A 72,089-nucleotide genomic window follows, 5' to 3' on the forward strand; every position below is an offset into this window, starting at 1 on the left:
TCTCCCCATACTAATTAATTATTCATTTTAATTACCTATTTTAAATTATGGGCTAGAAACTCACAATATGAACACTGAGATGTAGAGCACTTTCAGAAACTACTGACAAAATTGTTTCCTTTACGATACGTTTAGGGCTGTTATCTTTTCCGCGTTGTAAAGAAAGCCTATAGCAGCACTATAGCAGTGCACTCGCGGGTCGTCCCACGGCTTCTTTTCACGTTTCGCGGGCTTTCTTTACAACGTGGAAAAAATAAAAGCGCGAGACGTACCACACAGGAAACAATTTAGTCGGCGGTTTCTGAAAGTGCTCTACATCTCAGTGTTCATATTTTGGGTTTCCTGCCTATAATTAAAAATATATAATTAAGAATTATTAATTAATTATTATGAGGAGAAATAAAAATTGCCTGAGTACCTACAGGTTAGTGCAAGTAGTTGGTGTTTTGTTCAATTCGCCTACTAAGTGCCTTTCACTTTCAAATTCCTGGCTCATGTTTTGTGGGACACCCTGTATACACACACCCACTCAGAGTATTTTACTATGTGTGTATGAGTAAAAGTGCGTTAATTCGACACCTGCTAATTCTGAAAATCTTATAACTTGGGCATTTTCTGTGGTCCCTGCAAGCATATGTATTGTTTAATGGCATCAAACTTTCAGTAACTTGGTCATAGTTGGTCACAACCTAATGTCTTGGTGGTGTACTAGTTCATGTCCCTTAATACCTGTCTGCTCAAGCTCCCAGAAAGACCCAGGCTGAGCTGATATTTCCTTACCATTTTAGGGGCGAAGCTCCTTAGGGCGTAGGTCTGTCCATCCTCCGTCGTTGTCGTACGTAGCAACCGGGATGCGAGATGGGAGATCGAGGTATTTGGAGTGTTCACTAGATAGACGCACGGACGGACGCATGGATAGATGAGCAGACAGACTAGCAGACAGAAGGACGGACGAACGGACGCGCGGAGTGGGTATGTACCACAGGAGATGCAAGATGGCGGTACTTGGAGTGTTCACTAGATGGACGCACAGATGGACGGACAGACAGACTAGAAGACGCACGGACAGACAGACGCACGGACAGACAGACGGAAGCATGGATGGACGCACGGATGGTCGTGCGGACGGACAGAAGCAAGAACAAATGGACGGACGGATGCACGAACGGGCTGACGGACGCTTCGTCCCACTCATCATCATTCACTCCGTGGATATGCTGTGATTTTTCCTTGCTCATTGGAACAGACTCCTGTTGACTTTGTTATAAAGACCTGGCCCTCAACTGTCCATTTGAATACAATATCTCGCCTGTCATCAGTTTGAAGATCAGGCACTTAGTGGATCTGGACACTATCTCCTAATAATGATCAGCCGCAATCACGAGGTCAGTGTTTCTGCGTTTACCACCCTGCACAGTGTCTACGACTTGCAAGTCAAAGTTCCAAAGTTAAAGCAGAATTAATTGACTTCAGAAGAGTATCCATGGTATCTACAAAAAACTGACTTCGAAGAAGTAGCCATGGTATTTGTACAAATGCAGTGAGCTTACAGAGCTTCCACTCATAACCCTTTTCCGTCATACTAACTTCAGACCCGCAGCTTAACACGAGGCATCTCAGAGCGTGCTGTAGCTAACATGTAGCTGAAAACAAAAATTTGAAATTTTCTTCTTCAACCACCTTTAACTACAGTATCTTGAATAGACTGTGGTGAATAAATGTAATAACAATAATAATAATATATCAGGTTTAACGTCCCAAAACCACAATATGATTATGAGGGACGCTGTAGCGGAGGGCTCCAGCAAGTTTCACCATCTGGTGTTCTTTAATGTGCACTGTCATCGTACAGTACACGAACCTACCCTACTGAGACGTTCCGTATGCAATTTCCAATTATTCCGTATGTTTCTGTAAGAATCTTACGGAAATATATGAAAAATATATGGGAAACATGTATTCTGTATGGAAACATATGGAATTATTGGACTCGCATACGGAACGTTTCAGATAAAATGACAAAGCTTTGTCATTTTGTCTCGATCGAAATGTGACCGTTGTCGTCAGGATCAAACCCACGACCTTTGGGTCAGCAGCCGAGCACCATAACCAGTAGACCACTGCAGCGGGCGGTGAATAAATGTTCTCTAACTACCACCATTGAAGAGATGCCTGACAAATGTGCTTTTGTGTGGACCTTCTGCCTGAGCTCGTGCCGTCTGTAGGAGCAAGTGCTACCTTACAGTGCACATAGAGTTTTCTTCTGAGCCAAAGGAAAACCCTACACTGTAGCTTGCTCAGACACAGGTGAAGATGGTGCGTTTCGTTGATAAATGCAACACTGTCATCTGAAATGAGCGTCACACACAGTCACCAGGTGGCTCCCAATACAATGGGCACACTTGAGCCATTTGACTTTACGGCATTTTCTTGACGCACATGCCCCCTTTTTGTGCACCAGAATCATTGATTTTCGCGCTCATTCATTTCACTATCAGCATTTCCATCTTATTTGCTACTAACATTTTTTTATCACAGTTACAGAGCAAGCATTTGGTGCCTTCCTTACAGCAGCAAATGACATTATATTAGCAATGCTTCAGCAATTTTCTACAGGCAAGTTGAAATTTCAGTCCCGTGGTGCTCTGGCCCATTGTATGAATTCTCATGCTTCAACCTCGATTCTCAAAAAGCACGAAAATGCTTCCAACTCATTTCCCCCAGTCACAGAATCCTTTTTTCTGCAGCATTCGAGACAAAAGTCAGCAAGATAGACAAGAATGGTATTACTACACTATATTAACACTTAAAAATTTTTGATCATTATAATTATATGATGACACACTCTGAATCCAAAAGACTATTTCAATGCGACTTCTTATCTATATCCCCTTCAGGCACGCATTATGATACACTACCCATGAATGTGTAGAATTCCCAAGCTATAATTCTAAGGCACTCAATATTAGATTCCAAGGAAAAAAAATGATGTGTTGTTTTGAGTGAGCCTTAGTAATTATTTGCAGTAATTAACATGTAACTGAATATTTCATTATTCTTCAGTAAGACATGTTCCATTTTAATATTAAAAAACAAAAATATAGGCTCCCAATGTGTGCACACTTAGTTTTTGGTTGCATTCATTTCGAGATAATACTTTTGACCTCGTTCCTGGAGTGTGACATGAATGACCTGTCGAACATCATAGTGCCCTCATCGAACTGATGGGTAACTGAGGTTAAGTGACAACATACTGACTATGCAGAAGGTTCAAATCATCCAATAGACATTGTATCTTGTTATATATTGGCCACAGGTTGACACAAGTAGCATAAACAAAACACGTACACATACGTAGCCACCACTGCTGAAGAGATTTTAACAATGATGCAAAGGTTTCCATTCCAAGCAGTTTATTGACACTCAAATAATTTAATTAAAGGCACATAACTAATCAGCTTCCACTGGGGCTGCACAAATCCAGTATTTGAATACGCTTTTCCATACGAGGTTGGGAGCATAAAAATTTCTGTGTTGCAGCATTGAGGTTTTCAATAGCCAACTGCGCTTGTAATTTTGTCACACTGTCGGACGTAGTTGAGTACAAATGCTTCAGATCTCGATAGATGTCTTTCACTTCATCGGGCATTACCTGTAAGATGCAATTGAGATGTCACACAAATGAGAGCTCTGTGTAACATTTCTTGACGTTTTACAATCTGATGGAAAGCTCATGAAACAATAAAAAATAGTACCTAAAATATGTCTTAGTCTTTCTGAAGGCAGTGAAGCAGGCCGATGTGAACAGGCTTAGGCAAAGTGCCACACATGTACTTTCAGCACTTTCAGGGCAATACACATGTGTATTGGATTTTGCAGAGTGAACGAACCTAATATATAGTTTGCAGCTTGTCAAACCGAGAATAAGTCAGAAGTAGCCTGTAACTCAGAGCAGCTTGTAGTGCCTGAAGATTCTGCAGAATTTGTCATCGCAAGTTGCACAGTAAAAGCTTGTTAATTCAAACTGACTTCTGGTCCAGGCACAGTGCAATGTTTTCTTTGGGGGGGGGGCGGGGGGGACGACCCTCCCGATAATTAGAAGGTGTCGGTAACTACAACGGTTGATTCGAACTGGGAGCGCTCGGGCTTTCATCCCTCCTCGCAGAAATCAGCCCAGGATGACCACAAATCAAGCCAGAACAATCACTCAAATTATTCATTACTTTAATCTGTGTAAAACAAGTATAGCGATTGACTTCCATGCATGCTTTTATGGTTGTAAATGTGTGCTGCTTCTGCTGAATGAGTGGCGCAGGCCAGTCATGCATTATTCGCTTTTAGTCATGTCTCCTTGGACTACTTCAATATCATTCTATAAACAAGTAAAGACCACAAAGACTTTAAATTTTTATTGCTACTTCAATGCTGCTTGTAAATGAACGTGTTTTGGAGCACAAATAACTTATTTTGACATTAAGGCTTGCTGTTCACATGAATGCAAGTTGCTGCTTGTTTCTGGCATATGATTGAGTGATCAGTAAATTCTGTTTGCTGTTAGAGCATGCACTTAATTTATGAAATTATCTGCCACAAACGTGTAGTATCGCCTAATTTGTGGGAATCAGACCAGAGGTGGCTTCTCTGCCTTCTGTCCGCACAGTGTGGCATGAAGTCTGTTCATTCTAGCGCCCATTCGCTAATTTGAAGAATTTTATAGTCCTCTTCGAGTTTAAATTAGTGAGCTTTCACTATACATTAAAAATGCATAGCACAAATGTCCTTTACAAATGCAACACTGCATGCGCTTGTAGCTCCTTATTTTTTATGCACATAAACTATGAACATCTATAAAACTGGCATAGGAACTGTTTAAATCTGAAGGCTCCATCAGGGTCTTTATCAAGGGTGATTACCAAAAAAGAGGGTTGCTAGCACAGGAAACATTTTATCCATAAATATAAACTGCACAATATGTCAGTGGTCTGCTAGTGAACAATATCAGCATCAATTTTATTGAAGAACGTCCAATGACACAGATGCAAGCGTGCACAGTTGTCGAAGAGCATTTTGAAGTCTTTTACATATTTGAGAACATGACACATTCAAAGATTAGACAAATGTCGTCTATGTACTATCAACAGCAAAAGTGTGCGGGACGCAAAATGCTTGATCGAGCTGAATTCCCGCTTTGTCTAGAAATGTAATTTCGAAATAAATGTTCTATACTGCACTTGGGATTCCGACCTATACAGTCACCAGCTTGATTACAAGCATTAAGTACTGATATAGCAGAAATTCGCATTTACTCTGGATTCAACGTCCCGCGAACTTTTGCTGTTGTACAAAAATCTGCCATGTATGACGAGTGAGACTATGTGACTTGTCTTCTATTTTTTAGGCCATCTTCACAGGATATGTGGGGAAGATGTAACAGTTCTCTATACACCCACTCATCCAAGTTCCACAAGACACAATATGGCAAATGCCAGAAAAGGGCAAGAATCCCCTCACACTCATCCTTGGTAAATGAAAATTCGCCGCAGCAATTAGAAGAGATGGATGTGTCATTGGCGCAAAACTCTTCGGCAGCACTCATGCCTTGTTGCTTCCAGAAGAGATTCAGGATGGTGAATGGCAAGCAGCGTTTATGAAATGTTTGCAGACCATGCACAGTGCTCCATATGTCAGGCAGCGGCTTTGGTAACGAGTGAAGTGAAACATTGTCGTCTGCTGAGGCACCAGCCCATTCACACAATGCCCCATTTTCCTTTACGAAATGAAACCCCTGAGATTGCAGTAAAAATGGTATATCATATTCAAAGTCTGTCTTAAAAGTTCCCAGAAATTTTTTTTTGTTATAATTTATTTAAAATCAGTTTAAAATCGTTTGAGAACTTCCTTAAGTACTCTTCCCCTGCTTTGATGCACCATTTGCCGATGCTTTATCCAATCACTGAAGGCACCCTCGAATCCGTAAAAGGGAACCTCTTTCAGCGAGGTTGTCGCAGATGCCTTTACTATCCCCAGCATCCCATGCCAAATTCCCTTCAGAGCACTTTTGATCACTGGCAAAAAAAGAAAATCGAGTAATGTCAGATTGAGGCTGTTCATTGGCTGGTGCAGTGTTGCCACGCTCATCTTGGCCGGCGGCAATTAGAAGACAATAAGCACGGTGTGGCTTTTCGTTCATGCCGCTCATCAGGACTTCTAGAATCATTTTAGTGCAGACTTTCCTCCTTTAAGGATCCTCCGTCAAAACATGATGAATAGGTGCTTCAATCATTTAACACTCCTCTGCGATCGTCCAAACACTTAAGCACCGATTCTTGTCTAAAACATGATCCACTTTTTGCACAGAGCCGTCCATTTATGATTTCGATGGGTGCGCCGAGTGAACGTCATCGTTGATCAACTCCAGACATTCCCAGAAACTCTTGTTCCGTATGAAAGTCTGGCTTTGTTTAATAGCATTGTAACCGTAGGCTTTCTGAAGCATTTCAAGTGTCTGTCCCATTTTAAGTCAGTTGCACCAAAGAATACTTGATTGCATAATGCTGCTCCAAAAACTGGTAATTTTTTAAAAAATAAGGTTGCAGCAGACACCTCTGTGAAAAGTGTTACCTGCATGAACAGCCCACATGCAGCCGAAACCAGACTCGCTTTGAAGCTTGTATTATCCACTAACTTCTCCAGCCAAAGCACCATTCAGCCAGGCGGTGCTGCCAACTACTGAAGAAAATTCTGAGAACTTTTACACACCCTGTATGCAACTTAATGCAGGAACCAAATGACTAGTTCTTTTTCCTTTCAGATCTCTGTGGATTTCAGCAGCCCCAGCTGAAGCAGAATACAAACACTGCTGTGAGTAATAATGCAGGATATCACTTAATACGAATACTCACTTGAAATATTTTTTGACCCATTCCTTCAATAATACGCCCTAGAGCCAAGACAGAAGCATGGCAAACCATAGCATCAGGATCCCTGGTGAGGCCACGAAGACAATTAAGGATCTGGCAGAAGAGGAAAGAGGGAAGTTTAAGTACTTGAAACTAATCATCATTTTTTTTAAGGAATGTAAAAGAAAAGTGCTATGCACGAACAGTCTTTACCTCCTGTGTGATTGGCACAAATGAGTAACCAAGTTTTCCACACAATTCGCCCAAATTAGATACTGCTGAACATCTGATGACTTGGTCAGAGTGCTTTGCAGCACTCAAAAAGCTATTAAGCAGCAAGTTCCTGTACTTTGGAGCAATGTCACCTAGAAATAAAATGCAAACACATTCTGATGTGAAAAAAGCACAACAGAAATAAAGCATGTCTGTAAGTTCTTCAACACAGTAGACTCTGAGTAATTTGAATCTCTTAAATGAGACTGGTACTTAAAATGGAAGAACTGCCTCTGATACGACTGCTTTTATAATAATAATAATTGTCTGTATTTTTTTACGCTTTTGTACTAAAATTCCAGCCTCTTATTCACCTCCCAGTAAAGAGAACTCCTGCTGAATGGAAAGTATTTTCATGGTTCCTTTCGGTTCCGTTTAATGAGAACCTACCACATAGGCACTACAACAATGGGAGCAGAAAAGTTTGTCTTTAAAAATAGTGCATGAGCAAAAACTTATTCCATATCGCAAAATGAAGTTTCAGATAGGTTAAATAAATGCACAGCAACAGCACCATCCCCACATATATTGTAACGCTACACCTACAGAGCTACATTACCCAATTTTCTGATCATACAAAAATGTTAAAATGTAAAAGCCAGTACAACTTTACTGAACAAGAGTAGGCAGCAACAGAGAACAAGTTACTGTAGTTATAAAGAGAAACAAAAATGCAAGCCTCCTCTACAACTTCTATCTGTGGTCAAAAAAAAAAAAACAGTTCTTTGAAGTACTTATGTTGAACATGAGTGTGCGTCTAGTGGTCTCTGCAATTTCAAAATGTTATAGAAATTCCGAAGTCATTCTGAAATGGCTTCTATTCCACCTGGTCGAACAAGGAGTTCTTTTTAAACCATCAAATTTCAAGAGAACTTAAACAAACATGAACAAACAGCAAAAAATAATGACTACACATGGTGAAACACAGTGCCTATGACGGATCCTGTCACAGTCACTAGCCTCAGCAATGACTCCATTGCCTATGCAATTTAACCTTTCTGGGAGCGCATTTCTGTCTCCACAGACATTACTCTTGTTATACCATGATGCCAGAAAGGTTGCCATGTGTCTTAGGCCATCATTAGATGACATTCAGCTCGTATTCATGACCTGTAAGCTGAGCTCTCTTATGGGCCATCCTTATTCGCTCGACGTCAATTTTCTATTTTCCCTGGCTCACCTCATATTTGACAGTACTATTCATGACAGTTTTATTGCTTCTTCTAGAAATCCAAATTTTGTTCATTCACTTCTCTAACTTTCTAAACATCTAACATGTAAGAATTTTACATTTACAATATGTCATGGGATTATTGTAATATAAATGTGTGTCAACAAAAATATAACAAGATTGCTGTTTATGAAAACTTCAGAAAATATTTATGAATCTGCTGGAGTTGCATTCAAAAGTATGAAAGTATGATTCCTCCATTTGCTTCATTTGTTTCCCAATTCTCTATATTACACGTACAGCCTGTTTGCATCTCGAAATACTCATAGTCCCTATTCAACATGATTATAAATGTATTGCACGTGAATACCACTACTGTATATCATGAAAGAAAGAAAGTTCATTGACCAAATAAAAGGTTTTGAAAAATGTTTCGGCTTTCATAGAGAACCCTTGTTGACAATGAGTTCAATCTCATTGTGAACAAGTATCTCATATTTAGATTTTCAGCATGTGGGACAAGCGTTGTGCGCAAGACCATAGAAGGTTTTTATCACTGAAATTAAGTGTGTGCCTGGTAGATAGTATCCCCGAGACTCGAGATCCAATCATCCTTTCTTTCATCATGTCTGATCCCAACCAGGTGAGTTTCAGTCAAACTTTAGATGTCGCTAATCCATTCCTTATGTTGTGCCTTTTTATTAGGAGGCTTTAAGGTAATAAAATGAATTAAATGTGCAAACATGTGTTTTTTTGCGTTTCGAAATGGCCAACCTTGCAAATAAATCGTTCAGGAACAGCAGACAGTTTTAACTATTTAACTATGAGATGAGAAAAGATAGACTGCCACGTACAAATTGAAAGCATGCAGTGTGAGCACTCACCAATGTTTTTAGTGACCCGCAAAAGGACCTCTCCCAAGTTGAGGCGCGCCTCCACGGAGAGCTGCTCTAACGACAGCTGTTCTGCCAGCCATGGAAGTAGATGGTCCAGGTCTCTTTCAACAAGAACAGACAGAGCTTGAATGGCACTGAGATACACATAAGAATCTTCATCTTGAATGCCAGCATGGCAAGCTTCAAGCAACTTGTCTCGCTGCTGCCATAGTTCAGCACTATTCTCCAGAAGCCTTCGGCGCAATTGTATGAATGCATGGCCACGAATGGGTGTCACTCCATCGTGCAGCTCACACCATAACTGCTCAAATTCTGTGCTTCCAGTAGCTAATGGGACACCCGATGATTGTGCCGCCATCCCAGCAGTTTCCTCTCCAAGCCGCTGTCGAGAGGCTACAGCAGCCTCTGCTTCACAGCCAAGGCTATCATCAATAGACAGAATGTTAAAACCAGCTGCAATAGCAGCCAACTTCTTCTGACGTTCAGCTCTGGCTTGCTTGTCGTCTGCCACCTGTGATGCAGAGCAGCCGGCATTACTTGTGGCACTCAACTTCTGTGGTGGTGCTGCCACCCCTTGACTTGCTACCGACACCTGCAATTGGTGTGCTAAGTTCCTTATTTCAGTGCTGCTGTGGCTGCCTGCCAAGGATGCCAGGCACTTGTAGCACTGTTGCCACACTTCTTTATTTTCTCCTGCAGCCTTGAAAAGGAAAAAATGTAACAGTCAATACAATAGTTGAGTGCAATCCTTCTTTTAGATATGCTCCTAATATGCATATATGTAGTAAAGCTTCATCCTATTTTCTAAATTTACTCACAGGAGTAAAACACTTTAGTAATAACTTGCGCTTCAGCTTCAGCTGTACCCGTGATGCTATATGCTATGTACATATATGGTTATATCCGCTTGCAGCTATAGAAACTTGCTGCAACACAAAATTGCAGCCAGGAGAGTGTTCTGCGAACATCCACATGGTGCTCGATATTGATAAAAAACTTCTATACAAAAATAAAGAGCAAAAATAAATACATGAATATCCTAATATTTTTCTCATATACTTTTTTTTCTGCATGGTATTTTGCATTAGAACGATTGGAAAGTGGGTAATGGTTTTGTACTGCAAAGTGTTGAATGTGTGCAGGTGTACAGTCAAACTTTTCAACCTTGTTGAATGCGAGTCAACAGAATAAAAGAGGTTGGTTGTGTACAAATAAATACAAGTTTTCCATGTTTGCAATTTCACCTTCATACCCATCTACTTTTCCTCCTCTCGTTAAATTACATACACCATTCCAGGACAGCATCCTTCGCAGTGAGCACCTTGGGTTTGCCAATTCTCAACAAATATTTTCCTTGAGCACATGCGGCTATTCAGTACCTGCCAATCACTTATATACAGAGTAAACATGAACGTACCATGTCTTCTGTAGAGATCAGGAGGCTCAGAAGTGTAAGGCAAAATATGGTTGATTGCAAGACCAAACTGTCTATTTCAGTACTCTTTGATAGCTGGGTAACTCGATTTAATGTTTCCTAATAGAGCACAGCAAGAAATAGAAACATTCATTATCTTTTTTGTCATTGTGCATATTAGGCAACATACTTACCACAACAAATTCTAGGAGAGAAAGGTTATTTTCTAAAAGAGTTTCAGACAGTAAATCAGCAAAGTTTTCAACGACGTGCAGGAGCAGTAGGTTATCCTTAACTTCCTGTGAGTTGAGCTCATTATGTGGTGCTGCAGGTGACAAAACTGAGTCATTTGTGCCTCCTGGCATGTCTCCAATGGCCCTAGTCAGTTTCTGCAACAAATTGTGCAAGATGATCACAGTTTAACATTATTTTAACAAACAGGCCACAGTTAAAGCTGAAGATGTCACTAAGTATATATGGCTCTGCACATGCAACCATCACCATGATGTGTCAGTGTACGCTATCCACAAAGAAAGATAAACATATTACTAGCACAAAGCTGCACTTCACCAACTCTGATTTAGCTACCTGTGCGAACACAGGTAGCTAAATCCAAGTTTACTAAGGCAATGAGACAGGTTACATTATTCATTATAGAAGACATGGCCGGCTCATTTACAATTTTCTCGCCGAAAATGTAAAAGTTGACCTTTGCCCCTTCCAAGATGTTTGTTCTAGAAATGCAGTCTTTTAGACATGGATCACTTACCTTGGAGAAAAAAAGAAAATTTCAATAACACACCGAGTCATTCGGCTCAAGAGCTAATTTATACAAAAATAAGTATGGGTACGCATAGAGTAGCTTTTAAGACCAAATTTAATGTCAAACAGTCTTTAAACAATTTATGAAGAGTTTATACATTATATGAATCACGCATAGACAATTTATGAAGAGTTTATGCATTATATGAATCACGCATAGAGTAGCTTTCAAGACCAAATTTAATGTCAAATAGTCTTTAAACAATTTATGAAGAGTTTATACATTATATGAATCACAATTTCTTGAAAGCACAGACAAATAATTGGGAGCAACCACTTGAAAATTCAGGTCCTAGAGTACCTGGTAAAAAATGAAAGGGAGCTGTACTGGCCACGTGTGTAAATTCAAGAAAAAAATGAGATGCATGATATCTACAGCAATCGCTGGCTAAAAAAATGAATACAGTGGAATCTTGTTGATACGCTTTTCACGAGAACCAGAAAATAGATGTATGATGCTAGAATCGTATTAACCAAAAAGGTTGGCCAGGAACAATTTTTTTTTTTTTGTTAGAGATACTGCGATCTGGTACCAAATCTTAGCAGGGTGGTTATACACCAAAAAGTACAAGCAATTTAGAACATACAAATTACAGGCATTTGTAAGAAAACACTGAACGGAACAAATAAAATAACACAACAAATTCATAACATATTCAGATGTTTTTCAGGCATTACTAAAGATTTTTTTAAAACAATTTCGGTATTAAGATTATACCAGTCCGTTATAGTCCTACGGAAAAAGGAATACTTAAAACAGTTATTCCTTATGGTAAAGGGAACTAAGGTTAGAGCACGTATTTGTCTTGTTTGATTACCTGCCAAGTAAAAAAATAATTTGAAGTGTTGACGTTGTATTGACCATCGACAAGGTGAAATAAAAATTTTAATCAGCTGACACGGTTGCGCTCCGTCACCATGGGTAGTTCACTGCACTTAATTAGCTCACTCACATATAGATGTGTGGCCGTAGGAATTGAAAATAAACCGGACTAGCTGTAGGCGTTAAAGTTTTTTTACTTGCTTTAAAGTGAATGGGTCCCAGATAATCGCTGCGCATTACAACAATGGTCGAATGTATAAATTGTATGTATAGAAATGAACAGTAGGTGTAGATGACTTCAATGTGCGTCTCAAGAAAAAGTTTCTGCAAGGAACTACAAACAACAGTACCTATGTGCTTATTCCAAGAAAAATTATTACTGATTTTTAGGACTTAATATTTGTACTCAGTCACTTCTAATAGTGATACACCATTCACACACATGCATAATGAAGAGGTTTTTTTTTGTTAGTAATTCTCATGTGAACAGTTTTATGAAAATTAATTACCATTTGCCATTTTTCGTACCATGCAATGACATCTGTCAGATCATTATTTAGATGCACTTGATACTTTTATATATAATATATAGTCATTGCATAATAAAGTTTCACAGAAACAGAAAGTTTTGCTGTAATGTAATTAATAAATGATAAAAATAAAAGTGGTGTTAAAACTGATCCCTGGGGGACACCCGAAACAACCTCGAAATTTTCAGAAGCATTGTTTAAGGTTATGAATTGGCGTCTGTCAGATAAGTAAGCCGTAATCCAAGTAAGTATCTGGTCATTTTTTTTATACAATAACAATTTATGAATTAATTTATTATGGGACACCTTGTCGAATTCCTAGTAGAAATTCATGAATATGTTTGCTTTGCTTCATTAATCGACAGTGGGAAGTTATGCACAGTTTCAACTAATTGAGTACATGTAGAAAATCCATGCCTAAAATCATGTTCAGAAAGTTAATACATGTTTACGAATTATGTGTTCCAAAATTTGACACAAAGTAGAAGTTAGTGATATGGATTGGTAGTTCTCAATGTATGATTTTTTGCCTGACTTGTGCAGAGGTTCGATTTCCAGTAAAGTAATCCGGTAAAGAACCATCACTTAACGATCTGGTGAACACAACATGCAAGTATTTAGCACACCATTCCGCATATCAATTCAAAAACGCGTTTGGAATGCCATCATGTCCCGGTGGCTTTTTCATATCAAATATTAAGAGTAAATTACATACACCACTCTCGGAAATAACCACATCAGATATTCAAGGAAGCGATACAGAAAAATTGTGAATGAAACCATTGTCCCTTGTGAGTACCGACTAGAAAAAATCGTTAAAAGCAGAACTGCTGACGCTCTCTTTTTTTTTTTTTTGCACACTCGCCACCTATCATCAGCTTACTGGTGGCAGAAGATTTAAGGGTTATTTGGCACTAGAATCTGTAAGAAGCCGTTTGAATTAATGGAGGCAATAGTGTACCAAAATATTTTTCCTTGTCAAAAATTATTTTCATCTTTACTTTTACGGAAGTTTTTTCAATGGAGGTTTTAACGCTATACTTATTCTTGATTTTTTTTTTTTCTTTTGAGCCTTCCTTGCAGTTGCAACACCTCGCTGGAAGTCCATGAATTACGTTATACTGATTTTTTTCACAATATTGGGCACAAAGTGCTGTGTTCATTCAAAGACAATATTTTTAAAGGAAAGTCATAAGTTATTCACAGAACAAGTACTGCTTTTGAAATAACCTAAGTATAAATCAAGCATATCTATAATAATTCATCATCAGCACGAGGAAAATTCGGAAATGAATGTATGGTCTTCTGGCGGTAAAAGCAAATGTTCAAAAAACACAACAGGACCGCTTTATGATCAGAAATGCCATTAGTGGCTTCACAGGTTATGTGACTTTGAATGTCACCACTTACAAAAAATACCTTTGAAATTGACCCTACATTTCCCTCCACTCTCGTGGGGGAATTATCAACCATTTACAACAAGTAAAATGTTGACCTGACGTCCAACATTGTGTTGCCATCAGCATTCGACGAATGCGATAAGCAGCTCTGTCAATCAACGTTAGTAAATTGAAGTGCCCTGCCGATATTAAGTGATTGTCTGTCCTTACATGACACTGTAAGTATTCCCAGAAGTTTTCAAGGACCGCTACAGAGGAGCTAGGAGACCTACAAAAAACGCCACAAACAAAGCGAACTTTGTTTATGTATGCTTTACAGAAGACAGAATCAATGCATTGTGCATCAGATATTCTAAAAGTTGTATTGACGATTTAAACAAAATAGCCACACCTCCACCTATTCTGTCATGGTCGCCATCAAAGACCTTATAGCCCAGAGGGACGCTATCAAATATTTTGCAGCTCAGCCAGGTCACTGTGAGCATGGCAACGTCCGCGTCATGGAAAAACAGCATGCCCTCAAGTTCTACAGCTTTATTACCAATGCTACAACAATTTATGTTCAGGATCTTGAATACGTGATTGCTGTTATTCTGGTGTCATTTTTGGTTATTTGGAAACTTATACCTAAAGTTAAAACATATTAGGCCTAAGACCGTATTATGCAGAATCGTATCAATGAGATGCCACGGTAATACTAATCAAGCATAATTTTTAATTCAAATAGTATTAGCAGATGATGCCACACTACACAGAGTATGTTGCAATGAAGTAGTTTTATATTTATGTTGATAAAAAAGCAAAGCCTACAAATAAAAAATATTACTTAAAACGGTAATACCGATTGGCCGAATGAAAATTAACCAACATTTCAGATCGAATAGTGTAGCTCCCTGAGTGACACAGTATGCTCGCTCCCCCAGTTATGTACACTGTGGGATGAAACTTTATGGCACTCCTGTTTTGATTTCATTTTATATGATGTATGAGAGATGAAAAAGTATTTTGAAGGCCATTGCAAGATTATTCAGGCTCTAAATTACTAATTGGTCTGTGGATCAAAATCTAATAGTAGAAATATTCTTGTCATAATTGGGGATTTCCAAATATTACCAAACCGTGAGAAATAGGCAAATAACAACTCAACTTAAGTCTAACATCAATTACATTTTCACCTACATTTTACGTACTAAGACATTCCGAATTGGAAGCTACAAAAACAATATTTTCAGCTTTCTTCGAGCCCCTCGCACTTACGTTGAACTTCAATGCACACTTATTTTAGAGCTTTGAAAAATTGTACTCTAATGTAATAGTATCTGGGGTATTACATCTCAAAACCACGATATGATAATGAGAGAAACCATAGTGAAGGGCTTCAGCAATTTCGACCATCTCGTGTTCTTTAACGTGAGCTGACATTGTGCAGCACATGGGCCTCTACTATTTCACATTGTAGTCTCTAAAGCACGGGTCTTTAAACGACATCCTGCGGGGCACATTAGACCAGCCTGTGGTGAACCTTTTGATGATATACCACCATTATAGCTCCAAAAAGCCTCCGCTGCACTCTGCCCTGTGTGTAGCGCTTCTTTATTCATGAAACGTGAAGAAAGCCAAGAAAAATGAGCTAAAATACCATGCCTTATGATGGCCTTCTTAAAATTGTTACACTATTCTACAAAGAACGACGCAAACAGTTCATATTATAGCTCCATTAAAAATAATGCAGTTCGAGAGATGAGAAAAAATTATAAATTTTCTTCAATCTAAACAGTGATAGGTGCTCACACGATCAACAGAGACACTTACCTTCAGCAGAAATATGAAAAACCTAGTGCATGACTCTTTCAAGCTGCCATGCTGGAAAACAGAGGAAGCAGCTAGGAAAGCTTGATCTATCCATTTTAGCCATTCATCATTGCTGAAACATGACACCAAATTATCTTATCACAGCACATCATTATAAAACTTGCATATCAATGCAATGTGGCACGCCACAGGTACAACAACTACAAGGCCGTACAAACTTCATTTCATGGGCCCAGCAGCACTTTCCTAGAATGTCATGAAATGAAGTCACCAAAGGAGAGTATTGCCTCTCGAATTCACCGCCGTGAAAATTTCCACAATCCCTCCCCTACGAGTGGAGTTACGAAGAATTTGTCGCAAGCTGCAATCGCATTCTCTCCTCTTGGCGAAAGCGCTGCAAGCTAAGCAGGGAGGAATGGCACGGGGAAGGCAAATGCGTCACACATGCTTCGTGAGCTCGAGCACTTCTTTCCTCTCTCTCTCTTTTCTTCCTTTGAGCGTGGCGTGGCTTTTCAGTGCGATTGCACACACACGCGTCAACAAGTTACGGTCTTCCGCAGTGGCCCCAGTAACGACTGATCGCACGAAGCTTAAGTCAGTCAAAAGCTGATACCAGGCCTCAGACGCAGTGATTTTGAGCCCATAGCGTCATTTGTGGAAAGAAGAAAAAGCAATTTTTAGCTGACTTTGAACATTTATTTTGAATTACAGGCTGCATGCTGCGTTATAATATTTCACACGTGTTCTCGGAAGCCTCGATTACTAATCGGCACCATTTACTGACATGCTCGAAAAGTGTTGCAGGACACCCTTAAATTCTGCAAAAGAATAAAATAAAATATATATATGTATATATATATATATATATGTCTCAACTTATGCGCTACGCAGAAACAAAGGCTTTGTCAAGTGGCACCGCCGTTGAAACCGCACGATTCTTCATAGAAAATATCGACCCGAAGCACGGTGCTCCGACAATCATAAGAACGGATCAAGGTACCGCTTTCATGGCCACGCTCCTGAAGACAGTGCTTGAGCTCAGTGGAACAGCCCATCGGAAAACCACTTCCTATCATACACAAACAAACGGCTTAACAGAACGCCTCAACAAGACTATGCCGACATGTTGAGTATGTACATTGACGTGGATCCCAAGAACTGGGACGACATTCTACCAACATCACGTTCGCCTATAACACAGCACAGCAAGAAACTACACGAAGAACGCCGTTCAGTCTTCTTCATGGCCGTGAAGTAACGACGATGCTTGACGCCATGTTACTGCATGACTGCAATGACATCAATTTGGACGCTGCATCTTTTACCCAACGAACAAAAGAAGTGAGGCAGCTTGCACGCGTCCGAATCACCCAACAACAAAATTACGACGCCCAACGTTATAATCTGCGACACAGACATGTCGTCTATCGGCCCGGGTAGAAAGTCTGGCTATGGAGTCCTACCAGCCGCTGGGGACTGTCTGAAAAATTGCTGAAGAGGTATTTTGGCCCCTACACAGTTTTACAATGCCTGAGTGACGTTAATTAAGTGATCGTTCCTGACAGCCCCTCGACAACTCGTCAGCAAAAACCAGAAATCGTGCACGTTGTGCGAATGAAGCCCTATTTTTCGAGCTGATTTGCACCATACATCTGCTGCACCATCTTTTGTAGAAGAGCATCGAAACGCTGCTCTCTGGAGGGGGGCAAATTCCGCATTGAATATACAGCACCAAGAGAGCAAAGAAGAGCACGCGCAGTGAGAGAGAAAGACGAGGTTTTCATCCGAATCAGTTTGCCAGTGTTCTGGTACAATTAAAGTGAGTTAGTTGTCCTGTATTCAACTGCTGCTACTTCTGCATCGCGACACAGGTGGAGGCGCTGGGTACATGTTCGGGATGCCTGACAACAGCCCTGCATCAAGTCCAGAAAGACTTCCGCGCATCGACACCCCCGTTCACCGCAGCAGCCGCCGCCTGTTAGGCCTCAGCTTGGAGTTCACTCCATTGCCAGAAGGCGTGACCGTGCCAGAAAGCATGACGGCACCTGGAAGCACTGGCCACAACATGTCCAGCCCAAGCATGACACAGGTGAGTGTTTTGAACACTCGACTTCCGGTTGACTTCCTCAGAAACACATATGAGGACACACATGATTGGCTCGAGGAACATATGAGGACACACATGACTGGCTCAAGGAATTCGAGCTCACAGCGAATATTAACGAGTGGAACACCACACAGAAATTGGGCTACGTCCGCTTCAACAAGGAGCCCGAAATCGCTTCACGAATCGTGTGAGGTCGTCTTGGGATGAGTTCCAACAGAAGTTCCTCGGTACGTTCGCGAGCACCGAAAGACGAGAAATCGCACAGCGTCTCCTGGAGTCACGGATTCAGAAACCAAATGAATCTGTTGCGATGTTTGTTGAGGACATGGTGCAACTGTTTCGTCGAGCAGATCCCAATATGCCCAAAGCCAAAAAGGTTAGCCACCTCATGCGGGGCGGGGCGTTAAGGAGCAGCTGTTAGCTGGTCTCGTACGAAACCCGCCTACAAGTGTTGATGATTTTCTCCAAGGAGGCGACATCCATCGAACCCGCACTGCATCTACCCTACCAGCAGTATGACAGCCGAACCCACAGTGCACCGATCAGCGCGGCAGCCACGACCACAGCAAGGACACCAGAAGAAGGTTCTTTACGCCAACTGATACGTACAAGAAGAGGTCAAGAAGCTCGTCGCCAAATCGAATGACTGCGCAATTGCCTCAGTAACAGAAGTGCGCCAGGAGATCAGGCAAGCGCTCTCGCTTCTTGAGCCGAACACGAGCACCCCCAGAGCAAGCTATGCAGACACAGTCCGCCGACAGCCAGCGAACGTGCCGACACCTGATCAGTACCCCCAGTGTCGCAACGCAGAAATAGCAGCAGTTGAATACAGGACAACCTACTTTAATTGTACGAGAACACTGGCAAACCGATCGCATGAGAACCTCGTCTTTCTATACCGCTATGCGTGCTTTTCGTTGCTATCTTGGTGCTGCTTATTCGATGCGGCAATATATATATATATATATATATATACGTGCAAGTGACATAGCATAAATGAAAGTTAAAGCAATAAAGTGTTTAGAGTACCATAAACCGGAAGCAGATCTACCGAATTATTTTGAGGGGGGGGTCACTTGAAGTAACACCACCAGAGGGGGGGGGGCGGTCCTGACTCCTTTGTTTTTAGTTGCATAAAAACCCCGTCCTAGCAAAATACCGTTAATGTGTGCTCACAGTCGTCTCACTCATATGTTCTAATTGGTGATGAGAGGTGGATGACAAGCACCAAAGAGAGGGGGGTACTGACAAAGGCTGGGGGGGGGGGGGTAATCACCATTACTGCCATAAACCTTTATTTTTTTTTTCAATAATGATTGTTATAGTCAAATGATGAGATCAAAAATAATGGAATGGCAATTAAGTTTGCAAGGTTGGCAGCATGACTGAAAGTAAAAACACTCGAATCGACAAACAAGAAGCCTTCAAAGAGAGTACTACTGCTCACCTCATTGGTGACGATCGATGTATTGCTTCGACACCACCGCCACTACCAAGCACAAAGGCAATGTCGTCACGCAATGTGGCCAGTGGAAGGTGATTTGTACCTTTGAAGAGACACCAGTGTAATAATTCCATTGCTGTTGTAGATGGCTGGCTGTGGTACACTGCACACAAGACTTCTTCACAAGGCTTGCTGAAACAAGTATCAGAGTATCAATATCTTTCACCCAATTCCTTGACGAGGCTCGTGTAGCACACTTGGTACTCTTAAGACAAGCAGGCTGAAAAGCACCATTTGCCTTATACAGTCGAGCCCCTTTATAAGAGACAGTAATAGAAGATAAACGGGTATGAGACACCAGTGTGCCTACAGTAAAATATGAGTTGGTAAAACGCATACGAAATACCCTGCTCATAAGAGACATTCCATATAAAAGACAAGAAATGCTGCCCAGAGCATGCCTCTTAAAGGGGTTCAACTGTATAGAGCTTTAAAACTATATAAATCCTTCATAAACAGCTGTACTGCGTGACCAAATTACAGATTCAGTCGGGCTTGCAGCTGCTTTTAAACTTTTACAAATGTCACACGGACATTATAAATGATGCATTTTTTCAGTACATATCATGCAGTAATTTATGAATACTCATAAAGCAAGTCTCAGTCAGACTGACATTATGTAAAAGGTGAGATTTTTACCAATGTGCATCTGTGCATGACTACTGCAATGGCACATGTGACTTACGTGACAGCAGACCAAAAACACAAGTTATATCACACTGAGATTGGCTACAAAAAGAAACCCACAGCAAACCCCATATACAGATCAAATAATAATCGTTACGGCTTACTTCCACATTATGTTGTATCGAGAAATGCCACCCGAATTATGCAGAGCAAGATGTCTATGTTATATTCTCTGCCAACCTTTCCTTCATTACAATTGCTAAAAGCTGCCTGCATACAGCAATGTTCACATGATGCTAATAAATTTCACAGCAATTTCACTCGTTAGGCACCACTAAAGGGGACTGCAAGATTTTGAGATATTTGCTGACGGCGTGGAAGGGGGAGACAACAGAAAAGCAAAATTGTGATATTTAGTTTTCTGCCCTAATTTGAAATTTGCCATTTTGGCAGCTCTCATAGATACAGTAGTTGTATGGCCTTTGACCACCACCATTCGCCTATTAATCTGCTTCTGAGTTTGGAATAAACAAAACTGCCACCTTCTGTATGAAATGACAAGAGGAAGCTTTTTTTTCCTTCCCTTCTACGTTTAAGTCCTGCAAAGCTTAACACAGACATTTAGATTGTATAATAGGTGCTTTAATTATTTGTGGTGGTCTCGTGAAATACATACATCATACCGTAATTATGGCAGTGAATAACTACCAAAATAAGCAAAATAGGCAAGACAAAAATTTGTGTGACAGTACCACTTCATCATCAAGTAAGGAGTAGACAAATTGTGGAGAGGACACATACCATTATAAATCTTTGTCACAAATACTGCTTTTGAATATCCAGCAAAGACAAACTTATCTTTCTTTAGAAGTCTGCAATTAATTTGTTTCTTTTAAGGTCATGAAATCCACACTCCCGAAGTACTACAAGCACTTATTGTTTTTTCAGCTGCTGTAGCAACCTTAAAAACAAGACAATTACTATACGATTAACATTAAGGCAACAGCAAAATAACTGAAAACGTGAAAAAAAAAAAAAGTCGGCAGATCCCATATACCTTGGGAATCGATGTTGTGCGAAGCATGCAGATGGAAGCTGATTGTGTTGTCATTTTTTATTGAGCGAAACATAATGAAGTGGCACTAAAGATATGCACGAATGCATGCAAAGACATGCATTAACAGCTGCACTTGTTTTACATAACAAGTTCCTTACAGTTGTGTAACAATGCTAACAGCAACATAGATATTCGCAACACCAGAAGCGCTAAGGTGATATGAAGCGCTGGTGGTCGCGAAGATGGTAGCCCTGAACACTGCTACATAAATATACTTCTGCAGATGGTGCCTAACTACAATTGACATTGACCCGAAATGAAGCCTGCGTCATAGGAGTATGTATATATACGATGTTTATAAAATTAGACACCAAGCACTGCAACCACAATTGATGTTTCACGAACGTTAGGGTCTACTACTTGAAAAGTAGTTCCAAAACCTGGCGTGGCTTTGTGGTAAATACTTGATTGCCATGCCGAATGCTGGGGTTCGCTTCCTGGTAGGACCCTGACATTTATTCCTTGCATTCGTGGGGTCAACGTTGCTGCCGATGTCAACTTTTTCTTAACGGTCACGCGTAAAAATTACCCATGTGAGTTCCCGCCGTTCCTGGGTAGACATAAACTCTCAATCATTTGTGGCATATGCCCACATACCGATGGCACATGTGCAGTCGCCATTCGTGGGTAGATATAAACTGTAAGTCATCTGTGGCATATGCCCGCATATCAGTGGCACATACCTACTCACGCGCATGTGTCACTGTCTGGCGGAAAGTGTTTGACAAGTATGCGACAAGATTGTGACATCATTCATGCCATAACAGCGAGTCGTATTTGTCATTCATGAAGCCATCTTACCCGCCCATACTAATTTTTGTTCACCCCACCTTAAAGGGTGATCACGAGAGCACCCGAACGTAGACGGCAGTCTGGCTCTACAGACAGACAGACAGACAGATGGACGGACGGATAACAGACAGACACTGAAAGTGCCTGCAGTACACAAAGAAATGCCTCTCGCATTTCAGACACTGAAAGTGCCTGCAGTACACAAAGAAATGCCTCTCGCATTTCAAACGTCAACAGGAAGTATACGGTGTAGCGTTTTAATGCCATAAAAGAAACAATGCTGCCCACTATCCCTTCAAGTAAAGCAGTACAAACTCACCGTAGGTAGGACACTGTGTTTTCAGTGCAGACGGCAATTTCAAAAATTACTGGAAAAACTGGAAGCATTGCTTCAAGAATTGGATGATTGGGGTCAAGGCAGGACACAATCTAAAAGAAGTAATCAAAATAGGTGTGACAAAATTGGTATTTATGCAAGCAGTGACATGATTGACAAAAGCTGCTTCGGGGCTGCTTTTGAAGTGGCTGAAACTTTCTCACTAATATGTGAATACAAAGAGTGTCCTAAGGTCTAGCTAGGGCAGCAGTACATGTTACCACATCTCCGAAAACATCAGCATGTGCACCCACACATGCATATAGACTATCCCAGAGGATAAAAGTGACTTACTGATTTTCATTTTCTAGTCAAGAGCCCGAAGTTTTTTCGTGTCATAAACTGACCTGTCTTAAAGTCATAAAAAAAATTACCAATACCTTTAATACCCATATGTCATACACGGAAAGCTTCTCCTATGCTTTATATGCAGTGTTTTAGCCAGAATAGAAATTGATTTGAAGCAACAGCTGCAATACTGAAAACATGGCATAAACTTCTGAGGGGTTATTTTTTGTAAGAAAGGTAACCTTCCTGATGATGTTACATGCAGGGCTGGGCAGTATTGCGACATGAGAGTATCACGGTAGTATTTCAGAGATACTTCTGAGTATCTGTACTGCTGTACCGAGATACTTTTCAAAAATGCATTTGTATCTCAGTAGTGAAATACTATTACGATGTATCGCCCATATCACGATACTATCCAGGACATGGGTATTCTTGTTACTTTTTTTTTCGGAAATGAGCTGGAACCTTGACAGTCCACGGTGAGATATGTAAAAAACATTTCCACATTCCTGCTCAGGTCGGAACTGACACCTACCTTCTTGAAAGCGACCTAGTCGCTTTGCGACCAGCATCTCATCGTGCACCTTCAGGCAGAACTGGAATGTGTTTGAATGATCGCGTGCTCGAGCTTGCATACAATGTTATACTGCCATTTTGAATTCCAGCAGCGATATTTTAATTGTGAGGAGCATTTTATACTACACAATGGGAGCCAGCCCACAGTGCCATTTTTAAAATGTGTTCCCTCATGCCGATTGAACAAGCAGTGGTTTTATTTCTTTCTCATTTTTTTTTCCTCTTGTTTTTTTGCGGTCCCCATTAGAAAAACCGAAGCTCTTACCACGGAAGCAACAAACCACCCAAAGAATTCAGTGTGTGGTGCCGTGTGCCATCAACGATACTTCTTTCTCCAAAACATTTATGGAAGACATTAGCGTGGCCAGGAGGTCTTTTTGCGTTTTTATCACATTTATTGTTTTGTGCATTCTTCTTTCTGGTTTCTCTATGTTTCTAGGAAACACTAAACCTTCAACTGGAAGTAAGTGCTCGTCTTCATTGTTCATGTGTTCCCCTCCTGCTTCACGCTAGGCCACTTTAGCAAAACTGGAAACCAACTCTAGCCTGAACCGCTACTCTACTAAGTAGAAGGTCGTTGAAGTAAGCGCCGCCATTACAGCCGCTGCAAGGAATTCAAGAGCCTTACTTTCTTTTAATTAAATCAGGCTGACTGCTATGATTAAAAGCATACCTTTTCTCACTTCGTTTGTTTATGGTTTCAGCGCTTCGCTTGAACTATGCTACTTCTAGCATAGCTAATACTGTTGCCGCTAAGTACACCGATTTTGGTGTACAATGCGTGTGACACTTCCTCTCATACAGCATAGCTTTTTATTGCAACTGATATCTGTAAATATGTCATTAACAATTACGTGCAGTGTAAGCCTCCTTTGTAATGCCTTAATGGCACTTAGAGCACGATGATAAAATAATGAATAAATATAATTCCAAGTTTCAATGCGCTGCGCGTTTTAAATATTATGCTGCACATAACAAATGTCTGTACAGAGTATGACTATCGCCAACAAAGAGAAAAGTATTTCAGTATCTGTATTGCTGTATCTGTATTCCGGAATAATTTTTTCGTCCTTTAGCAAAAGTATCTCTGAGATATCCTATTACATCAATTACAAATGTATCTCAGTATCTGTATTTTAGGCTTCCAAACCATGTATTTCGATATCTGTATTCCGGAATACTTTTTCGAGTATCTCTGCCCAGTCCTGATTACATGCTTTCAGTACAAGCTGGGTATTGATACCCTTGCTAGTAGCATGATATGATGTTCACACACAAGTCTTTGTAGCACAGCTGCATGTTTGCAACATGTAAAGATGCTTTTTTACACAGTGTAAGTGGTAATTAGGCATATGATTATGATAAGCTGTGATTGTTAACATGCGACAAGTGTGATTTACCTGCTTATCACCATTCTAATCCAATAATGCTACAGTTGCACCAACATGAAGAATTAGTTGAAGTAGAAGTAACTTTCATATTGCCAGAAAAAAAAATGCTGTTCACACTTTTGTACTAAATATTTAATTTAAAAACTAGAACTGAGAATGAGTCACCTAAAGCCACCAAATTATATACCTAGATGGACTGGATCACAAGTGCAAAATTAGGGAATACCAGATCGGCATGAACCTCAAGTCAAGTTGTTTTTTTGTAGAAGCCATTGCTCAGTGGAATCAAAAAGTCACCTGAGCAAGCGTGTGGTGTCACTGAAGACATACTTTTTCAAGCTTGTAAACCCTTACTATAACACCTTTGGGATAAGTGACGAAGCGTCTTGATAAACAATAAAAAATAAATGCCTTCTGTGCAGTACAATTATTGGTCATCAGATCTTTTCTTTTTCATTTTTTCTTTCATTCCAGTACACTTTCGAATGACTGCCACAACAAATTCCAAGCACACGTCTGCTTTTTCTCAAACACACGCACATACAGGCACATACAAATGATGTATTAACCCAACAATAGAGCAAAATTATGCAACTGCAGCCCAAATGTATCACGGTGCTGGAGGTTTTTCCTCTGGGTGCGATTTGGCCCAGCAATGTCACTCTGCATGGTAGCCATGCAAACATCGTGTAGCTACATTTTAGCTATAGTTACAAATAGATATGTTAGTCAAGTATCTTGTGAAAAGCTTAAGTAATTTAATAGCATATAGCATTATAATACAAAATAAGACATGTAAATACTGGTGGGAACTGCACAAAATTAGCTTTCATTTTTTCAAGTTTGGTCGAGTCTTACTAAATAGCATATAGCATTAAATACAAAATAAGACATGTAAATACTGGTGGGCACTGCACAAAATTAGCTTTCATTTTTTCAAGTTTGGTCGAGTCTTACTAAATAGCATATAGCATTATAATACAAAAAAAGGCATGTAAATACTGGTGGGCCCTGCACAAATTTAGCTTTCATTTTTTCAAGTTTGGTCGAGTCTTACTAAATAAGTACCATATAGATGAAGGGTGTCTTGGGACTTTACCTTGTGAGTTAACTCAATGCAGTTCCCCAAATCCTCTTCTGATGCAATTATACCATTAGATTTCAAGGCACCACCTGGATCAGACAGAATATGATGTTTAGTCTCGCCCGACTCAAATAGCTAATATGCTGTAAGTGTTCTATTTTTTGCAAAATCAATCTTTTTCATTTGACTTCAGTGCTAGAATTACTGAATTACTCATTGACAGTAAACATTGCACAGCAATCATGTCACCAGAAGGATGCTCATATGTAAGAAATGATCATAAAAATGTTTGCAGTACGATTTAAGCACAAATTTTAAGTTGCTAACAAACAGTAATATGAATGCAGTGAATCATGAAGTTTGAAGTTGCCATGACATGGTCACCCAACAATTAACAGTTTTCAGAAAAAAAATGAAGGTAGAGGGTTAAATATGCCTCTACATGTGTGAAAACTGGACAGAAAAAGATTATTATTTTAGTCCGAAATAAGCCGTACAAGGTATGCTGCAAACTACGCTCACCACCGATGAGCGCCATTTTGCCATGGCGTATGCGCCGTCACAAACCGTAAGGAGCAGTGCCGTCATCTGCTACTGAACAGCACGTTCCACTTGCAGTCAGTGTGTTCACTGCATTGCTTGCCACATGGTCTGCAAGTGTCAGTGTATCGCAAGTGCTGCGGCGTGTTGACGTACTATCCCTATGTTGTTGGCCCCATCATCACCTCACTTTATTTCAAGCATGCCAGGTTAACAAGTTAGTTCGTGATATGGGAGTCTGCTGCAGTAGCAAGCAAGTGTTGTTTTACACAACAAAATTGGTAAAGCGTGCTAGCATACGTGCATGCATGCTTTTCAGTGCTGAACATAATAAATAGGTGGTTGTAAGAATGAAGCCAGTTGGGATCGTTGTTTTTCCATCAGTTGTGTGTGGCATATGTACACATTAGCCGAAGCACCAGAATTACTCATTATATACATTTTGGCCTAATATTTGCTTGAACTCTGTTGACTGCTTTCAGTTCCGGTAAAAAATAGCAAGTGTGGCTTAACTATGACACTGCCTGTGAAGAGTTTGAATAAATATTTCTTCGTATTTGCAAACGGAATACGTGTTGCCCATTCAAAGGACACTTATTGACCTCAGAAAGATTGACATAAGTTGTTTGCTGCATGTAACAATGCTACTTGAGCGACGCTACACACAGCGCTACATGGGGGATGCAGTGGCAGTGTTTAAACCACTGCAAGTCATTCAGTTTCAGTGGCTAGTTGAACACAAAAAAAGCTCGATTGCAAGTGCAGCTGACCATGGCACACAATCGTCCTCTGGAAGGCAGACCGTCCAGCAGCTCGCCCAGCAAGCGGCTCGTTACACTCATGGCCCACCATAAATCCATTTCTTTCTGTTTGCCAATTTTCAGAAATGATTGGCACTCTCGCATGGCCGTTCAATGGCACGCCATGGTGACATCACGGGGCATTTCGAAGCTAGTGCGGTGTCCGGGATACGCAGCCGATACAGCAACCGGCAGAGCGACAAAACGGACATAAGCGACTGTTCTGATAAATGTGTACTGCGATGTGCTACTTGGAGAACACAGACACAGCATTTCTGAGGCGCAGTGCGGTCGCAAGGAGCCGATCGTCTACTGGCTAGTACATCTACTTGGCAGGCACACCATGCCAAGTAGGATCGTCTACTTGGCAGGAACATCATACAAAGTCGTTTGTGCACACTCCGCTTCAGACGGCGCATAGATGCAGCGAGAAAACTATTACGTTAACACGATGATGCGAGCTTTATGGAGCGGTGCTCTAGCAGTCCTGGCAGAAGACTGAAGGGCGTTTGGGTTGTCGCCTTACGAAAGCGCGCTAAACTTGCTGTCTCGGTACCCGTGATCGACAACGTGAGCTACTCTTGTTTCTGAAAAGTGGTTCATGATGAACACAGTCCCGTACAATGATCGAGGTGGCAGTGATCGGCGCCCCTGTGAGCTCAGGTATTGGCAGCTATTAAAAGCGTGCAGTAGGCTTAAGGGGGGAGGCTACCTTCGAAGGGCAACTTTTTTGTTTGTTGAGATATCTTAATGAAATTTTCAGGGTACACTAATAGCAAAGCCATTTGAATAACCACAAAGTTTCATGCAGTTATGTTCACTGGTTCCCAAGTTACAGCCATTTATCAGGGTAGCCCACATGGGTCCCTTAGTCAGGGTCTGGAGAATTTGAAAAATGTGCTAGCACTGTGAAATTCACTATGATGATTCCTGGATAGGTGCTTTAGGGCAAGACAGAGCCCTTTTTTTAAATTTCCTTGCCAAAAAATGTTAGCAGAGCACTGAATTTAGTGTTCACAATTTGGCTCTCATCAATGAAGTTTTAGTTAATTATTACAAATTACAGACACAATAAATTGAAAAAGCGGGCTTGTCTTGCCCTGGGCAATTTATTAAGGTGCATAATAAAAAAAACCTGATAGAAACCAGACCAGCAGTTCCAGAGAGATCACCTGACTAAGCAGCCTCACTGGCCAAAAAAGTCATTCTGAGAAAATTGACTTCGAAAGTTTCAAACATTTATTATGGTCTAAAATGACCCTGCAGAGTAGCTAGATGTGTCCTTAGGCTCTCTTTTTCTGTGCCGCTTTTCCTGCTTCTCATTCATCCGTTTCTGAGCCTTTCTCAGACGCAGAGAGTCTTTCTCCGCAGCTCGTTGAATGGTTAGGTGGCCAGGTGTGAGTCCCACTGATGACGACAACTCTTGGGTGGCCCTGTAGCAGCCGGCATTATACCGCAAAACTGCGTCATGCAGTGCTGTCTCGACAGCAATCAATGATGCATGTTGCTCCTTGGGCATCAAGGACCATAGGACAGAATGGAATGACTCCGATGCATTTTGCGTCTTTGCTCCCAGACAGCGTTGCAGTAGAGAAGCCTGCGAAAGGCGCTGGTAGACTGGCAGCAGCGCTTCTGCAACGTAGCCCGGAAGATTGTATTTGTGCTTTGGAGGTGGCACGCCATTCCCCTTGCAGGCATTATGACGGCACCACGAGTCTGCACCTTCCGGGCACAAGTCATGGTGAGGATCCTCGTCAGTTGAGGTGACGTGATAATATGACGCCATCACTGCACGCTGCATTGCAGCCACATTGTTTGAATTGTTCCGCAGTGCCCAGCCATAATAGTCTGTGAGTTTATCAATAAGGGCTTTTGTCAATCTGCCCTTCCCTCCCAGAGCCTGTTCGCTTTTCTGCACAAGATTACGTAGGGCTGTGCCCATCCTCTTCCTGATATGGTTCAAGCATTCTTCTTTCACAATAGGGACTAGCCCATAAACATTGTCTTGTTGAAGGGCAGAGAATGTGGCGCTGTCCCCATCAGATACAATGGTTGTATACCGGAGATTATGCTTGGACAGTGAACGTGAGAACAGAGTTACAGCTGCTTCAACCTCCATCCTCCCAGACTTGGCATCAGTGTTTTTTTGGCACACATGGTGCTTCAACCAGCTTGCATAGCCCTCGTCTTCAGGCTTCGGTCCTACCTGGCAGCCGAGACACTGATTCGATAAAACTACAGCATCCAAGATGAGGCCTGTGTGATACTCGATGATTGCACCAACTCCAATGTGAGATGTATGTCCGCGCTTATGCCACGTGCCATCATAGTTCACTGTAATGTCCTTGCAGAAAGATGGGTCCATCTCCTTGTACACCTTTTTCACAGCAGAAGCCGATTCTTCATAGAATTTATCCAGGGTCTGTTGCTGTGGTTCTCTGAATTGCTTCAGGTGCCTCTGGAAAGTTCTGTGGTGCAGGCCACGGTGGGAAACATTCATAGTTGCCCAAAAGTCGTTGAGGGCTGTCTGTCCCTTCCCTATTTGTTTCATGGCCGTAATGGCTCTTATATTCACGTCGAAGGCCCTTGACTCGTTCTGACGAGCAGAGCTCCACAAACTTGAAACTATTCCACAATGTGGACATACCAGCTCAAGCTTCGTGGCAAGTCCAAGCTGGGTGCCTCCTTGAACTTTCATCCCGGTCGCGAGGCAGCGCGGGCACAGGGTCTTGGACAGCATGTCGCTAAGGGCATCCCCTTGCACGAGGAAATATCTCTCGCCTTCGGTCGTAGCGGTGGCAGCTTCGAGTTCAGGCATCATCGCTTGAAACTTCCTCTTGGTCGCTGGCATAGCGCCAAGCTTTCGTTGCACAGCAGCACGTTCTCTCTCCGCCGTCGCCAACTCCTCGAACGTCCGAAAACGTGTTTGGATGTGCACAGTCGACGACGCGGTCTCACTGTTCGGGGCCGGAATCAATGCGGTTGGCGAGCGCGACACACCAGGCGCACTTGAGCACGAAACACCAGCCTCACTCGTCACGACGGATCCTTGTGCCGATGGTGTAGAAGTCTCGTCGCTAGAAGCGTCGACGCAATCGTCTTGAAAAGATGAAGCGGAAGCATCGGTGCAACTGTCGCCGCGCGTGGGCGTGCAGGTGAGCTTCGCCATGCGTACGAGCTTCAGCTGACGCTTTCTTGAACCGAACGCGTGCCGAGTCTTGAACTTCGAAATGCCCATCGTGACCGTCAGCGCAACAATCCGCGTCCCGTGAACACGGCGGAAGATCGTCTCGTGAGAACGGTAGTGATCGTCTCGTGAAGACGGTGAAAGATAGAGGAGCACGTGTGACGACCGATCGGAATGATGGCAAACGGGGCACACAAAGAACGCCGGCATTGCAAGCGCCGGTGCAGACGACGAGCCGGCACATGCCGAAGAAGCAGCTACGTCATCGCGCGCAGCAGCCAATAGGAGCCGCGCGCTCCCCCATTCCTTCGAGAGGCGCGCGCTTTGTCCAATCGCGGCTCCGCATCCAGGCAGCGGGACATTCGAAAGCTTCCGCGAGCCCCCCAATCGTGAGCGACTCCCGCCTCGGAGCGCCACTGCCACTGCCGCGGGTGGCGAAAAAAAAAAGCGCAAGAATTCACGAGCAAAACAACATCAAGATGGCGGCGATCGGCCGAGCGGTTGGGAAATGGCGAACGCGCGAAGTTGGGGTATTTTTGGCGCTCGCTCGCCGCTTGCCGGCTGCCGTGGCATGTTATAAAATTTATTTGACGTACTTTCGCGATGAATTAGACATTGATATTTACAGTAGAAGCAGTTTATGAGTCATACTGCCCGAGTATGTGGTTTTCAAAAAATCGACTTTTTCGCGATTTTTCGGTTTTCAAAGGGCGCGTTTCCCCTTAAAGCGGTGCTATGCCACACCTATAGCATTTTCATCGGCGATGTCATACTGGTGCACTTTTCGGTGGTAGCCACATCGTCTTTGTTCTTTGCCAGTGGTTACCAGAAAAAGCATTGCCCCAATTGAAGTGAGAATAATTGTTTGGCCAATGCCTTGCTCTTGCAGCAGCGCAAGTGTACAAGATAGCGACCATCACGTAATATCAGCTCATATACATGCTGTCAATGTTAATTTCGGTTCCAAAACCACCTTGTGGCACAGCAATGGCACAAGTCAGACAGAAAAGACTTTTCTGAAGCAGTATGGTGCAGTAATTTCCAGTTGGTGCAGGTTGGCACAGGTTTCTCATCACTGCTGCAGAAAAAATAAAAAAAGCCCGAGAAACTAGAGGCTAGTGCAATGCGTTCGGTTTATTTCACTTCTGATGAGCCTTTCATTTTTAAGGTGTGTGATCAATCTAAGTGGAACAATTTGTTTGTTCAAATATAAAAAAATGGTTGATCAGGCAAAGTTGCTAGAGCCGCGGCTTTGACAAAAGAATCTGACACGACAACTGCCTTCTTGCAGAATGTTTTTTGTCCCTTGATCCCTCCCCTCCAACCTCGCTAGTTGCAGGGAGATTTAGGAACTTCTCTTCCTGCCTTATCTATATCCCTGTGATGTCAACACTGAAAGGAAGTAATTTCATAGGTTGTGAAGGCAAGCTCAGGAGTGGCCAGTCGGAGGTCACCTCCTTGTCTTCCTTTTTATTTCTACCTTGCAGCGACCAGCACGTGCACTTTTTTTGTTGTTGTCCTTGTCCATATGCGCAACAATATATGCTTTTACTCTCATTTCACAGCCACAGACTTCACAAGTTCTCAGACTTGTGCTCCTCTACGGTGTCCTCAATGTGTAGTGAGTGTGTATCATGATTTGCTCCTTGATAGGCTTGTGCAAATAGTGAATTTTAGGTTCGAAGTGAATAGTGATTTTGGTCGAATGATTCTGAATCGAATTCGAATAGTATATACCTATTCGAGACAGACATATTATATAGCGAGACAGACAAGATGGGTGTTGTGGGTGTCTCACTCACTGCAATGACGCAGTTCAACAACTGAACCTTGCGGCTGAAGCCACCTGTATCTGTCCTTGCAGGTCGTCGGCAGCGCGGGCTTCTCCACCCAGGAACACCGTCCACGCTTCCTTGGCGATGGAGTCACCAACCCGACCACTGCTTCAGCTGCCCATCAGATCATCAGTGGACAATGTCAATGCCTCCCCTGCGGTACCAGGGCACGCCCTAATAGACACCATGCTACAACTTCGCCGCAGGAATATGCACGGGCTCCTCTCCTTTGGGAATAACGTCCATGCTTCCCGTGGCCTGTGTTCCGTACCCCGGTACTCTGCCCACATACGAGCCAGCAAGAAAAGTCATCCAGGCTTACTTGCTGTTGGATCTCAACAGAGTGCGTGCTGAAATGGCTGCATACTCGGAGACCACGATCGCCGACTCTTCGAGCTTCTCACCCGACAGCGTCGCAAACCTGCGGCATACCATCCTATAACTCTGCATTGAGACTAACGAACTAACAGCATCGATCACTGAGTGAGCTCCTCCCATGTTGCCAGCATTGCATGCCAATAACACAGCCGCCTCACCTCCTATGTGGCTCCTCCCATGTTGCCAGCCCACCCGAGCAACTTTGAGAGCTTTGGTTTTCTGTCATCCAGCTCTCACACCAGCTGGGTTGCTTCGTGCCGATGAGCTCTGCATTGCCACCTGCCACCCCACCATCACCAGCCTTCTACGGACTACCGGAATTACATGGGCTTCAGAAGAATGCCGACAGCTGGGTGGCAATAGTCAACACGCTAGCAGTTCGTGAGGTCTGGATAGAGTCTTAGAGATGGTCCATAGCCATCGAACACTTTTGAAAATGGCGCCGCGGCATGGCAACAGTATGAAGGCATGCTGTAGCAGTCCTGGGTAGAGTGGAGCAATAAGCTCATAGCTGCCTTTGGACAGACACTATGACCATGCTGCTACCATACAGTCTACGCTGACCGCAATCAAGGATGGAGCTCAGGAGGAGCACTACCTCGAGACTGCAACTGTGCATTCCAGCTCACCTTTAGAGAGTGTCACAACCTGCCCAGGGACACAAACACAACTGAGCCCTTTTTCATGATTTCAGACCACATCTCATTCGCAGCCATTAGAGAAGCGATTCCGAAGCTCGCCATCAGATGAGCATGCCCCTGCTACAATTTTGCAACACTGACAGTCAGAGGAGCGGTCTTCACTTCTAGCACAGTCACACCGGCAACCTGACCTGCCTGTGAATTCCAGGAAAGAGGAGCTGGTCATGCAAAAGCATGGTCCTCAGCTGTTAATGCAGCTATTGGCCGCATGTGCAGACTCTCAGCTACTGTTGAGTGACACACCGCTTAAAGAAGTCAAAGCGACAGACGATGCCACATCCGTCAAGGATCAGCCCCTTTCATTCGGCGGGTATCATTGCATGACTGAGCTTACACCTCAGCCAGAAGTTGATATACATCAGCCCTGCCCCCTACCATGTGAGCTTGTTCCCTACCAGAATTAGCTCATTCAGACTGCCACTGAAAGGAAGGTGGACAACGACAGAGTGCTTTGCTGCACGGTATTCGTCACTGGTTGATCGGGCAGCAACAAGTTCGAAGGGAGAAACAGTGAGATCGAGATGGCTTTGGACAACTGCAATAATCTATATATATCATGACCTAACGAATCTGCACAACATTTTTTACAAATTAAAATAATGCCTCTGTAAAAATGCTTTTTTTTTTTAGTTCAAAGGCAGCTTAAACGATTTCCAGTAGTCGCAGCATTTGGCTTTCGGCAGAATGCTAGTGGATGACCTGTAAAATATGTAAGAGTTAAAATTTACTATCTTTAGGGCTTATAAACTGGCATACCAAGCTTTTTAACTTAAAAAAATTATGAATCAATTTGAGGGTAGTATATTAATTTAAAGGAGCCCTGCAACACTTTTTCAAGTAGCCATAAAATGTATTCACTAAAGGAGCTTTATTGCCTCATGAGTTCATTGCTGCAAAAATTTTTAGAATCTGTCCAGTACGAGTGGAGTTACAAAGATTTGCACACACTGCGATTGCATTTTCTTTTCTCTCATCCCGACAAAAGCACTGGAAGCTAAGCAGAGAAGGCTGGCATGGGTAAAGAAAATACATCACACGCACCTCATGACTTGAGCCCTCTTTCTCTCTTTTTTTTTTTTTTTCTTCGAATATGCGGCTTTTTGTGCAATTGCGCATGCACGTATAAACAAGTCGCAGCCTCCCATGGTGACTTAAGAAACGACTGAGCAAGCCTTGCTCAAATTACTCAATGGCTAATACAATGGCTGCGACAAGCAATTTTTAAGCTTGTAGCATCACTTGTCTAGAGAAGAGAAAGCAAATTTTGGCTGACTTTGAAAATTTATTGTGAATTGCAGGCCGCAGGCTGCGCTATAATAATTGCCTCGCGTGTTCTTGGTAGCCTCGAATACCGATCAGCAGCATTTTCTGACCCTGCTGAAAAAGTGTTGCAGGGTCTCGTTTAACTTTACAACAATGCCTATTTCCCCTGAATAAATATGTGTTTTCACGGCTTAGCACCAATGCACTGCAGTGAAACCACCTCTACAGGATGTTACATGCGAACTAATATACATTTATTCGTTAGTTGAGAATACTTTGAAACTTTCGATAATTTAAATTCGAATTCAAGCGAATTCGAATACTTTACTATTCATTAAAATATTCAAAGCATTTGAATATTCGCACAAGCCAACTCCTTAATGAACACACTGCCAAAGGAAGGTGCTCGATACTTGTACATGGTCCTGTACAATGCATGCATGGCAGCAATGCATAAAAAAATACGCAGGACTTGCACAAGTACAGCCCTATGGTCGCTCCAAAAGTGTGTAGCATGGCTGCCCAGAGCATATCTCACTTCAAGGCATGTCATGAAGGGTTTCGTGCTTCAATACTATGCTCACTGTGTTCCTTCCATAAATCTGCACAATCCATACCTCCTTGTGCCTCTTTTGCGTGACAGGTATCACCAGACGTTCATTGCAAATGAATTGTTCTTTTAGAATTCTGGGTACAACCGCTCCTTTAATTCACTACTTGAATGCTCCTATGGGAGAAAGCATGCGTGCACTGTAGTACACTCGTATTTATCATAACCCTGTCCCACTGGCACTTAAAAGGCTTCTTCAGAACAGACTTCTCCCTAAAAGGAGATCTTGACAGCAGACAAGAGGCAGAGAGTGAACTTCTTTTCAAAAGCAGTCTTTTTCGTAAACTAGGTTTATCTTTTTTGCGGTGTAGAATGAGTAGCCTGGGCGTCAGCCATTTCCAAGTCAAGGAAAAAAAAAGTGTATGCTTTCATACCCTGCTTTCATACCCAATTTCATACCCTGCAGAAGATATAATGAACCCTTTACATGGTTATTTCCTTTTCTACTGTCTTGAGCATCTAGAACGAATCGGAGACATCACGTGGTAATGCTCCCCCTCGTGCCGTTTTGCACCAGCAGGAAAGGCGTGCTCGGCAGTCACATGTGTACTCAGTAATACAGTAGTCTGAGCGTCTATGGTCAACCCCGGGGACCGAGCAGCCGGCAGTGCCCGAAAAAAGCAGCGTCTGCAATGGTAGGAGGTGGGCACCTGGAGTTTAATCAGACTATGGGACGCTGACCTGGACTCATTACACACACTGAAGCACAATGGCGAAGTGTACGCCAGCAGCGTCTGCTGCGCTTTCCACAGCGAGAATGCAGGCCATAAGACTTGCGATTCTCGCTTTTTCTTAGGTATGATTGCCCATAACATGTCGAGAGCACCAAAACACAAATATAATAAATAAAAGCACAGTAATGCCAGACGGACGTGTACACGAAACTAGTTATAAAATGCTTCCTTAACTAATGCAACAAACCTTCACACTTGGGTTTCATCATTTGTTATTCTTAAAGTGATTTGCAGAAACAAGCAAAACAACAAGTTTTACTTTTTGTATACCGCTACCTCGTTTTATTTTCATTGCTTCTCTTTTGACTGCTAGCGTCACACTTCCAGTAGAGTCTTCGACGTAAAAAACTAAAAGGAGATTGTTGATGCCATGCACCTGTGCCACAACGCCTTTTCTCAAGTCTTTCAACTTCGTAAAAGACCACTTATGCAAGACTTTTTGCACACCCTTGTGACACAGGCATTAGGTAACAGCTGACATGACCCTGCTATTTGCCTAGCGGTTGATACTCCTGCAAGTATGATTATGGTATGCAGACAGGGTTTTAGCTTACCCTGCTGGCAGGTGCAGATGAAAAGAGGTCTAAAGACCTTGCTGAAAACAAGGCTAGATGTTTTTTGGGGCTGCTCTTCCAGCATGGCACCCACGATAGCACATGTGACTCGAAAGATGATCTTGTCCATTATAGAGCCTTGTGGCCGAAATAGAAGCTGGACCACCTGTAATGATTGCATGTAATATCAGTCAGTCAAATGGCAAACATTTTTATACAAGATTAAACCATGTTAACAACTAGTCTTGATTAAAACGTCTGAAAGGCCCACTTCACAAAAATACTAAAATGTTGAGACAAACAGACTATTTTTAAAAACTTCCCAAGCACTTGTTCTGGAGAAAAGAATAAAGTAAGACAGATATTGTTCACACTCCACCTAAGTCGCACTGGAAAGAGTTGTAGGCTCTTAGCACTCGCACTCACTGAAAGTGTTTTTGCAAATATCCAAGGCGTTATACCTCAATGCTTAGATGCTGAGACCACAATAAATGCATGTAGAAACACAAGGACTGCCAATCCACTTTATCCACTTTATCCACAAGGACTGCAATCCACTTTACTGGCGCCTGAAGGGAAGCGGAGGAAATGTATGCCCTCAAATCTTTCCACCAGGCAAGAAACACATGCTAGTGTTAAAGGCGGAACTTTACCAGCCGACATGTATCGTCGCTAAAGTTCTCGTTTCTCGCATTCAGGGTCACTGCCCAAACATTGCTGAGCTCGTTGCTTCCTATGAATCACCCCCCTGAAATATGCTGCCTACACGTATTGCTAGGTAGTTCATGTCTTGGGTAGATCAGCACCTTTCTTAAGACTAGATGGTCGCGCCAAAACGCCGTACTGTATAACACTTGATGATTATTTCTCAAAAGATGACGCTGCTCCCAGTGCACACTTGACCACTGGCGAAAATGAGGATGCCACTTGTCACAGGTAGGCACAGCTTGATCAAAGTAACGTGCCAGTGGCTAGCCTTGAAGAGCACTTCAGGCTTTCAGTATTTTTGGCCTTTTCTGGACTATTTAATAGGCCAGTCAAAAGAGAGCTTTAAAGCCTCAGCCCACCTTGAAGATGCTTTCTTCGCTTTTGCCACTCTTCCCACTGCCGAAAAGTTTGCTGATGTGTACTCGAACATCATCTCAACTTCGGCATGGCAAGTGGAGTAGCAGCATGGGCTGCGAAATGGAAGCGAGAGAAGCGAGCAACGCTGAGCAGGTATGTGGTGCAAGCAGTTGGCAAATGTCCAGAGTATTCTTCCCAAAGGTGTACCCCCTTCTAAAGAATGCGAGAACTCTGCCGGTGAGCACAGCTGAAGCAAAACGGTTTTTTAATCGCTGAGGCACCTAAAGTTGTACCTGAGGGCTACAACAACAAATGAAAGATTGTTTGGCATCGCTCTCTGAACATTCACCATGAAATACGAGTCCACCCGGAAGACATTCTCTCTGTTCTTTACAGGAACGTTGACGGCTTCAGCTGAATGTGTGTGTGTAATATCAACCACAGGTGCCTGCTGAAAATCAAGGAAGAAAGTCAACTAAAGTAATTCGTGGATTGAGATTTTCTAGAAAACAGAAGTAAAAACATAGTTGTTGATGATCAAGTGATGGAGTTTAACAACCCAAAAGCACGATATGATTAAGAGACGCTGTAGTCGGGCGCTCTGGAAACTTTACCACTTTGGTTCTTTAACATGCATCTAAACCATAGCGCACGAGCTTCAAGCATTTTCCCCTACAACGAAAATACAACAGGGATGCAGTCCCGATACCTGCGGATCAGCAATGGAGCACCATAACCACTTGACCACTCTGGCGGGTAGTAAAAAAGACGGTTTTGGTAAAGTCAGAATGCGCAACTTTTCGTCCAGCTGTAAGGAAGCAAGTTCAACTGTATAAGACATGTTGCTGAAAATCACTCCGACAGCATGACAAAGTGATCCAGTTCTCTCTCTTTGCCTACTTACTGCTTTTCAGTGGCTCCTTTCACTTACAGACGCGGTTAGCGGATACAAAATGGTCAACTAGCCAAACTTGCATGTGGCAATTCTCGCAAATTTTGGGTAACATATGGGGCATTTATTATGACATGTAACGTGCAGGATAATCTTCGTGTAAACTGAAAAAAGATAATCAACAGCATTGCGCTGTGTGATATGTCTGTTTGCTGCGTGAGACATTGCTTGCACAGGGTCTCTTTCATTTATTGTACAGAAATATAGTTGCTATGTATATTGCTTGTAATTTTACGCGATAACATGCCTACTCATGTTTCTTCATTCTGTGCATTTCTTGTCCAGCGTCATGTCGCTAGTTGCAGAAATTGTTCAGCGTGCTCTTTTAGTCATGTCAATGTAAACAAACGAACAGATGAAGCAAATCAATATATATCATTTGTCGTATATTTTTTCAGTTTAATGTTCTTTATTCATGCGCTATTTGCCACAGTGCTGAACAATAAAGCTTGTGCTCACTACAGCTGCCCACACTGTATTTTCCATTACGCTGCTTTAGGGTTATGACCACCATCTTATTATTTATGAGCCTAAGTTACATGAGTCTGTTTTAAGGCTCTGGTTAGCCTGCACATTATATATATATATATATATATATATATATATATATATATATATATATATATATATATATATATATATATATATATATCATATGGACGAACTATCTGCTCATAGAAAGAGTCCCAGAACAGATGTAGATGTAGGGGTGGTTTCACATGCGTCCCTTTTATCTCCTAGTGGGCGCGTGCCTGGTCCTCGCGACGGGCGTTTTGTTGATTCGCCACACGTCCCTTGCATGTTATACACGCGCGAGTGACTTGTGACTTTGGCAGCATGCCTATGTGTTGTGTACCACTCGGTGATTGTCAGAGCAGCTTTGCTGCACTATGTGTATGTGTGTATCTGAAATTGCCTGCCTTTATGTTTCTCTCTCTCACACTCCCTCTTCTCCCTTTCCACTTCGTTGAAGTTATGAAATCGTCAGCAGCAAGGTATAGCCACCCTTCCCACATTCATATATATATATATATATATATATATATAAACATATATATATATATATATATATATATGTGTGTGTGTACTGTACACTCGCATACAAGCCAAGTTAGGTGTACAAATCGAATATTCTGTCACACGTGTGTGCATGAGTGTTAAGATGTTAGCAGACCGTATGAAGGTTCAATAGTGTCACAAAACGAGCGCTCAAAAAAGGGCGCGCCGCCAAATTCTCGCGACGAAGCGCCGGAGAGACGCCTCAAAGTCAACGATAAAGAAGAAAACAAGCATCGAAAGACTCCCTGGGTCCGCCGTCCCTCTCCCCTTGGAAGCGTAGGTTCGCCGACGAACCTCCTCACATCGGCGGCCGAGCAAGCCCTAGAAGGTTCTCGAGGGAAAGGGGCGTGGCGATGCAGAGTTGCGTCATCTGTCGCGGACGGCCCTTGAACTGTCTCGCGCTTTCCCCAACCTTGGCTGCGTATCGCTCCAACAAAACGATGAGAATTATCTGGAATCTAGCGCGGAAGGTATTTAACCAAGCAGCAGAGATGGGAGATCAGGAGAAGAAGGAATTTCACGCCAATATGCGTAGGGTGTTTCCGCTGTGTCGTTGGCGAAGCCTTTGGCCCTCAGTGACAAAGGAGAAGAAGAAAGTATACGCCAGAGTGCGTAGGGTTTTCCGCCGTGTCGGCGGCGAAGGTTTTGTCCTCAGTGACAAAGCAGGAGAAGAAGGAATTTCACGCCAGTGTACGTAGGGTGTTTCCGCCGTGTCGTCGGTGAAGCCTTTTGTCTTCAGTGACAAAGGAGGAGAAGAGGAGGATTTCCACCTGAGGGGTGAAGACTCGTGCTACAGGCAGGAGTGTGTGTCTACCGCCAGCGAGCAAAGACGCGTGGCAACTGCTGCGCGTGGGAAGCCGATGTGTAACCGACAAAGAAGTTTGGTGCTTGGAGAGCGGCCAATTGAAGACGCGAGGTTTCCTGGAAGAGAAATTTCGAGGGTAGCGGAACGACAACAGCGCTGGACTTTGAGTGAGTGATTCTCGGAAGAGTATCATTCAGACTTTTGTTCAAAGACTTCGGACTGAATAGGTTTTCGAACTCTTTAGTCTTTAAGTGTCTTGGTTGTTTGATGCATGCGACTGCATTGTAGTGCGTATTGTTGTTGTGTCTGTCGTTTCGAGTGTGGCTGATTGCACTGTGTAGTACGTTGTTTGATTGGTGACATATTGTATTCAACTATTGCCGAGTGTGCATACTTGTGTATCGATTTGATCTGCCGTAATTGAGAATATAATTTTGTTTTGTTTATCGACTCTCGGCTCTGACTTGTTCTTTGAGCCACAGCCGGCGTCCGCTGGCGCGCCAAATAGGACCACTTCTAAATTGTCCACGCATTTGTGGTGCAGTTCGGGGGGCCGATATTTCGGTCCTTGGAATTAGCCCGGCGATTGCCTCCCTAATTAACGGGACCCGTGACAAATAGCAATGTTATTTTCTGGCTTGAGTATATCTTAGAATACGTAGCAAGGGTCACACTGTAATATGCTCGAACGTGGCCTATCAGACCTTGCAACTGTGTCTGAGTTTTTCCATTAAAACAAACCTCTGCCTATTGAGATTATCGTAGTGATCAACTCCGGCGAGATCTGTTCCGGCGGGTACAAGTATAACCACTGCTTAAGCATTAATCCTGTTGCCAAGCCAACTTAAAACATTCGCGGCCGAGATTCCTGCCCAAAATCTCACAGAGTCGAGGAATGGTATTGTGATAGTAGCAGAACTTAGTTTTTTAATCACGTCAGTGCGAAGCGACAAAAAAAAATTTAGTTGGATAAGTGGCAGAGAAAGGGCGGAGGGGGGTGTTGGACGAAAAATTTCAGGGGAGGGGTTTGAACCCGCCTTGGCTACGCCACTGCACAGTACACAGGCCACTAGCTTTTTACACCTATAAAAACGAAACTGTTGTAGCTGGGATCAAATACACGCCTTTCAGGTCAGCAGCTGTGCACCATAACCACTGAGCCACAGCAGCAGTTCACGTCGCAGTTGGTGAGCATAACAGTAGCTTAAACTTCTTTTTCTTGAGTGCCAAATACTGTAGTAGCGGCGTAACAGGGCTAAACTCATGTATAGGGCGACAGTGAAAGAAAACATGCATAACAAAGCACTTCACTATGCGCACTCTTTTACATTGTAGTTATAATTCTGTCACAATGCTAAACCACCACACCCAGCAACCTACATTATTATAGTACCAATAACTAGTTGGAACTGCATGGAGTGGTTCAGAGAAAATATGTAAGGTCAGCAACTGAGAATAAACAAAGCTCCATGGAAACACAGCAGCATATTTACCCAGGATACATGTAGCTGAATATGATTCCTATACACATGAGGAGGCTGACAATGGCATAAACTACTACTCTTTCAGTGTTTGTGGATTATACATTGTTTTAAAAACAAAAACAGAACATTTCTTGCAAAAAGAGCTGCAATTGTAAACCAAAAATAAGGAAGTGAAATTGCAATTTTGTAAGCTTGCTGTATTCACACACCAATCAGAGTACTAAAGGTGTTCTCCGAATCTTAGCTAGGACACCTACAAGAAAAACATCTTCCAGGCAAGAGCCACAGTCAACAGGAGTTTTCTTCTCAAGCATCACTTGCAAGATAAATAAAACCCCAACAATCTCCGAGCATCATGCCTAATAATAATGATGCCGAGCATCATGCATACTTTTTTACATGAAAGAGCTGTTTTGGGATCTCAAGGTGATCTTCTCATATGTCTTTCACTTTTGCACAATTTTTTAGCACATCAGACAACTTATTTCAGCAATAGTGACTGCGATATTTACTTCGTTCTAACACAGCCTTGATTTTTACAAGTGTGCCAACCTTTATAGATCAAACTATTTTTTGGATTACTTAGTTTCAAAATGAAACTACTTTATCATGGAAGTGGTAGCTACTAAGTGCCATGGTAACAGTAAACGTAATTCAAAATGGTTACCAATTAGACAGCACTGAAATTTGCATTACGAACTGAAGAAGAGTAGGTTTTATTGCTTTCAGACAAGAGATGTGCAGTAAATTTCTGTCGCAAATATCACATGAAGAAACAAACCTAAGCAGTAGGGACAAATGACGCAGCATTACCACCAACTACCGCATCTAAGCCTCTTGATGCGCCAAGGGTGTCCCATAGCATCTTGTATCTCATAGAGTTAGTTGGTGTATGCAGAGGAACACAGACAGAAATTTGTCTAGGCCAAGTGCCCTTACTGAATAAATTACAAAAACAAAAGTGGAGAGACAGATCCAAGGAAAGTTAAAAATTAAAACAGGAGCCACAAAGAATGGTTTAGGAAAGAAATAATGCCTTTGACAGTATATATATTTATATTGAAGTACTGAGGTAGGGCTAGTCACTGAATTCTGTATAAAAGAGAACCAGCGAGTGATGCATCTGTAGCTATCGCAGAGATGGCTGTAAAGAGCTGCCGACTCAACATGTGCTTCGCAGGAAACCCTGAGAAAAGCTGCCTCTGCGTTAAAATGGAAACACCAGATTTTTCTGTAATGTAGCAAGGTCAGTGATTTCTTGTCAAGCTTTGAGGCTCCTATAGGTAAGATTTAGACCACTATAGTACAAGGATGTAGAATAATGAATAAATTCTATCGCTCACTGGAACTACAGTATCATAAATCGGGAACTTTGAGATGAAAAGCCGAGATCCAAGATTGGGATGCCGCATGTGAGATGTAGATGCAGTGTAATAAATTGCAATATTAGTTCTGTATTTGGCTCAGGCTTTTGTAATATTTTTTTTAAACACTGAATTTAATGCTCGTGCAGCTCTATCTAAAGCACAAACTATTCGCACAGGTGTGTCCTCATGTTATTAACTCACCTGGTCAGAAATCCTATCATAATAGCTTTCCACAGTAACAACCTTGGTGCTCGGCATCCTGGCAACAATCTTGGCAAATGTTTCACATTTCTTCCAGTCTTTCTCAGACACCACACCACCAGTGTCATCCACTGAAAAACAAGGCATACAGCAGATCTACATTCAAATCCAGATACCATACAATATCGAAAGGGAGTAGAAAATATTTGCATGTGTCTTAATTTCACATTTAAACACCTACTGCTCAACAGTTAACTTTCCTGTCACGAGACCTAAATAATCTACTGACATGATACACAGCTTGTCAACATGCTGCCAAACAATGACTGTATAATTTGACAACTAATGCAATGCAAGTGTAGGCTGCGTCAAGAAGTTCATGCTCCCAGTGAATCTATATGCAAACTTTGGAGCAGAAATTATCAAGAACATTCAAAGTAGTTTTAAAAATCCCAAATTAAGCTATATACAATTTACACAATGATTATTATAACTGATACTTCCAGAAATAAAAAATTAAAATATAAACACACTGAAAATTAGCATACTTTCTGCTGTAAAACATGAAAAGTTTTCGCTTTTGCCCCCCTGGTTTCTTGTCATTAGTAAGATGCCACAGATCCCACATTAACAGATTCAAGACAAATAAGTTGTAGCAGTTTGAGTGGCAAAACATGAAACAGCATGTTTGCACTTGCCATGGCGTTTAAATTACACTCTAGCATTGAATAGATCATTCACATAGCATTGGTGTGCATGTACCACTTATATAAACTTAGGACGCATGTGAAAGATTTCATCATACCTGTGTACTACACACATAATCTGGAGCCGAGCAATGAGGGTGTTTATAATGGCAACTACAACAAGATGAAAGTACAATGAAATCTCATAGATAGTTCTGTACAATACCTCTTTCCAGATGATATGTTTTTTCTTTTCCTCGCAAATGTAATTCCCCACAGGAGCAATACGGTTATAGCAATCACATTTTCACCTAATATTGGATAATATGATTACAGAAGTGGGCTTCTACGGGCATTTCTAACAATCTACAGCTGTACACTCCAGAGGACTGGCTCGAACAACATTTCAACATCCCACAAACAACATGCTACACACCAGCATCTATGCAGGTTTTGCAGTAACAGTGCTGATAAATTCCCATCAGAAGAGAGCACAGAGAGCGACATTTTGAAATGCCACCAAGTACACCCATTTTCATACTTCTTGGAGCATTGTCTAGGCTAATACAATTCAGAATGACATGCTTTATTTACCAGTTCTGCAAAGATTATATCAATGAGAATTCATTATAACTGATTTTCCACGGAAAGCCATGGTACTAGTACTACATATACTAAGAGCAATATGAAATTATTTATTGAAAGTTTTCATTTAAACAACTAAGGTAAAGTACTTAGAAAGATAACTGAACGTGCCCCTCGTTACTCAGAAACAAGTCTACTTGTGCAAGAAGCGATTCTGGTCCCCCAGAGCAGCGAGAGTGCAACAAAAACCTTCTGAGAAAGTGCATCTTATGAGCACACTGCACTGCCAACCTATATTAGCAAGAATATAGACAACCACCACTTTTGTACAACGCTGGCCCCTTTTATCTAGCTATGGCTAGATTATTTAATTTAATTTAAAATTTGTGCACCACGATTCTTTCCTCTAAAATGACACTTTTTTCTCACCGCTCCATGCATCGAATATGCCAAGAATAACTTGTGCGAGGCCTCCTTCGTGCAGCAGGCATTCTGTGAGGAGTTGCCCACAAACGCCTTTCAGCCAATGTGGAGTGTTTTTAGCACCTGAAACCTAGAGAATGTAAATGCCATCAGCATCACTTTCCAGTATAACCAAATTTGCTATGACAAAGGTCGTAAATATCAACCATTTTTCAAAAAATAGCAAAGGATAAATGGAGCAGGCACGTCAATATTACATATGAGTATGCAAATATTCAAAAATTTTGAATAACAAATCGCATAGTGCATGTTTAAACTACCAAGTACTTTTCCCATAGTAAGTACAGACAGCAAAACCCCGAACTAACAAAACCTTTGAACAGTAAGGGATCGTCTTTTCTTATTTTAAATCTTGAATTACCAAGATGCATGCTACCAAGCTCGTAGGGAATATTGACGTTATATTGATCACTGGATAAAGACATTTTTGACATGTTGCCAATCCACTACCATCGCCATAAGATCGGTCATGGGACAGTGGGAATTGCAGCTCCGTTTGGATACGGAAGTGCAGTTTTTGAACATGCTTATATGACAAACAACAGATGCAAATGTTAAGTTGATGTCAATTATTTTGCAGGTGGGATAATCAACATTGATGGCGAATTCGGTTGGCCACTCTGGTCCTCTGGCTCAGAGTCACCAGATGCAGAGACAGCTCGCAATCGGAGCGCGAAAGGCAGTGTACCAACCGAATACATCGGCGATCTCAGAGCGCTTAGAGCAGAGCACCCGTAGCGCCACCATGTGAACAGCGCGGGAAGCTGCCATTAAAACATTGCTGCCCCACGTCAACAAATGGTGTCGATCAGTTCAGTAGACATCACTGACATGTCTGACCTTTCTTATACTCTTTCTTTCTCTCTCTCTCTCTCATATGTCTGGGCATAGCGAAAGCCTTCTTAGCTTAGCACATAAATTTGGCGATCGTCCTCGTCTGAACTTCAAGGCAGGCTGTCTGCGAGCTGCTGTAACGACAGCACTGACGTTTACTTCACCTTCGCTGGCCGCCTCATTATTTACATGGTGCATTTATGACTTTATAGATGTGAATTAGCCCCACACGTGCGCAAAAACACCATTAACAACGCACAGGCACGAACTATTACACCCCCGGCGATGCCCTCATCCGAAATGCACGCTTGGGCTCCTCACTTCACCTCGTTCACCTGCCGGCAGCCACGTGATTGGCCGGCTTGTGTCATGTGATTCATCCTCTTGGTCAGATCGCGCCACGCTCCCGCTTTGAAGTCAGAGCGGTCGGCAGCGCTCCGAGTCAGAGGCCAACGCTCTGAAAGAGCCAACTGAAGGTAGTCCGAGCGCTCAAATACTACCAACTGAAGGCGCAGCAACTTTTCAGAGCGCTTTAAAACGCCCAACCGAATACGCCATGATATTTTCTTGCCTTTGGTACTAAGGCCCGTGATATTGATACAAGTCATCATTAACATCAACGAATTCACCATAAAGGCGACGAAGATGACGATTCAACAAAAGCTCGTGTTGTTGTTGCCACTTCGCCATCTTGGTTCAAAGACACTGTGTACTCCATGTACAATCTGTAAATATATTTCTACCCTCTGTCTACTCTCACCCCATGACATTTTGGTGGTGGTGCGGGGTAACAAGACGGAGCTACGCAGCGGCCGACGCTTTGTTTCTTCCACGATGGCACAAGAGGGTCCGGCTCCAGCTTCCGCAGCGGCCACCGCAACGACGACAGTTGTTCTGCCCCAGCTGAAAGACCCTGGCACGTTCTGCGGGACCGACAATGTCGACATTGAAGAATGATTGCCGCTGTACGAGTGAACAAGCAAGAATTATCGCTGGGACAAAAAGGCTCATGCTGGCGAACATCCTATTTCACCTGAAGGGGACAGCCAAAGTGTGGTTTGAAAACCACAAAGCGGAAATTGGCAGCTGGAATGCGTGCACTGTTCAGCAAATCAACTGGCAGGAAGACAGCGGCCAAGAAGAAGCTAGCATCTCGCGCTCCAACGTAATCGGAGTCGTACCAGCCTTACATACAGGATGTGCTCGCCCTTCGCCGCAAAGCAGACGACGACATGGAGGAGTCCGAGAAGGTAGCGAACATATTAAAAGGCATTGCCGATGACGCGTTCAATTTTCTAATTTGCAAGGAATGTGACACAGTAGATGCCATTATCCTAGAGTGCCAGCGTTTTGAGGCCGCCAAGAGCCGACGTATTTCCCATCAGTTCGCTCGACTTCCCAACACCACAGCAACATGGTCGTGTGAAGACATGCCTGTACCACAGGCACCCCTGACTGCAGAGCACGTCACGAAGATCATCCGTCGAGAACTTGAAGCTATGTCTCCCGCTTCAACTTTCTCTCGTGCCTGTGAGCCCAGCTCCCAAATGGTGCCTTTAGTGCATGCCATTGTCCACCAAGAGCTTTCAAACGTTGGCCTGGAATCTGTATGCACCGCCACCCCCTCCTGACCGACTGGCCGTCGTCCGCCAGTTTCCTACGCCCAAGGCCAGAGGCTCCCAGTGCGCTCTCGCAATCCCGCAGAGTGGAGGACTGCTGATGACTGGCCCATTTGCTTTAACTGTCATCGTGTTGGTCACATGGCACGCTATCGCAATAGCAAGTAGTATTGGTGTCAGCCTTCCTATGGCTACAACCGCCACGCAGAGGCAGATTATGGCCACTTCGGAACTCGCCACGAGTCGCCCAGGTGTCCGTCTGGACACCTGGGTCATTGGGCTTTAAAGCTACAGGAATATAGCTTTGACGTGACCTACATGTCTGGCCGAATGTAAGAGGATGCCGACTGTCTATCTCGCCATCCTGTTGATCCCCCTGATCTGTCAGCGCACAATTCTGATGCCTGTGTCTTCGCCATTTCTGATTGCACGGAAATACGTAGAGAACAAACAACTCAGTGATGCTAATTTGTAGTCTATCATACGCGGTGTAGCTTCTGACACCTCGGATCCTTCTCTTCGCCTGTTCACGCTTCATGACAGAATTCTCTATCGGCGCAACAAGAGCACTGAAGGCCCAGAACTATTTCTGGTAGTTCCTGCAATGCTCCGTTACATTGTGCTCGAACAACTTCATGATGCCCCAACTGCTGGACATTTCGGAGCAGCCCGCACGTATCACCGCGTACGGCGTCGATTCTTCTGGCCCGGCCACTACCGCTCTGTGCACCGATATGTTGCATCTTTTTGAGTCTTGCCAGCACCGCAAGCAACCTTCATTGGCACCACCTGGGCCACTTCATCCAATCGACATTCCGACAGACCCGTTCTACCACGTCGGCCTCGATCTCATTGGACTATTTCCAACGTCTCTGAGTGGGAATAAGTGGGTAGTGATGGCAAAAGACTACACGACACGCTTTGTCGTCATGAGAGCGCTACCAAAAAGCTGTGCTACTGATGTCGCGGACTTTCTCCTTCATGACATTCTCCATCATGGAGCGCCACGTGAACTGCTGACCGACCGTGGTCTATCATTTCTCTCCAAGGTCGTAGACGACATTCTTCGCTCGTGTTCCACAGGTCATAAACTCACTACTGCCTACCACCCGCAAACAAATGGACTCACTGAGCGCCTTAACCACACACCGACAACAATGCTATCCATGTATGTCTCCGCAGATCATCGTGATTGGGATGCCACTTTGCCGTTCGTGACGTTTACATACAACTCGTCACAACACGACACCGCTGGCTTTTCTCCCTTCTATCTCTTGTACGGCCGTCACCCCACTTTGCCTTTTGACACTCTTCTGCCGTCGCATACTGACACTCCTACCGAGTACGCTAACGATGCAACTACTCAGCTCGAGCAGCCCACCAGATTGCCCAGAATCGCCTTTCGGCCTCGCAACTATCTCAAAAATATCGCGACGACAGCCGTTACAGAGCTGTCTCTTACTCCCCAGGATCGTTGGTCTAGCTCTGAATTCCCTCCCGTCACGTTGGCCTATCCTCGAAGTTCTTCACTCGCTACAACGGGCCTTACAAAGTCTTGCGCCAATTGACCGAGGTGACCTATGAGATTACCTCCTTGGACACTCCATCCTCATCGTCTCTGCCGTCCACTGATATTGTACACATCGCCCGCCTTAAGCCGTACTTCTCTGCCCAGGATCGCATGCTTTCTTAAGCACCGAGATGGCGCTTTCACCGGTGGCGGCTATACGATACAAGTCATCATTAACATCAACGAATGCCCCATAAAGGCGACAAAGATGACGATTAAACAAAAGCTCGTGTTGTTGTTGCCACTCCACCATCTTGGTTCAAGGACACCGTGTACTCCGTGTACAATCTGTAAATATATTTCTACCCTCTGCCTACTCTCACCCCGTGACAATATAGTAACTGGTTGATGTTTCTTTTTTCCATTGTTTATCTGCATGTGCAGTGTACAGCTCAACATTGCTTAATTACTATGCCTCAGTTTTATTCAAAGGATCACGACAAAGAGCCACTTTGCATACTGTAGTCATTTCTGTATCTCAATGTATAGCAATGTATAGCTACAAATCATGCTAAATGCTCTAGTCGGCAATGCATATGACTTTACTTTTTGAATAGATAATTGTACACAAAACTAAACATACATATATATAAAAAGCTTATACATACATTGGTACACATACATATTCAAAAGTACAAAACAAAATTACAACACAATGCACACATAAAAAAACAGGAAAGTACACGTCAACCACATGGTCACAAGTTTTACTGTGCAGGTAGAGAATTCCAATCTGAAATGGTGCGTGGAAAAAAGTAAAACTTATATGTGTCTGTTACAACATAGATAGGTATTAGTGCATCAGAGTGACGGCGCTGTGTCTGCATTGTGGAAAAAGGGCTTAAAAGAAGTATAGGATCAAGAATGAACTTGTGGTAAATCATATTATGTAAAAAATCCAAAAAGTACATGTCTTCAAGTTTAAGAGAAGGAATGTCGTTAGCCAACATTAGTTGTGATGGTGGAGTCTATACATTTGTATTTAGAAGAAATGAAAGAACCAACTTTCTTGTATTCTATAAAAATCAATTTTTGTATGCAGATCCCATGCGACCCAGGCATATTATAGTTTTGGGCAGATATAGGTTAGGTAGATGAGAAACTTAATGTTTGACGGGAAATTTCTCAGTATGTGTCCCAGATAAACCTGTTTGTAGAATGCAGCAGAGTATGTGTTTTTAATATGACGGTTTCATAAAAAATTGTTAAGGAAGAATACGCCAAGGTACTTACAACTCTCAATTTGTTTTTAATCGAACCGACCCCCTTTTACACCACATAACTAAGGCAATCCTTTTTATGGGTTATGAGAAGAGAGATAATTTTTTTAGTATTTACAGCCATACCTCGTTTTTTTGGATCCCAAGGATATCTTTTAAACTGAAATCTATACTAGGGGACAACTTTCTGTGGCAATGAAGGGAAAGCTACGAGGGCAGAGCTATTGCTTCTGTACTCTTCCACAAAGTAGCCCGGTTCAGCTCGCATTTCAAATGATAGCCGTGCTCAAGTAATTCCAATGCACACAACTTGATACGTCTGCTTACAAAGTCATTTCTGATTGAAATTCGACACAAGCTCCTTCGGCAAGTCGTCCGAATAGCTTGAGGACAACTTGCGCTCACCTAAAAACGAACATGCCATTTTGACTGTGAGGTGCACATAAAACGTGCGACGTTTTCAGAAGCTCAAAACTGCGAAATTACTCTTGAGAAAGCAACAACAAATATGAATATCTTCTTGGTGAGTGCAGCCTCTCTTTATAGACAGTATCCAGTAACGAATAATGTTATTCTTTTTCATTATTTTTCAGCCGAAAACAGTGACACATTTGCGGCACTATATTCTACAGCGGTGGCACACGGCCACTTTGGCTACGTAGCCTTCCCTTTGTTGCCACAGAAAGTTGCACCCGAGTATAGTTCCCTCTGATTTTACATAGACTTAATGGTACAAAACACGATGCAATCATCTATAAACCACCTTACTTGCGTATAAAAGAATGAGCAATTTAAAGACACTAACTACCCTGGGGAACCCTTGAAATGACTGGCAGATAGCACGAGCTGCGACTATCAGTTATAACACACTTTTCACATTTATTTAGATAGTCTGTGATCTAAGAAATCAAGATATCTGAAAGTTTAATGTTTCTTAGCTTATGAAATTACTTTTTCATGAATCACCCTATTAAATATAATCCAAAACACAGCATTAATTCGACCATTAGCATCCAACGTTTTAGCAAATGAATCTATTCATCGATTACTAAAACTGTGTGATAGTTGAGCAGCCTTTCATGAAGCCATATTGGCATGTGGTTAGTATAGAGTTAATTCCATCAATGAAGTTGCAATCTTGATTTAGAAAATTTTGCAGTCTCATGATGTACACGATATGGGTCTGTAATTATGTAGTCACAAATGACCACTTTTCTTAAAGACTTGGACAACTCGAGCCGTGCTCCAATCACTACTTACTGTTGGACATAACGAAGACTCTGAACAACAAAACCAAGAATTTGGCAATACTTTTGGCCTATTGCCTAGGGAATACACTTGGGATGTTACCAGGGCTAGGAGTTGCATTAGCTGTTAAATTTAGGAACAGAGACATAATGCCGTCTCATGAGATGAAGTTTGCTACATGCGGTTGAAGCACTCCAGAGTCTAAAGATAATCCTGAACTTGCATTAGTAAGTATATCATGAAAATAGTTGTTAAAAGTTGTGATGGCATTTAAGTCGTTAATAATGTTTCTAATAATTGAGATCTTCATGACATACTTCTTGCTTTCACTAAGGTGTCCCCAAAACTTATTCAGCATGTTTTTTCATAATGTTGGGCATCGTTGTAGTGAAATACAAATCTTTTAAGTCACGTTCACCACATGCTAGCTTTTTTTTGTAGTTCACTGATAATCCCTGTACAAACATGCTTCTTTATTCATTTGATTGTGTACTTCAATTGGATTATACCATGTGTCATCCAAAGCTTACTTTTAGTGACTTCCTTAGGTTTAGTAGGTATGAAGGTATCTACTGCAAAACACCGCGTCCCCCCTTCAGTAACGGATAATTCGACCAGATTTGAGAAGGGGCGCTTGCTTTGTCCTGGACCAAAATTCAAGAGGGCGGCGGGAAAGCCACGGAAAATAAAAAACATGCCTGTCCATGTTTCTAATGTAATGCTTCATTTATTTACTGCTTTTATTCCCCCTCTTATCTGGCAAACTCGTCAAATGGCTCCTCAGAGTCAGACACAAACAGAAACAATCACACTGATACAGCCAATATCTTTTCTTGATAATGTCAAAGAGGTTAAACTGACGCAAATGTCACCATAGCCAATATCTTTTCTTGATAATGTCAAAGAGGTTAAACTGACGCAAATGTCACCATTGAGGCAGCAACTGGTTTGACCAATATACAACCAGCCACATGACAATTTGATGAACAACTTAAGCTAATCGCTCGCGATATGTTGTTGCCAACAATTACAGCTCACTTTCTCCTCCTGTTACTTATGGTGTGCCCCAGAGCTCTGCGTTTCGCCCTTCCCTTTTCCTTAGCTAGGGTAATAATTTACCCGATGATGTAACCTCTTTGATTCACTTTTTTGGAGACGACTGTGTTGTTCACAAAGAAATCCCCAGTGACTTCGACGGTAGTTCTTTGGAAACTGACATGACTAATATTGCTAGCTGGTGCAGGATTTGGTAGATAGACCTCAACACTAACACATGTAAAGTTTTGTGTATTTCACATACTACCGAAACTCCTCTACTGTTTGCAAACAATAAATTTCAGCACTGCTATACTTACGCTTTCTACCTTTGGTTTGGTTGCATTTGAAAGTAAAAGCAGAAGCTCTCGAACAATCAAAGGTTGATACGTATTTCTCAGCAGGTACTGCAAGTCAGCGAAGAGGCACTCTCGATCTGCCAGCATTTCTTGAATTAAACTGGCATCATCAGGTGGTGCGCCAGCTACAGCAAGCACAAAAACAAGATGTCGACAATGATAATCTTTACATGCAGAGAAGGTCGTCAGACATGAATTTACAATTAAGTGTGCCAGAGGTAAAACTCATGGTATAAAAATGAGCTCACAAAGTGTGATGACATACCTCTACATTTTGTCAATGATGAATTCAGATCATCATAAGTTGAAGGAGAGCTTTCCATACTGGAATGTGGTTTATTGTTTTTGTCACTGGCAATCTGCAATTTACAAAACATATATGGTACACAAAATTTTTATTCTGTGAAGAGGTGGAGACCAAGATGTCATTAGAAAAATATGCACCAGATTAGTTTCATACTTTACTAATCATATAATGTGCCAGTACTACACCTGGTCAAAGCAAAGGTGAAAAACTATGTTTTAAAGTACTGAATATTTAGGTTGAACTAAGTAGATTTGGAGAGCTTCATGGAAGTGGTGTACCTCATTTGGTTAACACTCTTACCCAATGAGCCAATTTTCAAGCACAATTAGCCTTTATTAGTGCTGTGAAATAATGTGACATTACATGCATTATAACAAAACAACTATCATAATATGAGAAATATAACCAGCATCATTTTTCTTTTTTTTTGTTTGAAGCTATATTTATAACAGCTCCTTAAATAGGAAAGCTAAGAACATGCAAACACAGCTTTTATTCTTCCATACTTAAAGCTCTATCTTCATAAGCAGGCATTACTTTATTCATGTACATTCTACGACAGCAGCTGTACACTACCTACAGGTGTAAGTGTTGCTATGCAAGTACTAGAAATCCTATACAAAGAATAGCACACCATTTAACTTACTTTGCGGATTGGTGCATAGCAGAGTTGTAGCAATGCTGCCAGAATATCAACAAGGTGATGGTGCAAAACCATGCTAGAAAGCACTGGGCTCCTTATGCACACCAGAAGTGCTCGCACAGAGGCTACTAGCAATCTATGTCTTTCCCATGGAAGCAAACATGTGCTGCATTCTGGCATGACACTGACTGTCCGTCGTTCCAACGCCAGTCCCACTCCTGGTAAGAGATTCGGATTGATCCCGAGGGCCACTACAAACTGGAGGAGGCTTTGCACAGTCTTCTGCTGCAGAGCGCCAAGGCAGGTAGGAGGCGCCGGTGGAGCGTGGCATTGCTGAGAAGAGCCTTGAAGTTGTGATGGCGTTTTGGCCATTGACGCTGTGTCTATACAATTTTTCAGAAGCATTAACAGTGAAATGCAGTGATCAAGAAAGAAACAATACAAGTTCTCACTGCCACAAGGCTGGAGTAAATGGGGTGCATTCTCAAAAAGAACTCTTGAAAGGTTGCTGTCAGCTGTGACTTCTTCGGTAAAATGGTGAAGCCTCTGCTTTAGAAGTAAGTCAAGGCTCCCAACTTGAGCATTGACATCTGAAAAGCACAGGTCATTTAAATGAGATCCAAAGCAAGCTTTTCCAAAGATGACACAAAATATGAGCACCCCTTTAGACCTAGCATTTCACCTTGCCTTAAAAATTGCAAGTGGTCCAATGCAACATTAAAGCAGCATGTTATAACAAGCTTACTTCTTTTGTAAGCACTGCTGGTTATGTGCTGTTTTAGTACAGTTTTGCCCATTAAACCATCAAATGTTAGCAAGAATATCCTTCATAGCTATGCATAACAAAGCCGACACACACAAGCCTGAGGTTGTGTAGCTGCCATAGATGGAAAAAGTATTGAGTGTGAACTGCTCTTCTCATGGAAAAAGTCATATGAAGCAGACAGGTAATGAAGGCATTTTTTTTGTTCATAAACATACATCCATTTAAGTTATAAGTACATATTAATTAGGAACTATAAATAATGCTCATATGCTTTTCTAGTCTTCACATGCATCTCTGATAAAGGCTGACCAATGAATCACTTTTACTTGGGTAAAACTGAGTTCACATTGCTTCACATATTGTGCATTTGAAAACTGCATTTAAATTTGCTGTTCTCCTATGCCAGTGAGAGTGAATGGCTTGAAGATAAATACAGAAATTTGGTTTAGTTGAAGTGATGATGCATTAAGGGCAACGAGGGAGGGAAACCTAATGGCTAGCAGACTAAGTCATAAAATGACCTTGTTGAATCTGATATGTAGATTTTCGAGCCAAGTCCCAAACTACTAACTCAACACTACCCCCCCCCCCCTTTCCTTTTTTTATTTTAACTTGTGATGTCCGAAGTCCCCCAACGGTATCCTTCTCTTCCAGACGCCCTTCACAGAGAAATAGGCGCATTATTCGTGAAATTTCTCGCAAAATTGACTTAAGAAACGCTAAACTTTAGTGCCGCACATTAACTGGTTTTCCTGCTTACTGTAGTGTGGAAAGTGTTCACAATATGTCCTCGAAATTCGTATGGCTCCAAGAAGGCATTTAATGATGAAAAATTTGTGAGCCACAACAGGGCTCGCAGCTTTCGATCAGAAAAAATATCAGTAAAACATGACCTATCACAAAAATTGTGCACGCAGATTGAAATTGCTACACTAGATAAAAAAGATGTTTAAGAGCATCTGTTCGAAGGTAAAGCGCGAAGAAATCCGTCCCAGCAAGAACACATCACCTCGAAATGAAGACTGCAGCGAGGCTTCTATCAAATAAGTCATCGTACGGACAGTTCCTGTGATCAGAAAGTGCGAGTCTAAGTGCGGCTCACAACCTTTTCCAACATCAAATGATTCCACGCAGAAATTAAAATCTTCAGATCACGTGGTGAACAATTCCTAAATTGACAGTAAGCAGGCAAGCGATGTGAACGTAGGACACACATTTCCCAGATTACCATGAAGCAAAACTCATACTGTTAACGAAACGTCTATGATCGAGAGAGTCGGAACACAAGAACGGCAACTTACTCATGTGCTTCGTCGAGATCAGCAGTTCAATAATGTAGATAATCGCCTTTAGATCTTCCTCTGCCATATCAGCACCTCCACTGGACATGTTTAATCAAGACTAAAGCCACTGACAACGACCATTGCGCTTCAACCATGCACACGCACTCGTGACCATGCCGTTGTCAGATAGGAAGGAAACGCGGCGCCGAAGACGCTTTGTCTCAGAGTCACACATAACTCATCAATCCACACGACTGTCCCGGCATGTCTTCCCCCGCAGGGTCGTGTGAGGGGGAAGTTTGCCCACCATAACGTAAGTAACATGTAAACACCTTCCTCCATGCATGTAAACCACAAAACACATTGCAAACAATAACGGAACCAGTATACTGGCTGGATTGGATTGGATTGATATGGCTGTACCACAGAACACCTACCGCACTTTAGATGAATGGATAGATAGATTGATGTGGCTGTACCCTTTAGATTGGGCGGCGGCTACCGTCACCTAGCCGTAATACTTGGTGAATCACGGTGCCACTAACTAAATTTATCCTTCCTTTTTTTTCCTTTAAATAGTGAAGTATAGGACTGGTACTTTGCAGTGAATGGTTTAATTTTCACTCGTTTCTTGACTTTAGCCACCAATCAGATAACCTTCTTCTAGTTAATTCTACCTTCTTAAGGTCTATTTTGCCCTCACTGTCTTTAAAGTTCTATGAAAAACTCTGTGCCATCATCCTTAATGGGTTAAGCCATTTACAGAACATTATCAAGTGTTCGGCAGTTTCCTCCTCCTCTCCGCATGCACTGCATACCATGTCTATCCCTTCGTATTTGGCCCGATATGTCTTGGTTTGCAATACTCCTGTCCTGGTCTCAAACAGTAGAGAACTACCCCGAGTATTATCATAGATCCTTTCCTTGGCGATTTCCTGCTTAAAAGTTTGATAGATCTCTAGTGCGGACTTCTTAATCATGCCAATTCTCCACATGTCAGTCTCCGTTTCCTTCCCCTTCTTCTTAACCGATAGTTCTTTTTGGTTTGGCCCCCTGCCGTTTTCCAAGTATTTACCCGTCAATTTTCTGGTTCGCTTCCTCCATTTTGTATAGACAATCTTCATGTACAAGTAGCTGAAAACCTTCTTTTTGATTACTGGGGTTAAGATTACTGGGGTTAAACCTTCCTTTTGGTTACTGGGGTTAATTTGATTACTAGGGTTAAGAATAGAATAAATTTCCAGCCAAGCCCGGCTGCGACGTCGGCGCCCCGGCGAGTCATGGCGCGAACCACGGAGGTAGGAAAGGCGAACTAATACGAGTGAACGCGCCCTAGATGCTTTTCTGGCGACCGCGCCAAACTGGTAGGTGTTCTGTGACCGCGCGCCAAATCGCGCGAACATCTCTAGGCGCTTTAGTCCCTAGTGGTGCGCCGACGTCGACTGTCAGCGCTTCCTCTAGTATGGTCAACGTTGATTTTGGTGTTGTGCGGCGGTGTGTATGGATTGCGGTATTATTCCTTGCGAATCTGGTGATGCGGCCGTGATTCTCGGCTGACCGATCCTTCAAAGGGGCCCCGCCGCGGTGGTCTAGTGGCTAAGGTACTCGGCTGCTGACCCGCAGGTCGCGGGATCGAATCCCGGCTGCGGCGACTGCGTTTCCGATGGAGATGGAAATGTTGTAGGCCCGTGTGCTCAGATTTGGGTGCACGTTAAAGAACCCCAGGTGGTCGAAATTTCCGGAGCCCTCCACTACGACGTCTCTCATAATCATATGGTGGTTTTGGGACGTTAAACTCCACATATCAATCAAATCCTTCAAAGGGGGGAGATCGAGTGCCGTGGGTGTTTCGTGCAAGCAGTAGCGTTGAATAACCAACACCCGCGTCGATGTGATATGCTCAAGTGCTCGCTGTCTTGTATGTGCTGTGCGGTGGTTTGTTTGACAAATTTAGTTCCCTGCGCATTTGACGATACGTTAGTGTTGGCTGGTTCATGCGAGTCGTAGCGTTGAATTACTCCCGTGTAGGCGCGATCATGTTTGTGCAGACATACTTCCGGATGAGATTTAGCGTCTGATGCACTGTACTGACAACACCACTGTGACACGGGTTCTTGTTTCCTATGCCGTACCCTTTTATATCGCAGTTAGATGACGGCTGCACCATATTTGATCTGATTAGTTTGGGCAGTTAGTGGTGACTAATACTGGTGTCACTCGAATACTTCTGATCGAGATCGACATGTTTGTCGCTGCTGCGCCGGATCGAGTTTAGCGCAGACACCCTAGCTGATTGCAATCAAAAGTGCCCGTGTGACACCGGTATGATTGCACGTGCCATTTGTTGCTTTTTAATTGACAATCGCACAGGTATGAACGCTAAACCTTGAGCAATATTGGTGGGCGCTGCGTATAGGGTTAGCCGTTTGGTGCCGTTTGAGGTATCGTTAGGGCAGACAAATGTGCAGACAGACATCCACACCAAAAATTTTCCGTCGAAGGTCCCCAAGAAAAACTATCGTCTTTAAAAAAGCCGGTGGTGGGTGTGACCATCCCTTCGATCACGAGAGTTGGCCTGCCATGCAAGCCGCCTAACCTTCGAGCTGCGCCATGCGCTGAGACGACGAGGAGTATTTCCGAGAGTCGTACATATTCAGAAACGCTCTTGAATTTATCTTGACTTGCCACAGCCTCCAATGCAGCACAAACGCGTCTCGAACCTGGTGTCTTAACCGTCACCCCCGGACGTCACCCCCGGATTTTCCGGGGGTGACGTCTTAACTCGTTGCCAAGGCAGGAATCACAAACGCGTTCCAAACGCGCTGCATTGAAGGCGGTGACAAGTCAAGTTCAAGACAAAAAACAATTCTGAATACGGGGGAAAGATAGTGCATAATTTATTTTCTATTTACTTTGAAGGTGTTCAGCTTCTTGCGAATTCCGCCACGTAAATTGGACGCTTTGCTCGAGGGGGCGCTGCGAGCGCTCGATGGTGACGGACGCACTCCACATCGCCTCCGTAGATTTTCTGCTATTTCTGCGGACATCCACCTTGGTACCCCTGAAACTTGGATTTATCGTCACCGCCAAGTTCTCCGCTTCGCCTAGACAACACCTTCGTCCAGGTGGGTCCAGTTTTGACAACTTGAGGGACGTCCTTCACTCCCGGCTACAACGCCGCCTCGCTAAGGGCTCTCAGCCCGGCGATGGCGGCCGCTAACGTGGTTACGGGCTATGATCCTACCTCAAGCCAAATTCTGTCCATGGAGATTTCATCCTCCGAAAACACTATGCCATCAGAAGATGAATACCTCGACGACATGGTGAAACTGTGGCAACGCAAGCAAGCGAAATCGAAGTCTGCGTCTCAACAACAACGAGACGCCACGGCGGGCCACCATTCCCCAGCCTTGCAAGGAACGCCGGCGCGCCATCCCTCCGGCGGTGTGCCTACCTCTGCTCCGTCCTCGCAGCCAGCGAAGCAACGCAAGTGGCGTCCGCGTCAAACTCCTCGCCTCTCTCGCGACGACTACATCGTAGTGCTGAAACCTCGCGTTCCCTGCGAGCTACGCACATTTGTCCCGGCCGATCGCGCAGGCGACGCCATCCGCAGCTACCTCGGCGACCGGACTACCACGCAAATTCAAGTGTGGCCAATCTGGGAACAGAACATCTTGGTCTGTAGCACCACCATTTTGCCTATGGCACAGCGACTCCTCGGGGACTTCCAGCTGCAAGTGGGGGATCAGCAGCTGCCCGTTCGAGGCCACGCCAAGGCACCAGGGGATACATGCAAGGGCGTCATCAATGTAAACCCTGCTGAAAGCCCGGAAAAGATAAAGTCTGAACTGTATTGGCCTCAAGGTACTATCCTTGCGGTCCGCAAACTCGGAGATTCCGCGGCGGCGGTGGTGATTTTCGAGGGCACGAAGTTACCCCGCTTCCTCTTCTACCACTGCGTGGCGACGTATATCCGCGCCTATAAGAAAACGGTCCCTGTATGCACCAAGTGCGGTACCATCGGTCATCGACCACCTCAGTGCCCTCACGCCGCTCCAACCCAGTGTGCCAAATGTGGAACCCCCGCACCTGCAGGTCTCAATGCCCACGACTGCCACCCCAAGTGCCTCCTCTGCCACGGCGCCCATGAGACTGGGACCAGTGGCTGCACGGCAAAATACCGAAAATATCGGAAACGCAAGCAGCCCTCAACATCTCCTCGAGGGACCACCTCATGTTCGTCACAGCCAGACAGCAGCACAAACCTGCATCATTCGGCTCCACCACTCCACGCCGACTCTCAAGCATTCCCACCGCTCGAAGCACCAGCGGCGGTACCTCAGGTGAGCAGTTGGGCAGGGAAAGCTGCTTCTAAGCCTCTCTCACCCCCTTCTGTCGATCCTCCTTCTCCCGAACTTGCGGCCCTTCGCCAGCAAGTTGCGGCACTTCAAAAGCAAAATTCTCTTTTAACTAAACAACTCGAACTCTTAAATAAGCGACTTCAACTCCAACAACAGTGTACTGCAAGGCCATCCGGTATTGCCTCCTCTGTCCAGGCGGCTACGCCAGCTATGTCCAAGCTTAGTCCTCGCGCTAAGTCCACTCCCATTAAACCGCCGGTTCAAGCAACCATGTGTACTCCAGCACTCGGAACCGGTGCTACATCTACTCCAGAAGCTCTTGAGACTCCTGGGGCACCTCAGGTTCTCTTGCCCGCTAACCAAACTCTCCCTAGCGAAGAGCACACCCCGCGCGCAGAGGAACGCCTCACGCGCGTCGAAGCTTCGATTAATCACCTCCTCACCAGCTTCTCGGTCCAACGCATAGTAGTAGAGGTTACCCAGGCTATTCAAGCCTGGGCAATCACCCAGTTTCAACCCAAGGCATCGCGTTCCCGCTCCTGCTCGGTGAGCAGTGAGGGTACAGCTCCACGGCGTCGTCGTAAGGTGGCTACCACCACCCCGCCGTCGGACAATCCGGCCTCCGTGCCCCTCCCTGCCTCTGAGGATTCCGAGCGGGACATGGAGGACCAAATATAAAACCTAGGACAGTCACGATGGCTACCAATCGTACGTCCCATTCAAACATTGCGTCTAAATTCGAGATCATACAGTGGAACCCTGGAGGCTTCGGGAACAGGCGAAAGCGTTCACATCTTTCCCTTTTCCTCAGCTCACTTGGCTCTCAGCCGGCCGTCTTGGCGCTCCAAGAATCTGGCCCTGTTCCATCCCTTTCTGGATACTGCTCCTATGTAGGCGGCACCACCACATGCCTCCTCGTGCATAAAGCTTTAACGGCGATACAGATCGACCTCGATCTGGATCTTCCTTACGACTACTGCATGATATCAGTGCTGTCTCAGCGGAAGGGCCAACCATCAATACATATCTTAAACGTGTACTGTCCCCCTCGCCTTGCGAGGGCTTCGTTTGCGCATCTCTTCCATCGGGCACTGCGTATAGCGGCCCGACAACCACTGGTGATTGTCGGGGACTTTAATGCCCCCAGCCCTCACTGGGGTTACCACTACGAGAAGGCCCGGGGCAGAGAGCTCAAGGAGCTCATTTCCTCGCTGAGCCTGACGCTTCTTACCGATCCGGCACAACCCACACGTTCCGGCAACTTGGTCACGCGAGACACATGCCCCGACCTCTCCCTCACCCGTCACATCCGCGATGCTACATGGGAAAATTTAGGCGAAAACCTAGGCAGCGATCACTTTTTACTGCGCATTTAGTTCACACCGCGGCAGAAAATGCGCCAACACTGGGACCAAGCCCGTCTCACCGATTGGACTCAGTTCAGAATGCAACCATTCCCCGCCGGCCTCTCCTCGACCGAATATGCAGCGTGGGCATCATACGCTCTTCATATGAAACAAGCGAACACTCGCACCCTTGCAACCTCTAATTTGACTCCTGCAATCGATCCACACCTCCTACATCTTTGGCACGCTCGCCGTGGGCTCCGCGGGCTCATAAGGCGCTGGAAACGCAACAAACTTAATCGGAAACTTCGCGCTCGCATTGAGGCGCTCACTGCAGAGGCGGCCGCATACTCCGCACAACTTTCCGATGCTAACTGGGCAGACACCTGTTCGAAGGCTGCAAACCAGATGAGCTCTAAGAGTGCGTGGCGACTCTTTAGAAGCCTTCTCGATCCCTCCACCACCAGGGGAGAAACGCAACGCCAGCTCCACCGTGTTCTGCATGCATTTCAGGGCACTACGGATGAACTCGCGCGAGAACTTTGTGACCGCTACATCTGCCGCACAATTGATCCCTCAGGCCCAGCATATACGTATTCCGGCGCCCCTAACACCGACCTCGACGCCCCATACACGCTTTCTGATTTACGATTTGCACTCACGAAAATGCGACGGGGCACGGCCCCTGGACGCGACGGAATCACAGTATCGCTCCTGGCAAATCTTCCCGACCAAGCACACCTCTCGCTACTCCAGCTTATAAATTCGATATGGGACGGTTCTCCGCTTCCAATGGAATGGACCACATCGGTCGTGACATTCATTCCCAAATCGGCAAAGTTCGTTAGTATTGAGGCACTGAGACCCATCTCACTTACGTCTTGCGCAGGCAAACTCGTGGAAACCATGGTTCGCGAACGCCTTTCAGCCTACTTGGAGGCCAGGAGCACCTTTGCCGACACGATGTTTGGCTTTCGCCCGCATCTGTCGGTGCAGGACGTCCTGCTCCAGCTTCAACACGATATCATAGAGCCGACTACTATGCGCCATAACGATAAAGCCGTGCTCGCTCTCGATCTCCGCGGGGCGTTCGACAACGTCAAACACAGCACTATACTCACTAACCTGTCTACCACAAACTGCGGGCAGAAGACTTTCAACTACATTCGCGCCTTTCTATCACATCGCACCGCCTTCATTCGCCTTAATTCTACCGAACATGGCCCGTACTTATTAGGCACGCGGGGTACACCTCAAGGGGCAGTTCTGTCTCCTCTGCTTTTTAACCTGGCGATGATGAACCTCCCCTCTCTTCTAAGCGAGGTCGAGGGAATACAACACGCACTATATGCGGACGATATCACAATCTGGACCAACACCGGCTCCTTAGCGCAAATCGAAGAACGCCTGCAAAAGGCTGCCCTTCTGGTGGACACCTACGCAGGTTCATGCGGCCTGGAGTGCTCTCCAGCTAAATCGGCTCTTCTTTCAGTCTCTCCGCTACCGCCGCCTCAAATTTTTCTTCCGTCCGGGCCCGTCCCGTCAGTGCAAAATATTCGGGTTCTTGGCCTTCACCTCACATCGTCCTTGGATCCAAAGGGCACAATAGCAGGTCTCAGACGCACCAGCGAACAGGTGAGCCGCATGATACGGCGAGTTTCTACCAAGCGCGGCGGCCTCCGCGGGTCTCAGTCCCTCCGATTGGCCCACGCGTTTGTGACCAGTCGCGTCCTCTACGCCTTGCCTTACCTTCGCCTGCGTCGTCGACACGAGCACCAGCTGGACGTCCTTCTTCGTTCAGTATACAAACGCGCTCTGGACCTACCTATTGCAACTTCCAACAGCCGATTCACGGCTCTGGGGGTACACAACACCTTTGCAGAGATGCGCGAAGCTCATCGCGTTAACCAAATCAATCGACTGTCGCAGACGCCTTCAGGGCGCCGTCTCCTACACAGACTTGGCCTTAACCCGATATATGACCAAGACCCTCTGCAGCCGGTACCAGAGCTCTGGCGTCAAAAGCTATGGGTGGAACCTCTACCCCGTATTATGAACCCCGACCTCCATCCTGGCCGTAGACTAGCACGCGCCGCGGCCCTTCATACGCGACACTCCGATCGTCCTGGTGTTTTCTACGTGCACGTCTCGGGTCCCTCCCCCTCGGGTCACTTCACGGCTGCCGTGATTACAGAGGGCAAACACGTAGATGGCCTCTCCTTTCGAGCAGACACAGTAACGCACGCTGAAGAGGTTCCCATAGCTTTGGCCGCCTCTCACCCTGCCTCACGCACCATCCTGACGGACTCACGCTCGGCCTGTTCTCAGTACCTTCAGGGTTCCATTGCTCCGCTGGCGGCTAGCCTACTACAGGCAGCCTCTTGGCGCTTTAACCCTCATCCCATTCGTATAGAGTGGACCCCAGGCCACTCGGGCCTGCCCGGCAACGAGGCGGCAAATGCCGCTGCCCGCGCTTCTCCTGTCCGGGCCGTTGCCCCTCCATGTCCCGAGACGGAATCTGGCAATACCAACCTGACGCGCTTTCGCGAAATTTTGGCTTATTACCGGGCTTCGCGCCGCCTCTACCCGGACCCCGCACGCGGTTTGGAGAAAGCGGACGAACGACTGCTACGCCGCCTGCAGACGAACACCTTTATAAGTCCGGCGGTCGCCAGGCACTTTTTGCCGGAAATCAATGGCACATGCTCGACCTGTCATGTGCTCGCCGACACATATCACGTCGTAGCATCGTGCCCAGTTAATCCCGTCCCTTTCTCACCCCCTTTTCCTATCCCAACTAGAGAGGCTTGGGAGGAGCACCTGCTCGGCTGCTCTACCTTGGCTGCACAACGCTCCTTGGTGGAGCGCGCACGGGCAGCTTCCAGCTCCACTGGCGTCCCGGAATAGGGTCTTGCCACTCTAGCACGCCGATGGGCCACGTCGGCACTCTCTAGTAAACTTTTTCTGAAATAAATGTTTTTTACCACCACCACCACCTTTGCTCGAGCTGCTGCGCCCCGCCATGGTGCCACAGAACCAGAGGAACGCGCTCGTTTGTATCTGGCGGCAGAAAACCACCACAATGAAAAAAAAAGACAAAGAAAACAAAAATTGAGCATCGTTGATTGGTTTTAGCCGCGCGACTGAAAAATCGCCCAGGAAGCGATAGTCAAAGCAGTCACTTTGCGACCGTTTGCGACCGTTCGCGACTGTTCGCGACCAGTCGCAAATGGCCGTGTGTCCGCTGGTAGTCGCCAGTGTGCACCGGCCTTAACATTTCCAGCTTCAGCGGGACTAACCCCTCTTGCATCTTCAATGGTAACTCTTCTTTTCCCAAGGCAGAAGTGGTAGAGGGCCTGACTGTTTCTGTGGATTCATTATTCTCCTGAGATAAATAGAGTTGTTTTTGCCGAGACAGCTTATGCTCAGTGAGCTGCTTAGATATATGAGCCTCTACTTTACTGACCTATTGTTTCCATTTCGCGTAGTGTTCCCTTTAGCGCGTGTATAAGCTCGTGTACTTGGGCTGTGCGACTTTTTTTGAATTTAGTTCCCACGTCATTAAGCATGCGACCCATTACCTGCGACTGCGCACGCACATCTTCCAAAATGAATGCGTGCGCACATCGCGCGCACGCATTCACTTTGGGTGTCGCTAATTTCGTGTACCACTTCCTGCATGTTGCAGGTGTCATGATGCCTTGAATGTTCAACGAGTTCATTCATTTGGCTCTGAAGTGATGACAGCTGATCACTTAAGGGATCTCTGATAAGCATCTTCACTTCTTCCAGGCCAGCTTTCATTTGTCGAGTTATCGAGATGATATCCGACTCTATGCTTTTGATTCCAGCCTTGAATGTTCAACGAGTTCATTCATTTGGCTCTGAATTGATGACTGCTGATCATTTAAGGGGTCTCTGACAAGCATATTTGTCGAGTTATCGAGATGATATCCGACTTTATGATTTTGATTCCACACAGATAACTACTTTCAAGTGCACTGAGTGCACGGGTGATGATGTTATGGAGAATAAAGTATACACAATGAATATACTGGCGAGCAAATGCGTACAACGCTGCTGCAGTCCGAGCACGTTCCCCTCAGCACTACGTCGTCGTCATCCTCAGGCATCTACTTAGCCCGTGACATTACCCGCCGGCGGCAGAAGCACCGTCCCGGTGCGATCAATTCTCGGGGCGTGAGTAGTATGCTCTAAGCCGTAAGACGTGCACTATATCAGTCGGGACTGAAGCTGGTACTGACGTGGTATGGAGTGGAGCTATCTCATAGGTCACGCTGGTGACCTTGCGTATGACGCGGTAGGGGCCAACGTAACGGGACATTAGTTTTTCGCAGAGACCAACACGACGTGATGGTAACCACAGCAAGACGAGTGACCCCGGAGAGTACTGTACGTCGCGGTGCCGGCGATCGTAAGCACTCTTTTGGTTAAGCTGCGAGGCACATTAACGATCCCGGGTGACTTGGCGGGCGATGTCAGCTCGGGCCAGGGCATCACGAGCATAAGCAGTCGATGAGGGGGCGTCAGATTGGAGCATGGTGTCCATGAGAAAAGGCGGGTCATAACCAAACAGTAGGTAAAAAGGTGAAAATCCAGCTGTATCGTGACGTGAACTGTTGTATGCGAAGGTAACGAAAGGTAAGTGGATGTCCCAATCTTTGTGATCCTTGGAGACGTACATCGCTAACATATTCGTCAGGGTACGGTTGAGGCATTCCGTGAGGCCGTTGGTTTGTGGGTGGTACGCTGTAGTGAACTTGTGGTGGGTAGAGCAGAATCGCAGGAGCTCGTCGACTACTTTAGATAGAAAACAGCGGCCGCGAATGGTGATCAACTGACGAGGAGCACCATGACGCAGAATGATGTCATGAAGAAGGAAATCGGCTACATCAGTAGCGCAGCTGGTGGGGAGGGCGCGTGTAACGGCATAGCGCGTTGCGTAGTCGGTAGCAATAGCAATCCACTTATTACCGGTGACCGACACGGGAAAAGGTCCTAGAAGATCGAGGCCGACTCGGAAAAATGGCTCATCTATTACTTCAATGGGCTGGAGGGTACCAGCAGGTCCCAGAGCAGGTGTCTTGCGGCGCTGGCAGAGGTCGCATGCCGCAACGTACTGTCGCACAGAACGGTAGAGGCCAGGCCAAAAAAATCAGCGGTGAACGCGGTCATACGTGCGTGACACCCCTAGGTGTCCAGCGGAGGGGGCATCATGGAGCTGGGACAAAACGTCTGAGCGAAGATGCGCAGGAACAACGAGTAAAAGCTCAGCACCATCTGGGCGGGCGTTGTAGCGGTGCAAGATGTCGTTGTGAAGAACGAACACTTGTAAGGAGTGGTCAGGGTGGGGGGAGTGCAGACCATTGATAATAGCACGCCAAGAGGGGTCGCGGCATTGTTCAGCAGCTATGTCGGTGAAGTCAGTAATTGAAAGAACGAGGACCTCTTGTCCATCTTCCATCATGTCAGGGGGATCGACTGGGTAACGGGACAATCAAGCAGTCGGCATCCTTGTGAAGTTGTCCGGATTTATAGGATACAGAAAAAGTGTACTCTTGTAAGCGCAGCGCCCAGCGACCAAGGCGTCCCGTAGGGTCCTTGAGTGAGGAGAGCCAGCAAAGCGCATGGTGGTCCGTAATAACTGAGAATGGTCGGCCATAGAGGTACGGTCGGAATTTCGCAATTGCCCAGACGTAGCCTGCTCTGCCAGTAGCCTGAGCGAAGGTCTATTGAAGAGAAATATTTGGCACCGTGTAAGCAATCGAGTGCATCATCTATGCGCGGTAGGGGATATACATCTTTCTTGGTAATATGGTTGAGATGGCGGTAATCAACACAGAATCTCAAGCTATTGTCCTTTTTTTAACAAGTACAACGGGTGAGGACCAGGGACTAGATGAGGGTTTGTTTATGACCTTATGAAGCATTTTATCGACTTCTCGCTGTATAATAGCACGGTACGGGGCTGACACACGGTAGGGCCGTCGGCGAATGGGCCGAGCGTCACTGGTGTCGATGCAATGGGCTACCAAGGATGTCTGGCCCAAATTACGGTCACCGAAGTCAAAGATCTCCCGATAAGAAGCAAGCACACGGCAGAGAGCAGAGACTTGTTCAGAGGTGAGCTTGTCAGATAGCATTGGCTTGAAAAGGTCGGAACAGGAACGTGACGAGAGCGACGTTGATGAAAAATCGGGTGGCGGATCAGTGGTTAGGGCGGAAACTGTGTGGTCGACCAGTGGTGTCAGATGCGCAAGTGACATGCCGCGAGGAATAACTTGCGCTGAAAAGCCAAAATTGAGGACGGGAAATGAAGTTCGGTTGTCCTTAACGGTAACCACCGTGTTGGGGAATGCAACACTACGTGTCATGGTGTCACAAGTCCCGATAATTAGGGAGGCGATCGTCGGGTTAATTCTAAGGGCCGGAGTATCGCCCCCCCCGAACCGCACCACGAAAGCGTGGACAATTTAGAAGTGGTCCTTTTTGGCGCGCCAGCGGACGCCGGCTGTGGCCCAAAGAACAAGTCAGAGCCGAGAGTTGATAAACAAACGAAATTATATTCTCAATAATGGCAGATCAAAGCAACACACAAGTATGCACACTCCACAATAGTTGCATACAATATGTCACCAATCAAACAACGTACTACACAGTACAATCAGCCACACTCGAAACAACGGACACAGACAACAATACGCACTACAATGCAGTCGCATGCATTGAACAACCAAGACACTTAAAGACTAAAGAGACAGAAAAACCTATTCAGTCCAAAGTTCTTGGAACATAAGTCTGGATGTGACTCTTCCGAGAATCACTCACTCAATGTCCAGTGTTGTTGTCGTTCCGCTGCCCCCGAAGTTTCTCTTCCAGGAAACCTCGCGTCTTCAACTGGCCACTCTCCAAGCTTCAAACTTCTTCGCCAGAAACACGTCGGCTTAACACTCGCAGCAGTTGCCACGCGTCTTCGCTCGATAGCGTTAGACACACACTCTTGCCTGTAGCTCGAGTCGTCACCCCTCAAGTGGAAATCCTCTTCTTCTCCTGCTTTGTCACTATGGACAAAACCTTCACCGACAGACGCGGCGGGATACCCTACGCACACGGGCGTTAACTTCCTTCTTCTCCTGATCTCCCATCTCGGCTGCTCGATTAAATACCTTCCGCGCGAGATTCCAGAAAGTTCTCATCATTTCGTCGGCGGGATACGCAGCGAAGGCTGGGGGAAAGGGCGAGACGATACGGGGGCCGTCCGCGACGGATGACTCGACCCGGCATCACCACGCCCCTTTCCATCGAGAAATTTCGAGGGCTTGCTCGGCCACCGATGTGGGGTGAGGAGGTTCGTCGGCGAACCTACGCTTCCGAGGGGAGAGGGACGCGTGCCCGGGGAGTCTTTGGATGCTTGTTTTCTTTTCTTTTTGTCGTTGACCTCGCGGCGTCACTCCGGCGTTTCGTCGCGAGAATTTGGCGGCGCGCCCTTTTTTGAGCGCTCGTTTTGTGACACATGGCCACGTCAGAAATTGGGGCAGTAACATAATCACCATCGGGTACTGGAGGATATGGTGAGAGTTGGACTTGGACTGCGGCTTGCGGTGGAAGTCTGAGGAAATCGACAGAGCGTAGACGATGTGGGCTGGTAGAGACGGTCTCTGAGAAGGATGGTAGTTCGAGCCGAAGAAGACCTTTAGAACAGTCAATGAGCGCAGCGTGTGAAGTCAGAAAGTCGAGTCCAACGATGAGGTCATGAGGGCAATTTTCCAGTACAGCAAACAGAACTGAAGTTTGATGCTCAGAAATCGTTATTCGCGCAGTGCACATTCCAAGGACAGCAGGAGTACTCCCATCCGCTGTACGAACGGTAGGTGCAATCGCAGGCGTCAGAACTTTATGGAGGCGGCGGCGGAGGTCTGAGCTCATCAGAGATATTTGCGCACCGGTATCAATAAGAGCAGTTACAGGTAAACCATCAACGAGAATTGTAAGAAGGTTGCACCGCTGGTCGGGAGTAATCAGAGGATTTGATGTCCGAGTCGTGTATGCAGCGTCAACTCCGGGGGCTGCACCAGCTAGTTTTCCGAGCGACGGTCGTAGGGAGACCGAGAACGGCGGGGTTGGGGCGAGCGGGACTGACGACGCACGGGCGATGGTTAGCGGCTGGTCCGACGTTCTGGATTATGCTCTGCACCTGTCTCAGCACGGTAGGACGAGACATAAGGTGCACGTTCGGAGCGAGGTCCCCAATCATAGAAGCTCGGTCGAGGTGATGAGGTCCAACGGCTGCGGCAATGGCGAGCGATGTGTCCTATCCAATGGCACGTGAAACATATGGGCCGATCATCACGAGTGCGCCATTCTGCTGGGTTTTGTCTTGGCGAGAACGTGCGGTTCGGAGTGGCAGCCGCAACGACTGCAGCCGAGCTGGAAGTAGCAGGGGCATTTTGATGAGGTAGCAAAATGCCCATATTCGCGATCTCTTGGTGAACCACGGCCTGTAACATTGAAACAGCATCGAGGTTGTGTCCTGGCGCGCTGACGCTAAACATAACGGGTGCCATAGCCTCGAGTTCCCGACGAATTATTCTGGTGACGTTTTCCGGCGCTGGCGGTTGATGTAGTGTGGGCAAATCTTCGCAAGAGGACGTAGCCACCGTGTTGGGAAGGCGGTCAAATCGGTGAACTATGCGCCTACTTTTCGCCTGTTCGAAGCGACGACATGCTTCGATGACCGACTCCACCACCGAGCAGTCCTTGCATAGCAGAAAATTGAAGGCGTCATCGGCAATTCCTTTCAGGATGTGTCCAACTTTGTCCTCGTCGAGCATGTCCTTGTTGACCTTGCGGCACAAAGCCAACACGTCCTGGATTTACGCGATGTACGGCTCTGTGGATGTCTGGGCACGAGTCGCAAGCTCTTTCTTTGCGGCCACTTGACGTCCGATAGGTTTCCCAAATAAATAGCTCAATTTCTGCTTACAGATGTCCCAGCTGGTCAACTCTTCTTAATGTGTCTCGTACCAGAGTTTTCCCGTGCCATGCAAGTAGAAGATGATGTTCGCCAACATAAGCGTCGGATCCCAATGGTTGCTGCTGCTTACACGCTCATATAGAACCAGCCAGTCATCGACGTCTTTGCCATTTGTGCCGTTGAATGGGCCTGGGTCACGAGGTTGCACCACAACGATCGGTTGCGGGGCTGACGGATCTTGTTGACATTGAGTAGCCTGGTCAGTCATCGTGGTAGCTGCAATGTGGCGTCCGCTGCGAAGATCCAGCTCGTGGGTCTGCATAGCGAGTTGCACCCAGCACCTCCACCAATGATGTTGCGGGGAATAAAGTATACACAATGAATGTACTGGCTAGCAAATGCGTACAACGCTGCTGCAGTCCGAGCACGTTCCCACAGCACTTCGTCGTCGTCATCCTAAGGCATCTACTTAGCCCGTGACAATATTATCGAAAAGCGCGTGTTCCGAATTTGCGGAGAGTCCGTACACTTGACTCGCATAGGAATACAACTTTCTCAATGTTGCATTCTCGTAACAACTGACAGATGAACTGCCTTGCAAGTTCTGCTGAGCACCGCTAGCAGTATCAGCATCCAGGGATCACCCAGCAACATGGTGCTCTGCAATGCCGGCGCGTAATACTCTTTGCTCGCAACGTCGACACTGGAGGGCGTGGAACGCGCAGTCTTCGTCGAAGTGCTGCAGAATTGCTTCTATGTGGTCACCACAAACATTGCAGCTTCGGACAAACCCCGTACGTGTTGTGTAAGCACAACAAGAGAGCCAATCAAATAATCGTTGTTATACGGTTTCTGTCGAATTAAAACTATAGCAAATCTGTATCATTTTTATGAACGAGAAGTTCGCGTAAAACAAAAGATGAGAAAACGTATTAAACATCATCCTAAAGCTCATTTTGGGATATGTTGATATTTTTTCCGCCTTGCTTGTTTCGCTGACAAAATGATTTCCGAGAAGTATAGATTTTGCGATTAAGATTCGCGCTTAGATAATGGCGAACAGACATCGCAAATTTAAAAGCGAGCCAATCTGTGCCGAGGGCATTGGCGGAAACGTCACTAAAATTGTTAATTTCGCGTGCGCCGAATCAAAAGTTAGATGGCAACGCCTAGTATACCTAGTATATTAGTATATCTGTGAATTTAACATCACGATCGTTGCGCCTAGTTATCTCAAGATGTTTCCCGCACCTGCTACCCTATTATAAGCAGGTTCGCTAACTCGTAAACATGGTTGGGTGCAGTTCTT

At 44.5% G+C, this 72,089-nt stretch overlaps 2 protein-coding genes across 4 annotated transcripts; both read right to left on the reverse strand.

Annotated features, from left to right (window-relative positions):
* Positions 1-3,396: 3,396 nt before the first annotated feature.
* On the reverse strand, positions 3,397-56,458 carry LOC119176114 (transport and Golgi organization protein 6 homolog). Of its 3 annotated transcripts, XM_075895566.1 has the most exons (18): positions 56,097-56,457; positions 54,033-54,619; positions 53,345-53,438; positions 53,041-53,204; positions 45,141-45,264; positions 43,441-43,571; positions 38,282-38,380; positions 36,508-36,673; positions 25,921-25,994; positions 22,507-22,616; positions 19,595-19,783; positions 16,041-16,152; positions 10,848-11,042; positions 10,657-10,773; positions 9,228-9,939; positions 7,113-7,264; positions 6,903-7,013; positions 3,397-3,652 (listed from the first exon to the last, which is right to left on the reverse strand). In XM_075895566.1, the coding sequence occupies exons 1-18, from the start codon at positions 56,182-56,184 to the stop codon at positions 3,455-3,457; spliced, it is 3,423 nt and encodes a 1,140-aa protein (XP_075751681.1). In that variant the 5' UTR covers positions 56,185-56,457; the 3' UTR covers positions 3,397-3,454. The 3 variants fall into 3 exon arrangements, with proteins under 3 accessions (XP_075751681.1, XP_075751683.1, XP_075751682.1); XM_075895568.1 differs by lacking the exon at positions 10,657-10,773 and having other exon boundaries at positions 56,097-56,458; XM_075895567.1 differs by lacking the exon at positions 38,282-38,380 and having other exon boundaries at positions 56,097-56,456.
* On the reverse strand, positions 27,946-30,532 carry LOC142817803 (uncharacterized). The gene has a single exon (XM_075895569.1). It carries the CDS (start codon positions 30,481-30,483, stop codon positions 28,495-28,497), a length of 1,989 nt encoding a protein of 662 aa, XP_075751684.1. The 5' UTR covers positions 30,484-30,532; the 3' UTR covers positions 27,946-28,494.
* Positions 56,459-72,089: the final 15,631 nt, after the last annotated feature.

The sequence above is a fragment of the Rhipicephalus microplus genome, chromosome 5 (assembly GCF_043290135.1).
Source record: "Rhipicephalus microplus isolate Deutch F79 chromosome 5, USDA_Rmic, whole genome shotgun sequence".
Taxonomy (NCBI): domain Eukaryota; kingdom Metazoa; phylum Arthropoda; class Arachnida; order Ixodida; family Ixodidae; genus Rhipicephalus; species Rhipicephalus microplus.

Bases quoted from the DNA above. Each gene is read 5' to 3' on its own strand.
- LOC142817803 (XM_075895569.1), bottom strand. From the start codon at position 30,483: ATGGGCATTTCGAAGTTCAAGACTCGGCACGCGTTCGGTTCAAGAAAG.
- LOC119176114 (XM_075895566.1), bottom strand. From the start codon at position 56,184: ATGTCCAGTGGAGGTGCTGATATGGCAGAGGAAGATCTAAAGGCGATT. The intron at 38,381-43,440 runs GTGAGTTAATAA...GCTTCCTTACAG, and splicing joins ATGATAGGATTTCTGACCAG to CTGGACGAAAAGTTGCGCAT. The intron at 25,995-36,507 runs GTAAGCTAAAAC...TGTCTGATCCAG, and splicing joins CATCTGCACCTGCCAGCAGG to GTGGTGCCTTGAAATCTAAT.